General features: G+C 42.8%; 1 protein-coding gene and 2 long non-coding RNA genes across 5 annotated transcripts in view; 1 reads left to right on the top strand and 2 right to left on the bottom strand.

Moving 5' to 3' along the window:
* Window positions 1-18,486: 18,486 nt before the first annotated feature.
* On the bottom strand, window positions 18,487-36,109 carry TXNRD3 (thioredoxin reductase 3). The gene is made up of 16 exons (XM_065845729.2): window positions 35,897-36,109; window positions 29,291-29,351; window positions 27,865-27,974; window positions 27,569-27,682; window positions 26,658-26,730; window positions 26,125-26,244; window positions 25,609-25,751; window positions 24,439-24,554; window positions 24,116-24,341; window positions 23,775-23,867; window positions 23,241-23,317; window positions 22,210-22,366; window positions 21,985-22,092; window positions 21,064-21,159; window positions 20,036-20,170; window positions 18,487-19,760 (listed from the first exon to the last, which is right to left on the bottom strand). Exons 1-16 carry the CDS (start codon window positions 36,017-36,019, stop codon window positions 19,698-19,700), a joined length of 1,815 nt encoding a protein of 604 aa, XP_065701801.1. The 5' UTR covers window positions 36,020-36,109; the 3' UTR covers window positions 18,487-19,697.
* Window positions 36,110-36,412: 303 nt separating this feature from the next.
* Window positions 36,413-51,290, top strand: LOC139828754 (uncharacterized). 2 transcript variants are annotated; one of them, XR_011740668.1, is made up of 3 exons: window positions 36,413-37,362; window positions 42,400-42,576; window positions 44,515-51,290. It is a non-coding gene; the product is annotated as an uncharacterized lncRNA (long non-coding RNA). The 2 variants fall into 2 exon arrangements; XR_011740667.1 differs by having other exon boundaries at window positions 42,400-51,290.
* A 5,414-nt stretch (window positions 51,291-56,704) lies between these two features.
* LOC136105699 (uncharacterized) overlaps window positions 56,705-71,939 on the bottom strand; it is a 16,765-nt gene continuing 1,530 nt past the window's right edge. Inside the window, exons 2-6 of one of the 2 annotated variants that reach the window (XR_011740598.1) lie at window positions 67,876-67,940; window positions 66,820-66,971; window positions 59,622-59,889; window positions 58,211-58,740; window positions 56,705-56,871 (exon numbers count right to left, since the gene is read on the bottom strand). This is a non-coding gene — a long non-coding RNA (uncharacterized lncRNA). Of the gene's footprint in view, window positions 56,872-58,070; window positions 58,741-59,621; window positions 59,890-66,819; window positions 66,972-67,875; window positions 67,941-71,939 lie in introns of those variants that run through there. The other variant, XR_010652028.2, reaches the window with a different exon arrangement.

Raw genomic sequence — 71,939 nt, 5'->3', positions numbered from 1 at the left:
GGTGCCCATCCCCTGTGTTGTAATCGTAACTCACCTCGCCAGAACACAAGCAGCTCGGTAATGTCTGCATTCCCTGAGCTCAGGTACCAAAGGCAGATACGAGAGGAGACCAAACATGTTTTTAGAAGTTACAAAAGAGGACAATTATTTCTACCGAAGGGAACAGGAACTTTCGGAATGTGGTTTTTGGACATAGGAGTGTCTTTTGAGACCTACTGGAAATATATTCAAATGAAAAGCAGGAATTAAGTGTAACTATTATTGCTGGCAGCTTGCGTGAGAAAAATCAAGCATTTATCCTGTCATTGAGGCTCCTGATCTCAGCGCGGTCTCAGAGCCTCTGATTCGTCCTTTTGGCAAATCCACACTGCTGCTAATTCTCACTTCCTTTTGGTTTTTTTGTCCACATTTTTTTTTAAACTACCTAATATTCCTTCAAAATTTAGTGGCTAAAATATTCATCTGTCCTTTGGCTGTTTTCATTGGTTTTTCCCACAACTTTCTCAGCAAACCCCATCCCACGCTTGCAATTCCCTGCAAAGAGCGTAATTACCACCCTGTCCCAATCGCTCCCTGCCCAGCCACCAGCAATCAGACCCAAATTTCTCTCCTCTCCTCCCATCTTTGGCAGCAAATCCAGCCCATTATATCTCTGCCCTGCCTGCCTATGAGGTATCTGTTATATTTACCCACATGCTCTGCCTCAGAATTTGTTCACATCTTTATGGTCATCAGTCCGTCTCATATACCTCTGGTTTTGCCCTCATTAGGTGCATCCCCCACCTCCTTACCTGTAATCCCATCAGCCTACAAGGCAGATTCTTTCTTCTAGAAACCACAAATGACTACTCTGCAAGATCTGCCTCACTGGTTATATACTCAACATACATTTATCTGTTTCTACAGCAGGTTCCAGAGGGCAGGGGCTTTTCTTCTCCGCCTTGCACAGAGCTTGTCATTGAAAATGCTGCCACAATCATCGGCCACATGACAATGACATCGGCAACACAACTCTGCCGCAATTAGGAGGGACGCGTCCCAGCAGAGGATGGGCTTTAAACTCCTCCTGACAAAGAAAACAACATTGAAACGATCAGTTAAGTCTCTGTTTACAGAACCCAAAGGGGAATCTCAAAACGCCAATTCAAACACGGATTGTCTATGCAACGGCGTGTCGTGTAATGGATGGTTTAGTTTGGCAAAAAGCCCCAGATGAGAAAATGTGCTCGTATTAGCTGCAAAATTTCGCTCTGCGAGAAGCAAAGTGCGTGACCTGGATCTAAAGGCAGGTTGGGGGTTGTTTCTTGAGAGATGGCACTTTTTATTTCTTGAAAATATTTTCAAATATTACGTCTGAAACACAGAAACATATATTACTATCTTTTGCTTAGAAAAAGAAATACTAAGGATATTAAAAGCTGACAACACAAAATCTTTACCAACCGACTTTCCTGCAGTGTTTTTACTATGAGATCAGTCTGTCAGATAGCACAAAATCTAAGATAACACGTTTTTAATCTAGTAAATACATTTTCCAGGAGCACGTTCCCACAAAATCCCATCCTCTAATGGCATCCCTAACGCAGAACGGACCCAACTCTTACCCAGCCATGACCATGACCCAGCTCAGCCCAGCAGACACTCAGTGGGGAAGAACAGAGGAGAGAGACGATGGAGTTGTCCAAAACAAAGCAATTCCTGCGGTGTCCCTGGGCAGTGGAATAACTTCCCAGGTTGCAATATTCAAAATAAATAAAGAGTAGAACACAAAACCTGTGCCCAGAAAGGCCGAAAACATTGCTTTTCGGGGCGATAATTGCTCTTTGTTGGAAGGCAGGCCAGCTACCCTGCAGATGGAAACGAGGTAAGACTGCTCTGATTAGAGAAAAACAGATAAGTTTAACATTTTTAGGTTTGACTTTGTATTAGATGACAGACACTATTTTTCTGCATAGTTTCTGACAGAACTTCAGAGGCTTTAATCAGCATTTTTCCCTCAGGGTTTCTACAAACAGATTCAGTGCAGCATTTCTGGTGGAATAAGATGCACAAGGTGCTCTGGAAGCTTCCAGCAGGCTCGTGCCCCTCAGCGGGCATCAGCAAACGCATCTTAAATCCGTATTTGAGAAACTAGAGGGAAAAAGCCTGTTTTTCAGCTCACCAGCAGATTCTGCCGATAACAAAATTATTTACCCTGTGTGTTGCTTTAGGTTTAGAAAGTGTAATACAGCGTATTATGGAAGCTCTGGTTACCATCTCTCCTTTGTATCAGCCTGCTTACATTCATCGCACTGCTTGTTTCCGTATATATCCTATTAATATAAGCAGAAGAACAGGTAGATATAGGAGAACGCAGCATGTGTAAGATGTATAAGAAAATTTAAGGCTCTTACCTGCCCTCCTTGCCAGTGTTTTGAGAGAAGGCAGCTTATTAAGAGACCAAACCCTAGATTTTTAAGATGGGGTATTCTGACCTGAATTAAGACAGCCAAACTTTGATATTTCAATCAAGAAGTTCACCTCCCATAGGAAGTTTCCGAGAGGGTTTCTGCACGGGGTTTGCATAAGTTTCTCTGCAACAGACAACGTATCAAATCAATACATTTTATATCGGCATATATCTGATGAACCAACTTGGAATGCGTTTGGTTTCCCTTCAGGAACACCATTTGCATAGGTTAACTTTCAGCTAATGTATTAATTACCTCCTCGATACAAGCTGAAGCTGTCTTTCTTACACGTAGATTGGTTATATGCTTAACAAAAAAATCCCCTACTAATACTTCAAATGTGATTTTGGTGTTTTAAAGGAAGCCTCACCATCTCATTGACTGCTTTCAGATCGCATTTTATGAGCGAGCACTAAGGATATTTGCAATTATCTCCACGTGGGTTGAAACTCATCAACACTGCAGAACACTTTGTAAAATCAATGTCAATGATAATATTAGAGATTATCCAAATCATACATCGATCAGCACTGGACTTAATTCGGCAAAAAAGATGAAATATCTGAACAATTCTTAATAACAGGAAACCATGGTCCAAGGAGACTCCTTTGTAACTTATTTCATATAAGTTGTATCTAGACGGATAGAAAAAAATGCATTAATGCACAAGGAATTACCACTGGCAATATTGGTGAGGAAATAATGAAAATATGATTGGCATAAATCATTCTGAAATCTTATAACACAGTTCTGATGCATATATTAGATTGAGTGGCATTCCAGAGCTGGGAAGTGCTAAGGTCAGACTGACTCTGGAGCACCGTATTTCTTTTCACGTTGTATTGTAAACAGAAAGCGGAATTCTCGTCCCACGGGAAATTCCAACTTTTTGACATTTATTTTCAGTGCAAATAAAAAACATGCGGAGTTGGAAGCACTGGAACTCTTATGTGCAATAGTATAGGCATATCAAAATAGTGTAAATATCATAGAAGTTGAAATGAAAGTAATAAAATGCCAATATAAAATATTTCAACATAGCCAGAAAGAAATAAGGGAAAATTATTCATTTTTATATTTTCCCATCAAATTTAATCTAAATCAATGTATTCACTTAAGATGATTCATTTTTGATGAAATTGCATTGTCTGAATAGAAAATGGTATTTTTTTTCAGCTGGCTCTCATTATTAAAGATTGATCCGATTGTAAAAGTGTTGGGAAAAAAAACCATTAAGAATTCAGCTTTTGCAAACTTATTATATTGAGAGTAATTTTGATTAAAGTTTCACAGTCTACAAGAAGGAAAAAGCAAATAGAGTCATTGTCGATCACATTCAAAGGACTTTGAGGTGGCTCTAAGGTGACTTCATCAAAGAGAACCAAGTGAACCACTAACCTGGATGTGACCATTGGGACCCACGTTGTGTCTTTACCCTCTCAGGGGCAGCCTGTGCTCTGGTCGCTTCTCCTTTGCAATCCTGCACACGATGATATAACACTTCCCTTTTGCACCAATGTCCAATTTACTGTCTTGTCCAGGAGCAGATACGCTTGTGTCCAACTTTCCATTTTCTACCATTTCGAATTTAGCACCTCGTTTCTCTGGCCTTACATACCATTGTGCTTTTCCCCTTCTGTTCTATATTCCTCTCACTCCTCTTTTTCATCCTCTCTTGCCTCCTTCTCCACCTTCTTTCCTTCATTATAAAATACAGAATTTGTGTTGTCACAGACAAAAACATTCTTCCCTCTCCCCAGGAATAATCTCTTAACTCATTGACCTGTCTCTCATTCTATGTTAAGCTTAAACACTTCAAGACTCTTCAGGGGAAAAAAAAACCCCACATTTATATAAATGGTATGACTTCAGTAGGATCCGGAAAACAAAGAATAAATGAGCAGAAACTTCTTTCCACAGAGAATGCAATTTAATTCTCTGCCAAGCTAATTAAGGGAAGTCATGAAGATAAGGGATGCCTTCTGTTCAGATGCTGCTATGTTTTTTCTACAGCCCTAGTGCTTCTGTACATACACTGTGTATCCACTCACCAGGTGCAAATGGAGATCAAACCACAAGTGTTTCCGTGTCCTGAGCTGATTTATTATAATGGTTCTATCGCTAATCCAGCAAAATGGTAAAATGAGTTTGAAACAGATTGTCCTGAAATTGCTAATAAAGCAATAAGGAGGATAAATAAAAGAAATTAGTGTAATGTACTTGCTTGATAACGAACTTCTGATGCTGTTGTGCATGGAGAAATCTGGCTTGGAAATGCAGCTGGGCCTATTCCTAAATAGTGAACCTTTCCCCACCTCGTGCATCACTAAACTTCTTGCAGATGTTTAAGTGACTCACACAAAGTATTACAAAGAGCAAAACCATCACTGAGAAGTGGCCTGCATCTCCAACTAGAAACACTACATTTGGCCCTTGCATGCAGTGGCTCTAGGAATGATTTGGTATCCTTTCCATGCTAGAATTAGGAAATTTAACCTGTTGCCAGCTAATACAGAAGTTTTTCTTCCCATATAGTCACTATTTCTCTGGTCAAACGTGTTTGTTTCAAGAGTCCTCTCTCAAGGAAGTTTTCTCCTCTCCTTAAGTTCATCTATTTACTCCTAGGAGGCCCTGCCTTGTTCCACCCTAAGTAATTCCTGATGGTAATTATAGACTATAATTATTGTTATATATTTATATACTATAATTCACTGGCAGTTCTCTAGGCAGTCTTGTGACTTGAGTACCAGAATGTCACCGGTGTTTAGCATTTGCTTTGCTTTGTATATTTTCAAAGCACTCAACAACTATTTATTACCTGCATTTGACAGCTGCCCAAAAAGCTTCCGCTTTTCAAGCACTTATGAGGACGAGATCATTATTAAAGTAGTATTTTCAGGATCCCAGATGTGCATTTATTCCTGCTGCAATTAAAGTATTTCTGAATATTAGCTGACAGCTAGGAGGCCGAGAAGGGTGGTGGTGTAATTCCTCCTCCTTCATACCAGGTATTGCAGTGTTGTGTGTCACCAGCCCTTTTGCACACAAGTTGAAGGAGCCCAATAGCCATGGACAGGGTGGTATCGAATCCAAATGAAGTAGGGTAAGGTGGTGCAGGTATCAGCTTTGGCTCTGGGCTGCCTTCATATGACTACGTGGTTCCAATTATAGTGGCCTTGAATCTGCCTAAAAAAGACTAAGCGAGAACATCCATCGATTACTTGATCCAAACACACAGCCATGAACCTCAACACCCTTGCAGCACGCTGCCGATCATCTGATAAACTGGAAATGTTCAGCAAAACCTTCACAAGAATCCTTTAATAATGGTACTAAGCCCGTTTTAGAGGAGAAGGTTATTTAACAACTTAAGACTTGCCATTTGGCAGAAACCACGTAATCCAAGTGTAACTTTTGTTGTTGTTTTTGACTGAAATAGCTGAATGCCTTCTCAGGGAAAAGCTCTTCTTGTATTCCAGTTGTTAGAGAACGCCACAGTCTCCGTGCATTTCCAGAGATACTAGATAAACCGCAAACGGAGGGAGTTCAGTGATCTTTCATTATGTCAGGTATTTTTCCCCATAAAAATCACTGCCCGGTCTACTGGGTACAGCATTGGGGTAGGAACGGACTCAGCAGACAAACTGCAAGTCCTGGGACACTCAAACAAGGAGGAAAACAACACAACACACAAGAAAGAACAATAGAGGGCTGGGTAAATGCCTGAAACCCTTTTTGGCTCCATGGTTTGGTTTCACACTGATGTCTTCCCATGCCTCGAGTGAAGCGTTGTCATGTATCATTATCATTAATAACAATATATAACATTGCCACGGTCAGCACACCAGAGAGAGGAAAGAAAAATTGAACAGACGTTCTTCTCAGAGGAGCAAATAAGTCTAATAAATTGTCTATGAGTAAATTTAGCCTTAATTACAGGTGATTTTTAGCCATCAAAGCATGGATTTTTTTTCTCCTAGTATAAGCAGCATGGGCAATGCAACTCTTGCATTTATGTGTTTAAAGGAGTGTGAGTTGTTAAAGTGAAGAAGGGAGGATTTTTACCTTATTAACCTAATGATTCCAAAGATACTTGTGTGTCCCTTCAAAAAGCAAAGGTGATGAGGCTAGTGCCTGAAAACAGCGAAAGGTCAAAATCCTCCACCATTCGGGATGAGGAAACACGATTCGAGCACCCAGTCTGAAAGAGGAAAAGCAAAAATGTAAACTCATACCTCACACGTCCTGGATGAAATCCATCTTGGATTTTAGGACTTTTCCTGACAAATTTCCATACAGCTGGTATGCCCCTAGGAAACAGTTAAGTTTTGGTAAGTCCACATCTCTTACTGACTGCTAATTTAGTTGAAAAATGTGCATCTTGCTTTAGTTAAAGTCTCCTTAGTTCCACCTCAGTGTTTTAATTTTATGCTCTGTTACAAACTTCAGTACAACTTTTGGGCAGACACTTCATTTCCTGCATGCTCATACTCTTCCTGTGACACTGATTTTCTCTCTCTCTCTCCATAAACCTCTCCAGGAAATTGAGTGTCAGTAATTGTGACTATAACTCATCTTCAGGTCTCAGATTCCTACTACAGCACAGCTCAGGAGTACTCAGCACCAGAAAGCAAACGCTTCCCGATGCCTGAAGAGCTCAGCCCTGTCCACACTGACTTCTTGGTTTGAATATTATAAAGAGTTTTTCACACGCAACGATCCCACAGATTGCACAAGGTGACTCCCATTACCTTTCGGATGCCAACAGGGTCACACCCATTCATCCAGAGCCATGTGTAAGTCAGCAGAGTCATAGTAATTCCAACCTTCATCTCATCATGAGGATGTAGTAAACTTAGGTGAACTGGAGCTGTGCACACAGCCAAGCGTGTGAGAACACCACGCAGCGCGGGAACGTCTGCTCACCTACCGGGTCATAACGAACTGGTGGCTCTCGACAGCTACGCAGTGCTGCAAAATCGCTGCATTATTCATTCGAAGCTGTGGTGCAACTTCCTTTATCGATTGTGGATTTAACACCATCTCCGGCAGAGGGAAGGGTCAGATAACAATTACTTGGGGCCCCACGGAGACCCCACAAATCCACATTAGATAACACACTGAGTCATTCCATGCACTTGCCCCTTAATCTCTGCCTGGGGCCAGCACTAGTCTCCCAGTTGCTCTGACAACTGAATAAGGATTATTACACCTCCGAATGTATGAGTACAAATGCGTACGAGTACATGTGTATAAGAAGGAAGAATTATCCTGGATTTATTTTTTATTGCTACATAGGTAGTTCTCTCATTTTCTGGGAGAATATATTTATATCAATGGTGTGTCTGAAGAGGAAATTCACAGGTGGAGCCTTGTACAGTACATTTTAAAACAAGCCACTACTAAAAAGAAATGACAATCCACGAAATAGATCTGCCCTGTACTTGCAATCCACTTCTACACACTCATTTTAGCGAAAACAGATGATTTAATAAGCTCTTCTTATAAACACCATTACGGCTCTGACAGAATCCAGTTTGTATTCTGTAATTTCTCACTTCCCATCAACACAATTCTTAAGCAGTTTTCAGATGCAGAGCTAAACCCCATTGCCCTCTAATGCACCTTTACATACCCTCTGAGACTTGTGGTGCTGCACGGTTATTATTGAGGGCAGAGTATGAATTGCAGGGAGAATGGCCGTGATAAGATTACAGCATGAAATTGGTCCAGCAGGATTTTCTCTTGGTGCCCAATGCACTGCAAGCTACACTGGTCAGATTTAACAATCCACGACTGAATCTGCATGCCTGAGTTTTTATTAATACATCTAGCAGATATAGTAGTTACTGAGAACTAAGCACAGATCTCACTAATTGTGCATTGTAACAGAGCCACACTTTAATAATATTTGTTTTTAATTTACTGAAGAAGTTAGAACAACAAAACTGCCTCTAAAATGCTACTCCGAACAGCTTTTACTACTTCCTGCCACTTTATTCCTAAGGCAAAGCTACAAGTATTCACCTTTGGTTTCTTCTATTTGAGTGGCTGCATTATTTCTTTCCTGCCTAACTTTCGCTAGATTCACATTAGATTTTAGGTTTTTGACCACAGAAGAACAGTAGTTTACTAAAATTCACTAAGGACACACTGGCCATCAAAACCCTAGATGACTTACCCTCTCCTGCCTATCTTTCATTAAAATGTTAGTCAAGAACTCCATATTCAGCAAGGGTTTGGGACAGACACCTAAGCAGGCTTCAATATGGTATTCGACCTGAGTCAAAACACTTGTATTTAAAAATCTGAAAAAAAAGGCAAGTGGAAAGACTAACATTACAAATATAGCCACGAATGGAGTCAGGCTTCCTGATTCCTAATGTCTACATTAAAAACCATCTTATTCTCTCGGTCTGGCATGGTAACGATAGAAGCATTCTACAACAAAGTTGAAAATAGAAATAATTCTACCTAGAAAGACTTAGAGAAGTCTACAGCTTGTATTACTGAAAAATGTAGTGGTGAGGGGTTTTTTCTGCAAGCTCCTGGTTCCAGTCTGTGCTCTGAATCAGTGGAAAAGGGATTTGATTCCGATTCTGCCTCCCACAGGACCTCAGAACCTCAGGAACAGAACTATGAGAACCAGAGAGAGCAGAACAACCTGCCCCGGTTTGCCCTGGCAACTTATCCTCTGGGAAGGAGATGGAGGTTTCTTTACCTCTGATGGTTCGTTAAAAAGAAGTTTGTACACCGGTGGAATGCCTTTGGTTCCTTGGGAATGAAAGACGCAGTGGATATGTCAGATATTCCATAACACATCAGCTACTCCTCCACCTGCTTGGTGGCACTCCTGAAGGTACCTTGCCAAAGGACAGGAACAACTGCTTTTTGAAGGGAAAACTGGACTTTGGCTAGTGCTCAGCGCTGCAGCTATTGATCTATAGGTTTGATACTACGAAGGAAAAAAAAAGGGGCAGGGGGAAAGCACCATGTATAGAGGCAAAAGCAACAGAGCGGGTCACCTCACCATCCCCAGTGTCTGCATGCCAGCTGGCCAAGGCACCCCAGCACCAAACATCCCTGGAGCGCTAATCCAAGGTAATCCTTGGCATTATGGATAAATGACACCTGCTCACTGCTGTGCTGATGCTTTAACTGCAAACTGTGCAACTCATTGAGCACACAAGTAGAAGTACTGCTTCCCTGGCCAGAATTAGAGCAGCAATGCAGTCCTTCCTCCTGTTCTGCCGCATGCTCCTTCGATGTCTTCAAACCTCTTACTTCCTTCTACTTAGAAACTTTTTCTAATCTCTTTCCTACAATACATGCTTAAATAAAATCCATAACAGAAGCAGGAGTTTTTCAAGGCCAACCATAGGTTAAGCAAGATCATTTTCAGGATACTTGTGCCTAGCTTAGATGAAGATGATGCACCAAATCAACTTCAGGAGTCTCTTTCTGTTTTCTTTTCTGTGGCTTCTCTAGTTCGTTTTTTGTTCTATGGAAGGAAGAGGACCAATACTGACACTGCAACCAGAAGTCACCTAAATCTGTAAGGTACCAATATAGAAACATCTTATTATCTACATATCCACACACCCACATCATCATCTAATCTGGTTTCAGCTAGAAATCAATATTTCTAGTTTTTCCTCTATCAACAACACAAGAAAAAGGGACAGCTGAACAGGACACATCAGTAACTAAGGGCAGAATTTGGAACAAGCAAGGGCAGAAGTAAAACCAGTGCCTTGCTGTGTAGGGTCTGAAGTCCCACAGTACCTGAAATGAATTGTTCCATGGGGGTTATTGTACAGCAGGCTGATGGTGGGCTGGAGCATCTTGTCTGGGTTCAGAGGGAATGCCTTGATCTCAGATGTGAAAAAAGGAAAATAATATTATAATTTAATGTAATTATAATGTAAAGCTGAAGTTTCATGGAAGGAAAAGGATCACCAAAACCTATGCCAGAAAACTTCCATTCAGCTCGTCTTCTGCTGAAGAATGGGCCTTGTTATTTTTAAGTGAAGTTACACAGCTCCACTTCATGCTAAAATCTTGCCCTAACTGACACTTAAACGGGTAGCAGCCTACACTTTATACATTTTCAAGTCCTGGAAATTATTGGAAACTTTCAAACACAGATAGAAGCGTCACAGATGACAAAAGACCAAATCTCATTGAAGATGACCAGAGTTGGAACTTCTTCTCATGGGTGCTAAGAACTTACTTTGGTGGGATCTCTCTCATGCATTTTATTTCTTTGACGTATCTACTACCCATGCAAAATTTCAGAGCTCTACCCAACCGCACCTGTGTTGGGTCTCTTTCTGGAACAGGATGTTTAAGTGTTTTGCAATTCCCATTAAATCCACAAACCTGTTGGCAGCTCCCAGCGCTGCCACTCTGCTGGATTTGCCACCTGTGTTGTGTGGACTGGATTAGTGACAAACCCTGAATGGGATAAAACCCTCCAAATGCTTGGATGCTGCAACAAGAACAGATTCTCCTCTGTCAGACATCAGTATTCTTCCACTGCCTGGGGCCAAAGCACAGACAGAGCAAAGAAAATGATGAAATCAACTGTCAGAGGTAGCTAACGTCAGTTACGATAGACTGCAGATTAAATTGCACATGACACTTTTTCAAAGCGAATCATCTTCTCCTATAAAGAAGTTCTTGTGTCATTTTTAAACTCTAATAATCTGCTGAGAACTGAAGATCAGGGAAAAAAACCCCAAAAATCAATTATTTGCTACAGCTGGGCACTGGAACCTGATGCAGCTGTGGGATGGATGGGGCAATTACAGTGACATGGCTTTTTCCTCTCCTGTTAGTACAGACCATACTGCATTAGATGATATTAAGAGGGTGGACAGAACTGGAACGCTCCTAAGACAGTGATGTATTGTAGAGCTGGATGAGCTAATTTTAGACCATTTAAGCTCAGAAACTGGCAGCAGTTTTTCTGAGAGCTCAGTTAAGGCTAATTTACCTTGAATCATGTACTGAACTCATCCTGCAGATCACAAAAATGTAAAACTATCATGCACTTAGAGGATAAAAAAATTACTGTGCTAGTTCCTGCAGGTTACATAAAAATGCTTTTAGAAGCGGTAATGCCAGGAGGACATGACTTGCATTTTTAGACTTATGAATGCTCTTCTACAGTAATTAAAAATGACACATCCTATTAAATCACTTAGTACATACCTTAAAGCACATGATGCAGAGGTTTCTTGAAAAAGCCAATTACACAGTATGGGTCTGTACTTAGCCAATGCTTCAAAGCAATTTTCAGATTTTAATGGTTACATATGCTTCAGAAAAGGAGTTTTTTGGTTTTTACTGCCAAAAATACACACTGCAAATAAGATACAAGCTCCTCTACTTCATTTTGTTGTTGTTATTGTGGAAAGCCCATTGCATATCTTAGCTTCAGCACAAATAGTCACAAATCAATGGGGAGAGGCCCCTTTTAGGGGGAGAGTCCCCTCTTTATACTGAACTTCTGTGTCAGTAAAGCAGCAGTAATGATTAAATGATGGAGAGGATGCAGCTTTGGTATTGCTTGCTTGTTTCCAAAGAACATTACTCCTAGAATGCATGGGTAGGAGAAGCCTCCAGTCTTTGCCATGCAGCCGGATAATGTGTTAATCTTACAAGACTGCAGATTCTAACTGCCTATATCACATGAAACATTGAGGTTTCTTTCTATTCTCTCTGTTCAGCCAAACATTGTTCTGCTCTGCCAACACTTGATGAAAATGAGCCCTTGAATAAGTCTTTCCTCCACAAAAGGAATACTTTTCTTTCCCAAATTTGGAACAGTAGCAGCTTTAAAAGAGCAGCACACTGAAAACTCCTGGTTTATCTGAATGAAGTATGGTTTTTCTCTTCGGTTTCAAAAATAAAAGATGCTGTGAGAGCAGAGGACACTGCCCACACAAGCCCAGAAGTGAACCTTCATGGGATTAGGAGAAATGAACAAGTACAGCAAGGTTCTTCATGAAGGGCAGGAGACCTTGCTGGCACTTTGACACCAAACACTTAGTGGGGTCAGAGTCTAATAAAAACCCATTTGCAAATTAAAAGCAGAAATAGTGCCAAGAGGAGTTTCATGTTGTGAGCTGAGAATGATCCAGCAGAGGTGTCGCTCAGCCTCAGCACCAAATCTGAGCATAGGAGTCAAAGCACCTCAAAAAGAATCCCCTTTAATGCTGAAATTCACTAGTTCATTATATAAGTGTTTTTCCTTTAATAAATCACCTCCTGACACTTGAAATTCAACCAAATGTTTCACCTCCTCACCAGCACCTGTAGAACTTCTGCATTATGTCTGTTGATATCATCTCACCGCCCCATCCAAGGATTCAAAGACAAGCATATAAAGTAATATTTGGGTGGAAAAGGAGGTGTATGTATGTCCACGACATATACAAACAGCCCTTTTTATTCCTTCTTAATTATAATATCAAATTACAGGAGCTAATTGTCAAGGAATATAAAGAATGCTTCCATCTAGTTGTTTTCCTGAGAATATCAGATGACGAATCATCAGATAAAGGAAACAATTTTTGTAATTACAAACAAAAAAATAATTAGAAGCTGATGTTGGCTTTTTAAACCTCTGAAGAAGCCTTAAAAAGTCCAACACTCCTTTTTCTGATAAAGAGCACAACAAAATCATGAAGTGTTTAGCATTCATTTAGGCAGTAACAGCCAGATGTTCCTGCTTATCAGCAAATGCGAAGTCTGGGCCAGCCTGAGTTTATCAGGAACCCTTTCCCTCAGATATCTGAGAGGCATCAGTTTATGGGAGAGACTCACGGGAGATGACAGGCAATTAAATACATTGACACCTTATTATAAGTAGTTGAGAAGATAATTGAAAAATACAAACATATCTGAGTTAGGGCACACTAAGTTCAATTTTTTGAGCAGCCAAATGCCTTTGCTGCCTCAGCTCTGTACCTCACGATTGTCCCAGAACATGAACCCTGGATGTCCTTTGGTAACATTTGACCTTGTAAAAGTGCTCTTAACATACAAAGGAGAAGAATCTGACCCGTTCAGCAGCTGGAGCTGAAGGACTGGTTCTAGCAACATCCATATTCATAAGAAGTCAGCATCATACATCAATTTTGGCTTCATGTACTCATAGACTCACAGGAGCTTTACATCTGAAAATTAGAGGGAAGACAAATGGACTGAGAATTGTTGATGCCAACACTGGTCCCTCTGCCCAGATACTCTTGAGAAGCTGAATACAGTGATGATCTGGCCCATGGCAGCAGGCACCGCTCCAGTTATTCTACATTTAGAACTAAAGCAGATCAATCTTAAAGAATGGGAGCTCAGTAAAATGGTGTCATTGCCTCAACAATGGGAGGGAGATGGAAAAGTGCGACCCACGGACACTAGCACATACCCTTTCAGGGCTCTTGGAAGAAAACCAGAGTATGATGAATAGGCACAGAAAGAATAGGCGGAAACGAGCTGAAATAGTGTATTACCTGTGCTTTCATAGCAGATGTGGCATTCAATAAAAACCACTAAGTTTCAATAGGCTGCCAGCAAGCCATGCTCGTACAACAGATGTTCAGGTGTGCAAATTGTATTTTATTTAAAAATAACACGGGTAAGATCAGATCTGTGCAAACTACAGTGGAATACGTAAAAGCATGGTTTAGAAGGCCTAACTGATACCCTTCTGTAATGGCAATAGAACTTTTTTATGCCTCCATTAATAATTTATCCCATCTTCCTGAATTCCGAAGAGCTCTGTACACTGTGATATTCTGAAATCACCACACAAAAAATAGCTGTAGTGCACAAAATTGCCTAAGGATTTTTACTTGATCTTTGAAACCAAATACTCTAATCCAAGCCACAGCTCTCCGAAAGCTGTATCACTATTTTAAACACTCATTCTGTCCTTCAGACAGTAACATCCCATGGATTTCCTAGGCAAGTCCTCATATTCCCTGATTATTTGGAAACATTCTCTTTCCAAAGACATAAAACTAACTGGGATCTGATTTTAGTGTTACACAAATCAACAATAAAGAGTATTAGATTATCACTTAGTTTCCTTCCCAGTAGGTAAGAACTTCTCAAATTAAAGGTGAAATATTTCATGTTGTAATAATTAATGAATACATTTAAAGTATCATCACTCTAATAAAAGATGACTTAGGAAACCACAAGAATAAAAAAACAATTTAGCATAAGACTTACCTTGACATTTTTATATTTCAGTTCAAAAATCATTAAGCTTTTACCTGTACATTAACTATCTTTAGGGTTAATTGGAAAATCTATTCTGATCCTGAGGGCATTAATCATTTACTTATGGCACAGAAGCAATGAAAAAGCAGCAGGGTGAGCCCTCCATAACTCAGACCATGAAGCCGCCTCCCCCAGAGGAGGCAGCAATGGGCAATTCCACTAATTCCTCCACTAAGACTGTGAAAAAGGCCCCAATGCTGACCAGAGCTAAACCGACCCATCTCTGCTGCATATTGCATTGCTGGCTTCCTGACACTAATCAAAAGGCTTTGTATGACAGCTGCATTTAAATCAATTCTTTGCCTTATTGTTTGCCCTCTTTGCTTCCATTTCCTTCAGTTACTACATCTCAAAAAAGTTGAAAAGTTGAGCTGAGGAAGAAGGTGGTTTTCGTTTTGTTTTTATTTCTCACCATCTTATTCTGCTATCAATGGGCAAAGAGTTTAATTGTTTTTCTTCAAGTTGAACCAGTGACGGTAACTGGTGAGTGGTCTCCCCGTCCTTATCTTGACCCAGGAGCTATTTTTGTTGTAGTTCCTTCCCTGTCCTGCTGAGGAGCAGCTTGGTGGGCACCTGGCCAGCCAAGGTTAAGCTACCTCACCATTTCTATAAGAATTGGAACAGGGAAGTCTAGGAATTCAGTTTCTCACAGGGCCCCCAACAAGACCAAACACAACTGCTGGTGATCAGCCAGAAACAGATCCGCAAACACATCATGTCAGTGACATTACACATCTCATTTTATAACTCTAAAATGCTGTGCAAACAGCTACTAATCCTCTCATGCAATATGTGCTTATCCTCAGAGAGGTTAAGTAACCACCGAAGTCACACCGCAGGTGCAAGACAAAGCAAAGTTCTAACATTTACTGTCACTGCTCAGATAAGCAAAGCCCAAGACAAGACACAAACACATTTTCGAAGTGTGCGTTTCCTGCTGATTGAGGTCAGGGTCAGTGGGGTGAACTTAAGCACCTGGAGAACGTGAACTAAATTAAATGTGAACTAAATTAGACGTGAACACCTGAACAGCAGAATCTTAGGCTTCCTAATTTAGAAACTCAACTCCTTTACTGAAGGGGAGAGACAAACCTGAGCCTGAAGGGAAGGGGCTGTTCGTGTTGCTTCATCCAACGTGGGAGGCAGTTGGCCCGTTTCCCAAGGGTTTTTTTTCCTCCACCTCCCTGGCCCAGCAGAGACCTTGAATGTTAGGGAGATGCCAATCAAGGAGCACTTTTAATCACCTTCAAGAGGAATAATCCTTCTAAAGCATGTTCGTCTGCTGGCAGGAGGGAGGGGATTGTCAAAGGTCAATAAAATTAACATTCAAGAGCACTAGAAATGCAATGGGGAGAAGACAGCTGCAATTAAAAGCATGGAAAGTGCCAGAGGAAGGGGAAGAGAATTAGGGGAGTTTTGTAGAGGTGTTTGCTCCATGGAAAGTACGGGGTCTCCCATTTTGGGGAGACAGAGTAGGCAGATATGATATCCTGCAGGGTAGGCAGTAATCTTTGTCAAGGGGGTTAAATAGGTAGAGGAATGGAGTGAATCAGGCCAAGGGAAGTTCTGCAGGCAAATAGAGGGAACAGTGCAGAGTCCACTCGCTGCTATCACTGCCTACACCCGGAAATGATGGGATGGAAGGAGCACACATTACCTGGCAAGAAACCTGGGTGATATAACCCCAGCACATGGTTTTAACCACAGGGCAGTAGAGGCTCTACCATGATTTTAATTCCTGCCTGAGGTGAAGGAGAAAGAATCGCAGGTGAAAAATCCCCAATGAAACCAATCCTTCCAACCTCCAACAATTCCTCCTTCTTCCACGCAACCTCTGCCAGCATGGGCTCCCTCCCCTGCCGACGCACAGTGCCAACCCGTGACTTCTATTCAACCACCATCTGCAACAGTTCAGACCCCATGAGTGCTCTGAATTGCCCTCCGCCCACACACACCGTGCAAGCCCCAAGTCAGAGCATGTCAAAGGGAAGATTACAGCAGCCAGTCAGTGCCAGGTTTCCCAGAGTCACACTTTTACGAGGCAAGAAGTTGGTGAACCACGCCAGCATCTACCCACAACCATCGGCCTCTGTGAAAAGCAAACTGGAAGTGCTACTTAAGGGGAGTTTCTTGCCCAGACACTCTTAGGCTCACAAAACCTCGGTTCTCAGCCCACTTTGTTACAAATTACATGTGGCTACATTTAGTTTATTATGGATGAAATCTTTCAAGAATTTTTTCTTCTAAGACAACTTTTCCTATTTAGAAATCAAAGGTAAACTTTTTAGATTTTCACCATCAGGTTTGACTGTAAGCATCATAAAAATGGCAAGTTATTTAAAGAAAATTTAGTAGAAAGTAATATAGCTTAAAAAAAAAAACCCCTCCAAACTCTGCTATCCCTAACTTGAATCTCTATATAAGACAGTCCTCCTTTTCTTCCCTACCCAGATACATCTGCTGCAGACACACATACAGCTGGTTTTGGTAATCTCGTAGTATCTCCCTTTGCAGAGGAAGCACCACAATACAGGCACAAACATGACTTAAGTCGTATTTGCTGGTCCAAAAGGAAGTAGAAGCTGCCAGGGGACCAGTGATAAAGGCTCTGCAAAACAAACAAAGGGTATTTTCTGTCCTGCCTTTCAGTTAACAAGCAATCAGGGCTGTCTCCCAAACACCTTGTCACTGTAACACTTTGGAGCACAGGACTGCTCCTATTTTTGTCGTGCAATGAAATTACCTTGAAGGATGGTTGCTATTTTTAGAGGCGGCACTGGAAACTGCACAACTCAGCTCTAAACTGAGAGTTCATATACTTTAATGGAGCTGAAGATGTTCAATCACACACTCGCGCAACACACACTCACTGTGTACTGTCAATTATAAAGCTCATTTAAGGAGTTCTTGTATCTTCATTTACTTGAATTAAAACCTTGAGAATAGATTAGATAGTGCTGCAAATCCACAAATAAAGTGGTTTGCTTCATTAGATACACTGTTTATTTTTAGTTAAAACACTTGACCTTTCCTTCCTCTGCTGTTCCCACCTCTTCTGAGGCACATCCAGGAATTTTTCCCTTGCCAACATTTGGAGGAGGCTCGACACGCACAGGATTTAAACATGGAAGAATTCCAGTTTAGAGCAAAAAAACCATAAAAGCCAAACAACTTTGAGTTTTCGTCCAGTATTTGAGATGTGTTGAAGAAAGGTAAACACTTCAAGTCTTTGTCAAAAGCCACTCAGGGAGAACAGTGAGAATCTGAAGCATTAAATAGTATGGTTATACAGGAAAAAATATTTAATGTCTTATTCTGGCATTTCAAGGCTTATTATGGGATATCCAACTGCCCCTTTTGTTTCAGACTTGCCCCCACAGTTCTTGCACAGGCCGCCTGGCTGCTAGTGTTACTCAAGACAGATTATAGTGCTCAAAATACAATTAAAATTCATGCTAAGTGGAAAGCCATCTACTAATTCGATGATAAAGTGTTTTCTAAGTCTACAATAAGTATAATCATAACTGCTGCTAGACCTAGAAAGTATAAATTTCACCAATAAGCTGAAAAACCACACAGTTTTGCTGTTTATCCGCTGTTTCAAGTGCTACAGTCTAGATACATCAAGCCATAACTATCAGTGATCTAGAAAAAAACAGAGCTTCAGCTGAAAGCAGATTCAGTAAGCAACTGCGAGTTTTCAATTGCAGCCTACAAAGCCACGAGGTCAGACACCACAAAGTGTTGTACACATTGTTTTATTGAACTTCAAATTCCACGGTACATCACAGATTAAATAGTTAAAAACTGTTCGTTTACTATCATACAATGTTCAGAAGAGTCTTTCAAAACACCTCTTTGGACAAAACTAAGCCAAGTTTAAGCACAGCTCCCCCAGAGAATGCTGGGGTGGAAGAAAGCTTCAGAGCACTGACTGTACACAATGTTACACAAAGCACGACAGCACACCGAGTCATCCTTCTCTGCTGCAACACACGCTGCAAAGAGAAATTCTATACAACGCTTATTACCATCACGGGCAGGCACCTGCAGTATTAGTGGGACAGATTCCTCTCAGACCCTGCTCCTCTAAGACCTCAATACTCCACAGGAGAGTACAGACACTTCTGAGTCCTGTGTTGTTTGACATTACAGAGCTGAGACCGGATTTGAGATCATTATTAACACTAAATATAAATAGTAAGAGCAAACTGACAAGGTCTTGCACTTATGCTCTTCAACCCTGACCCCTAAGATGCCCACAGCTGAATTTTTCATCTTAAAGACATGATATCACCTGACATCACACAACTATGCATGTGAACAGTGATGTCTTAGATTTCTTCGATGCTTTAGACTAGTTGAGGTGACAGACAAGTGCTTGAACCACACTGCTCAACACTGTATCCTATTTGTGCCATCTTGCTTCAAATGAATATACAATTAAGTAAAACAAAATGCATCAAAAAAGATAAATCAGTCAACTCTAAACTGTAGACAAGAATCATTCAATTACACATTTGTCCTCTATCTCAGGCATTTGTACAAGACAATGGAGCTGAGAAGCATTAGCTTTAATTTGTGCAACGTAAGAATTTCCTTCAGGAGGAGTTCAGTCATTGACCGGATGAAGAGATCTCCCAACCCTGCATGGCAGCCATCAGTCGTAGCTCACCTCAAAATAAGGTTCTGAGCCAGAACGTCAAAAAAGCACAGTAGTGCTGAGTCCAAGCAAAGTCAGGATTTACAGTTCAAGATTTCCCTGCTGTATTACTGTTTCCATTTGTAATGCTACTTACTGAGGAAGCCTCACCAAGGCCCCACTCCCAGCTGCACTACATGCAGTGGCACTGATGCGGAGGTTTATTTTCCTGCAAAGCAGCTGGATGTATTAGGGCTCCCACAGAACCAAGCGTGCACAACATGAAAACACGTAAATCAGCAGGTTTAACCTCAGCAGCCCCTTTGACTGATGTCTTGTCCCGAAGCTTTTGTAACATCCATTGTAGTGAACACCTGTAAAGACACCAAAACAACAGCTCATTTACTCTTGCTCTGTATTTTCATCCACGTAGCTATTGCTTTCTTCTTGTAAAGTAACAACACTGGATTTCTCTGAACTGTTACAATGGAAAATAAGTTGCAGCACACAATTAACACATTTTCTATTACATATCTTCTAGTTAGAAATTAAACAAATACTAAATATATCCCATGCAATACAATGTAGCATTCTTTCCCTGCATCTAAGTAAAAAAAGCAGGTTTTAAATCAAGTTGTCCCCTCCTTACCTCTCCGCAAGTTGGATGGATACCAATTGTTTCATCAAGTAATTCTTTGGTGAGACCACATTTTATTGCAGCAGCAAAACCCTGGGTAACTTCACCAGCATTAGGTCCAAGAACATGAAATCCTATCACGCGATTCTTTAAGACAGGTGAGAAAAAGCAGAAATTGGTACTAGGTAAAGTTTACCAAAAGCTCTAGTATGTAACTCCCACTACACTAAAATTTTATGTTACACAAACAAGTCAATAGCAGAGTCTTTTAAAAAAAAAATAACTACTCCTAAGACAGCAGTGTGATTTGTTTCAATTTGTTTCATTAATTGCTTTACCAAGAGGAGTAAAAGAACATTTTAAAACATTTTCCAAGGATGTTCCCATACTTTCAGATGTCCTAGCCCAGGTCTGGCCATCATTTGCAAGATAGCATACAAATTCCTCATAATACCAGTGATTTAAATCCCTATTTACCTTACATTCTTCCCCAGCATCCTAGGAAAAATCACTTTCACCTAGAAATTTAAATAAAGTCCCTCCTTCCATAGTGTTAGTTGCTTTTTTTCCTCCCCAGTAAGGCTCCAATAAAAGCAGAAATTTGAGCCTTTCTGTAGTCTTCAAGAAAAGGTTAGGTGGGCTGAAAAGAGTTTCTACTAAACATGGAAAACTCTGCACACTGCAAAGGGTAAAAACCTCAAGGTCCAAAAACCTAAAGCAAGACACCAGGTAGTACAGCTACTCAAAACCCACCTGGAAGAAAAACCTCAGCAAATTCCTTCACAAATCTGTCCTTAAATTTGAACTCAGGATGATGTTTCATAATGTATAAAGGTACCACTTGCTCAGACAGCTGTTATATCAAAACAAAACAGTCAGCTCTCTCCAAATTGATTAGACCTCTTAAAACATCTACTTCTGTTCACAGAACGGGTAAAGCTGGCCGCAGGCAGGCCAAATAAAAGGTACTACTCTTCTGGCTGGTCTAAAAAGAAATTCCAAGAATAAACGCAGCATATCCATTCCAGCTTGCTACTTACATTGTCACGTTTATTGCAGATGATCTTTGCATAACAAGTATTGTTATCTCTGCCTGGTACTGTCCATTCAAGTGGCCAGAACAAACTGTGATAAACCTGGGAGGATGACAAGAAAAAAAGCATCAGAATTTGATTGAATCAGACACAATTAAAATCTTAATGTCTTTACAAATAGGTGGTTTGACCTTTAAGTCACTACATTTTTGTAACATACACTCAACAAGACTGTGACTTTTGCTCTCCCCAGCCCAAGCAGTCCATCCTCCAAAAGTCAGTAGAGCAAGACTTGACTCAAACCACACATCCCTGATTTAAATCCTTGATTAAAACAGCAACAACTATAAGAAACAGCCTTTAAGATCATATTTTCAGAAAGAGACATGCTTCAGTAGTACAAAACTGATCGCTACTTTTCATTTAAACCTACTCTGCAAAACATTTAAATGCAGAAGCTAAATGCCCAGTGTGTGTGAAAGATGCAGGGAGTTAAACACAACGCATGCAAACAGCTTTAATGAAACCCTTTAGAGAAGTGCAGAAGCCAGAAATTACCATAAAACAGGGAAGTGATGCCTGACACTCCTACAGCCGCAAGAAAAGGTCAGGAGGAAATTCATTTCGAATTCAAGTACAATGAATAAGCAGAAAATAGACAGTTCACCGCAGGAGTTTGATATACTTCAGTAATAAGTCTTTTAATTCATGACAACAAACACCTACAGTTCTGCAACCTGAGTTTGGCCTCCTGAAGATTTGTGGGAGTCCAATACCCTGTTAAGCAGATGACAGCACTTCCACAATCAAAGACCTGCCCAGTTAACCTTGTAATCTCGTTTTAACACTATGCTTTGAGAGCAAAGTGGCAAAGCCAAGAAAAAACATTTTCAAGATACAAGTTGAACAAGTCCTGAGTGCTCTCACCTCCAGGTTTTGCTTTCCATACTCTTCTATGGCTTTTTCTTCAGGTAATCCACAGCAGCCATATTCTAAAGGAGTAAACACTGTCGTTGGTACATTGATATAGTCACACTAAAAATAAAAAACAAAATTTATATTTAGACTATATAATTTATATACAGTATTGCTATTGCAATTTTGAGGCAAAAAACATAGAAATAAGCTGAAATTGTGTTCTTATAGCTTTACCTTTGTGGAACTACCACCATAAAGCCTGCGGGCTAGCAGCTTCCCTGCTTGAATAGCAACTGGAGTAAGTTCAAGCTTTCCTTCCAATATATCCCCGATAGCATAAACGTAAGGCACATTGGTTTGCTCTTCATCATTTACAGGTACTTTCCCATTCCTTTAAAACAAACAGAAAATAGAGAAGAGAGTTCAGTACCATAACCTTCCTCAGAGCTCAGCAAAAAAGAGAGGGGAGAAGTTCTGCTACAAAGATGTAATTCTAACCACGAGCACGTTTTATTAAATATGCTTATGCCTTTTCTACTTCACCTGCAAGCTCTTCAGAGCATCAAACTCTGATTTGTGGCTGAAGTCGTTATTCAGTGGGCCAGATTTGACCTGAGCAACAGTACGTGTTTGATCACAATGAAGTTACTCAGACATCTTTAGACTTATGAGCTTTTATTTTATTATTATACAGCTTGCAATGTGCATTTTCCCTTATGGGGAAAAAGAGTTGCGATATCACTCACACGTTTAAGTAAGTTGGCTTGCTAAGTTGTTAGAAAAATGAAAATCAGGTTGCAGCAGCTTTCTTTTGAACAACATAATCCTGCCTTTTCCTTTGCACCAGTTCTGCACTGACACCAGGGAAAAACAAGAACAAGTTAAATGTGTAAGAAGTGAGTAGTTTGCTGCCTCTTTAAATTCCTAGATTAACTTGCCACGGGAGCTGAATAAAACATTTAATTTAACAATATTAAACTGCAGTTTCTAAGCAAATTAGGTGAATATATTAAATCTATTCCTTAAGCACAGTGGCCAACATGAAGGTATAATTCAGAACAGTTCTTTTAAGAAGTACATATTAAAGTTAATGGACAACTTTAAAACCTATTCTGTGCTGGATTTGAGTAGAGCTTCACATAATTGCCAGGTATGAAAGTTATGATTTAAAAAAAAAAAAAAAGAATAGTATAATTAGGTATTGTTAAAGAGGTTAAAAAAAACTCATCACATTCCATGGTCGAAGGGAGTTGAGCAATACTCACTTCTCATTGATTTTGACACCGATTGTATCTAAGCCAATATTTCTGGTACATGCATCACGACCAACAGCTATCAAAACCTAAAAAAATCCAAAATTAAATGCAGTAATTTTATGTGAGGAAAGCACAAGCAGCATAACACTTCCGTTGGGTTTTTTTTTCTGAAAAAATGGTGAAGCATGCAATTGAAGTGACTTTTTTTGAAAGAGCCACCAACAGTTCAGGCTCCTTCATGTGCAACTTATTTCAGAGATCCAAACAAACAGCAAAATATTAATATCAGAACAAAAAATCGAAGCAAAAAACACTGTTCACATGAACTAAATTCCAGGCATGTAAAGTTTCACCCATTCTGCTGACAGGGCTCAACTGAAGATGAATATTGAATTTTCATGTATTTTTTTCTGCCAGTAATTTCTGTCAACAAATTTTTCAAGCGAGACTTCCCTTTACCTTTCTCCTGAATAACTTTTAAAGTATTTTAATACATTTCCATGTGCTGCTATATTCAATTATTTCAAATCAAGAAATGCTTACAGTGTTATATTCTTCTTCATGGATTTCTGGTCCCTCGGTAGACTTTGCTGTCACTTTGAGTCTTCCTGGCATGCCTTCCTCCAGTTGTTCAACCTGCATACATATTTAAATGCTTAGAGAAACCTTAAGAAGCAGAGCTCGCTTACACAGTCACTTCAAACCTGGATCTACTCATCTATCATTCAGCAGCAAAAAAAAAAACCAAACCAAAAAACGAAGCTTAATCTCATTAAACATTTGCTCTTGTACAGACCCCAAAGCCCTCCCAGAGAGCACGTACATTCTGCATGTGCTGTTTAAAGTAATTTTGCAAGGAGAGAAGAAACAAAGAAAGGACTTGCCTGAACAGGTACAAACTTCTTGATGAACTTTACACCATGTGTTTCCATGTGAGCACCTACTTTTTCTGCCATTTCTTGGTCAAAGCCCCGAAGGAGGATGGAACGCACCATCACTGTGACATCTAGACCCAGACCAGCGAGAAATCCGGCACACTCTAGAGCCACGTAGGAAGCACCGACAACCAGAGTTTTGCCAGGGCAGTAAGGGAGGGAGAAAAGGTCATCACTAAAAAGAAAAGAAGTGTAAGTTACAAGGTTCTTTCAACACAGGTTTGTTACACTACAGCAGATAAAAGTCGGCCTATTGCACCTTTTCATCTCACCTTGTAATGCAGTATTCTTTATCTCCAGGGATACCCAGATATCTAGGCCTTTCTCCTGTTGCCAGGACAAAAGTCTCTGCTGTGTGATAGGTTACTTGTCCTTTCCTGTTAGTTGCCTGTTTATATAAACACAGTTTAAAAAGTCTTTATCATAAGAACAGGTTTTAAGGCAAACTTTTAAAAGTTACGTAGCACTCCCCTTAAATGAATTCAAACTAATTTGACATCTAGAGCACCTTGGTCTTGGGAAATTTCATTTTGCCCATGTGTCTCTCTCAAAATCCAGCCTTTATTCTTGCTCTTTAGTTATTTCCCAACACAGAAGAAGGGAAACTTCCTTTGGATCGAGTCATCAAGTAATTCTGGTTGGAAGGGCTCTCAAGAGGTCATCTCATCCAATCTCCTGCTCAAAGTTTCAGTTATACTTCATTTATAGACTAAGGACACTTAAGTAGCTGACCTGCATACCTGGATGCCAGAACAGCTGGTAGATGAGGCAAATTGAGTATACTACTATTGTTTCAGTGCGAGTTTCTTGAAACACATGTAGTTCAGCCTCCATAAACTCATATTGAAAACAGACAATTACACCCACTGAACCAAACAGTTGTCTTGAATACGCAGTTCTTCTAAGTTATCCCTGCTGCAATATGATAATTTAAAGCAAGACTGGCAGCACATGTTTTGTCTTGCAAAACGGACAGTTTAATTCTTATGCTGATACAGCATAAGGTTCTAGCAGTGCTGTTATGCAAGTGCTTAATCTGAATTTAATTTCAATGCTTTTTATGCTTTAGTATGAAGATTTTCCAAGCAGCAAAATCATACAGTTGAAGCTTTTCTTTTTGCCTCCCCCTCCTGACTCAGACTGCTGACCTCAGTCATGAAGTTACTGACTGAGATCACCTTACTCTATCTAAGCAAGACTTAAGTTCGCAGAATATCCACATTAGTCTTACATAACAATTACTAAGGCTGCAAACACCGTGGCATGTACTAAAGTACAATTATAACTTGAATTACTAACTTATTTTACAAATCAGTTCTTAATTTCAGTTGACTGAAGCTGGCAATGTCAAGATGAAGCCCCTTCCTTGTGGGATTTTAAGAGGTCATTTTAGAACATGTGTTTTCCTCCCCGCAACAAAATGTTTTAAACACAGCACATACCTTAATTTTGTGTGGTTCAATGAATTCTCCATAAGAATTGAGGTATGTCACAGACTTCTCTCTTAAGGACACTCGATATCCCCAGTTTAAAGAACCAATGTAGTTTTGAATTGCCTCTACCATGACCTCCCAGTTGTGTTTAACTGAAACAAGACATTATTTCAATAATTAAGGAAATCAAAATGCAATGAACCCTTAAAGAAAAACTAAAGCCTTATTCATTGTACATCATGCTAAGAAAACATCATTATCGTCAGTAGCGAGGATACATATTAGTCTTTACCTAACTTGATACTATATGAAGATCTTCCATTTAATTCAGATGATATAGGGAACAAAACACAATTAGCTTTCAATCCTAAGGGTTTCTGTGACTCAAAGAGGAGGACGCCTTTTGATTCACCCAAGAAAATGACTGACCTCTCCCTGTAGTTTACTAGGTCCAAAGCATCAGAACGACCTTAAGCTCAGTCTCATCTTACAATGTTTTGGTCTGTGCTCTGTGGTCGCACTAACCTTGTTCTTCATACTGCCACCCGTATTTCCTCGAGTCTTGGAGCGCCTGACCCAGAAGTGCTGCTTGATGCATTAGCTTCTTAGGAATGCAACCTACATTTACACATGTGCCACCAAGTCCTAAGATGGAAAGAACCATGTTATTACCTGTGTGAGGCATGCACAGCCACATAGCCACACTGTCCTAGAGGTAGCCTAGATCATTTGTCCATGAAAGAGAAATAGAAGAACTGAAAGTCCCCCCAGAAAAACCCCAAAACATGAGAATGTGAACAGACACACACACATATATTACCCGGACACGATTTGAGAGTGAACAGAACTAGAACAACATTTGACAAAGAACTGAGAGTTAGCAATGCACAGAAATAACTGTCCAGAAAAGCCAAGGAAAACAACTCCTTTGTTATCCCATGTCCTAGAATCACAGGAATTCAGCCACAATTTCTAAGAACACAAATCCATAGTATCTAACAACTCAATATGTACCTCAACAACTCAAACATCATAAAATACAAGTTAACAGAACTTACCCCATGAGGTTCCGAGAGGTGTTGGAACAACATAATCTAACACCATTACTTTCTTTCCCAAGGTAGCAGCTTCCTATAAAATACAGAGACAAGTCAGCATTACTGAGCATTTGCCTGCCCAAGAAAACCTGTCTGCTCATTTACACTCACAATACACAATATGCTCTATGAGAAGGGTGAGTACTATGTCATCTTCTCCTGCCTTTCTTGTATGTATCTAGTGAAAGTTGCATGCTTAACTATTGTCGTACAGCAATTGCCAAGGCTGTCAAGAATAACATCATCATGCCCAAACCATAAACTGATGGTTAGGATACCTGGCTGAGAGGTGTGAATTGTGGGTTCAAATCCCCCAGGTATGACAGAAAATTGAATCTGCATCTTAGGTCCTGAGGCACTCTGAAAAACAGCTATTTGTGTAACAGGTACACAAGCTCTACCATCATTTCTGAAAAAGACACTAGAAAGAGAACTAAAAAGTGAGCCCTTTCCTTGAGAGAACAGCTGAAAGCACTTCATTTTAGGTGACTTGTGATCCTGAATCTTCCACAGCCAGAAGTACTTCAAGAGTAGCTTTCAGGTTTGCCAGATTACTGTTTGGAAGTGTTAAAGTGCCTGCGTACTACACATGAGAAGAGATACTTAAACTTTTGGTTCCACCCTCAGCCAGGAACCTAAAACCTATTATTAGGATCAAGACCTGAATGAGCATTGGCTAGAAACTGATGCACACAAACCATGATCTCTTGAGTGAGCACATTACTAGACCACTACTGATTCATTAATTAACAAGTTGAACAGTAATAATCACCAAAATATAGACTGATTTATACTATTGTGATTAATACAGACACCAATTTTTAAGAAGTTTCACATACAACCTGTTCTTTAATGCAATTTTCACGTCATACCTTGGAACATGCAAGTCCACCTGAGCCACCACCAATAATAATGAGATCATAATCATAGGGTTCTACATCTTTGCTGTCCCCAAGAAGTTTCTGCAGTGATCCATCCTGATAAGCCTATTAAAAAAAGAAAATCAAATTATCACACACATTTCTGAGCAAACAAAAACTGAATTATGTTGCCTTTTCTGACCTAGATCACCCAGTCTACTATGTCACACAAAATTTAATTATGAGCAAACAGCAAATTTACTCAGTAGTCTTGTCTACTTTCAGCTGATTTTTTAAAGAAAAGTTACCTTGTAAGTTGCATCACAGCCACCTATATGTATTCCATTCACAAATACATTAGGCACCGTCCTCTGATTAGTTAGCTCTGCTAACACTTGCTGAATACTGGGTCCATCATCTAAGAACAAAATAAACAGATATGTTACAGAACAATTTTCAGGAAGGGAGATTTAAAACAACCTTAAGTATTTAAGGTTTGGACTGTAATATACTGTAGGCCTGCCAAGAAAATTGTAAGCATCTCATTTATAGACTTCCTGAACATAAGCCTTCAAAAACTACTTCTCAAAAGAGCACACTTAAATACAGAGGATAAATTGGTGCTTCACTATAATTCTACAGGACAGAATAAAGTTGAAGACAGTTTAGTCTCTGTGTTTCCTGAATTCTTATCAGTCTCTTCCTGAGTGTCACATGGTACCAGTACTGCTACTACAAAAAAAATCTTTGCAGGTATCACACGAGATCAGACTGACTTGTTTTGGAGTGTTCAAGTGCACTATCATCTGAATCACATTGGCTCAATTTGAATCTCACAGTTGTTGAGCAGTAAATGCGGGTATGAGAATTTACGGTGGTCATTTTGACTAAAATCTTTTTACTCCAATAACATAATTAGTATCAGTAATCAGTGCTATTGTAAGGGAAATACTTTCTTTATTAGGAATAATTCCAGAAAAAAATGACTGTGCATTGCACTTTGCATATCTTGGGCTATAAGAAGAGATGCTTTGGACCAATAAATAAGCACATTTTTCCAAGCACTGCTTAAGCACCAATACTTCAAAAAAGCATTTGAAACTAAGTTTTGTACAGAAAATAACTGATAATATAGAATCAGTAGTTTCTCAACAGTGCAATTAAGAGGTTACTAATAATTATGGTAGGAACTACTTGTTCTTAAAACTTCATTAAAAACTACATGCATCATGCACACACATGCATAAGGCCCTAGATGAGTATTAAAACTAAAGCAGGTTGGGCTTTAAAAAAAATAAAGCCTTAAACTAGCAATAGTCAAGGTACTGGAATTTACCCTTCCAGTGACTCAGCAACTTTCCCTAAGAAGGTCACCCATATATCAAGTCAAACATTAACAATTCATTTAAAGGCACAAAATAACCTGAGGTGGTAGAAAAAACACCATGTTTTTTCCCCAAAAGACAGAGCTCCTCAGAAAGAAATCAGATCTCACATCCTCTACCAGTTGATGATTTGTACAGAAAGAGTCAAAGCCTTAAGTTATATTAAAAACACATCCTGTATTAAAATCCACAGTGAAGCCTAATTTCTCTATCTCTGGATATATTAAAATTGATTTTAATTGTGTTTATATCCTCCAGTTAGCTCAAGACAGCTTGAAGAGTCATGCATGGTTGCCCATTTTTAGTTACATTAAGCAGCATGTGATAGATTTTCTCTTTTTCTACTTACCAGTCACATCAAGTTCCAAAGCATAGTACTCCACACGCATGGAACAGAAGAGTTCTTTCACCTACAACAGAAACAGACACAATGCCAGTGCAAAGCTTTCACAAGATCTGACATACAGCTCAGGGGAAAACTTTTTTGTTGGACAGAGGTAACTTTTAAGTCTCAGTTACTACACTTCGAGGGTCTAGCTCTACATGCCTTTGGTAAAGTTTGGCACTACTTGTATGTTTTGTATGTTCCTCACTTAAAGCCAGGCTATTTAACTGCATTCAGATTAAGCATTCCACATCATAGCTGCCTTCCAGTACAAGTTTCATCTTCTTAAGAAGAAGTTTCTATAGAAAATTTGCTTAGCTGCAGATTTCTCCATCCCCAACAGATACCAAAAGCCATGAGAGTAACTGTCATATGGAAAAACATCGAGAACATAAAGTTACAGCCAGGTTCCTTGACAGTACTAAGAAAAGAAAGTAAAAATGAATAAAGAATAATATGCAAAACAAATGCAAAAAAAAAAAAAGCATTATAAAAAGCTGCAGAAAGGGTAATAATGTCCACGTGTCCTCAGCAGTGCAACAGCTCATGCCTACCAGCCCTGCCTTCACTTTTGGTTGCTGTGCTTCAGAGAAGTTTTAGAACAAGCAGACAATTATTATAAGGAGTCAATGAGTTGGGTTTAACATAAAGATGGGGAAAAAATAACTGTTTAAATAAATAATTGACTACCTCAAGGAAAAAGAGAAGTGGTGGATGGAATAAGAATTAACGCTCTTCAACTGCATCAAGAGATTGAGATTAGACTTCAGGAAAATCTTTTCCTAGTAACAGGACACTGGAACAGGCAGACAATCTTCATCAGTGAGCGGCTTCCAAGTACGTGTCAAAAGTATCTGAACTACAACTTCTCCCACCCTGAGCCAGTGGACAAGACTAGATGATCTCCTGCCCTTTTTTTTTCCAGCTCTAATTTTCAGTTTACTGTTTAACAACATCTGTCTCAGCCTCCAGGATCAGGCAGGAGTGGTTCTAACTTGTATGCCATTGTTTTATTAAATCAGTCATATCTTGCTTGTGAAATATTGAGAGAGTTAATGCCAGAATGTAAGTTACCTTTTATAACCTTTTTAAATTGCTATTCTTTCTCCATTAAACAAGGAGAAGCATTCTAAAGATGCCTGGTCATAAACTCAGGTACAGCATCACTAGAACATGTTCTAGAAACAGGTTTTATGCATTCAGAAGTAAACAATAAATTGAAAAGGGGAAAAACAAACAAAATAACATCCCCCCACCCCCAACAAAAAACCCTCTATATACAAGCGTAGTCTTAAAAAGAGAAGGAAAAAAAAAAAAAGCCAACAAAACATCCTAAAAGACAACACAGTGGAGATCTCCCCAGCCTGGACAGTGTTCTGGGTATTTTTCTAACAGTTGTTCTGAATGGACTGAATGTACAATTACCAGATTCAGACCCAGGTAGCATTTTAGAACTGAGACTTTTTTACATTGACACCTATTTGTAAAACTGGCAGCAAAAACAATGGTGAACTGTCTTTCCAGCTGGACAATGACACACCTCATGGCATGGGAGGTAGTACAACATCTGGCAGTATTTACTTCTTTGAAACAGAATTTGCAGACTTAACCATGCAAATAGATATTGCAAGATATCTGCTTTTAATCATAACTGTCTTGACGTGAAAACAGCTCTAGCAAGAAGCACTAAATGTCCGTGAGGAATCCACTGAACAATGAAGCACACTAAGTTGCTGCCCATTCAGAGGAAATCTTTTACAACCAGCTTTCTGGTAAACCTCAAATTTATTGACAGCACTAAGAGTAAGCTGAGTCACATCTAATAAGCCTGAAGATGTCAAACACGTGATGAATAAAATGTTTTGAATGTTGCTGTGATCCATGCTGTTACTCTGCCAAAGGCTGAGTATTCCAATGCTTTCTACTGGAGTTCCAGCTTTATGCAGACAAACAAAGCTTTTGTATTCTGTACCAACTACATGGCAAGTTTCTTACCACATCATGTGTCAACCCGTAATATACAAAAATAAGTTCTGCTTGTATAACTGATTACATTAGTCCTGCAATTATATAATAATTTAAGTTGTAAGGGACATTCGGAGGTCATCTGATCCAGCTCCCTACTCAAAGTAGAGCCAAGTACAAGGTTTGATCAATTTGCTCAAAACACTGTCCACTCCAGTTCTAAATTTCTACAAGGATGCAGATACCATCACCTCTCCGGGCTGTTCCAGTGTTTGACCATCCTCACAGTAAAGAATTTCCATTTTATCTCATTGGAGTATCTCTCATTGCAACTCGTATTTATTGGCCCTTGTCCTTCTACTCTGCAGCTCTGAGAAGTGTCTGGTTGTCTCTCCACTTGGTAGCTGAATCAGAGTCCAGAAAGCACAGATTTAAGACAACATCTTTAGGCAACCTTTATTCTCTACTGAAGATATGTAGCAGAGAAAAAAAAAAAAATCAGACAAATGTCAGCATCCAAATTAGAAGTAGCTATTGCACTTTATACTTATGAAGAGATCATGCTTGGGTATCGCTAATGAACAAGAAAGAAAGAAAGAAAGAAAAGTAACAAGTGTATGGTCGGTTACGAAATCTCTGATATAGGTAAGAGATAACAGATCATCTCAGTTTGGAAAAGAAAATTATTAGGAGGAGTAGAAAGGTAACACACACTAATTATGAGTAATATCTAGATAAAGTGAACAGGAAATGAATTCTGAGAAATACTCACTGGAACAAACAGCAACAACTGCATTTACCAGACAACAATTTCGAAACGAAAAGGAAGTAAATCTCCATACAATACATAAACCAGAAAAGTCAAAATTAAAAGGAGATCAAAACTGCTACTACACCAACTAAAGAAAGATCCAAGAAATACTTTTAACTCAGTAAAACTAATACAAACGCAGCTAAAAAAATTTCTGAGCCACACAGTGCTGGAAACTCCAGCAGCATACTGGGAAATTTCCTTCCTTATACCCCAATCCTAAAAACGTGATTTCTCCAACAAGTGTCTGGGACAGGATATAAGGTTCCATAGTCACAGACACAGCCATTTACTTCAATGGCCTCATTTACCTACTAAACCCTTCCAGTTTTCACAAAAAGAGATAACAGAAAAATCTATAACTAAGCAGTCGACCATTTATCTGAAACTGAGAAATTGGTCTAACACTTTAGAAAACTCTTCCTGGAGATGCTTTCTTGTCATTCGGGTAGCTAAGCAGGTTTGAAGTAAGCTTCATACAGCACAGTTAAGTAAAAATGGTGTGTCCCATGCCTGTAATAAACATTCTGTAATAGTTACAGCTGAATTGACCAGAAGCCCCCATGAATACAGAAAGTAATTTTTAATATTAATAGCATAGCACATAACTAGAGTAACTGACAACTTCTATAGAGTCCAGTTGTTGCTTCTAAAATAATTTCAACATATCACAGTGTTCAGACTTGCCAATTTTTCATGCTAAAAACCTGTGAGTTTCTAATGCATTTCTATCTTTACTTAATATTAATCTTTTCAGGGTGGTAAGATATTAAAGAACAGTCAAGTTCAAATGACTTCCTTGTCTTGACTGAATGCCACCCCCTCTCCACTACTGCCTTGCTAAAGCAATTGAACAATAAATTGCATTTGCAGAAAAAGAACTGCACAATTGCCTAGTCATGCTACTAGCTAAACTGAACAGAATCAGCTACTTAATTCATTTAGAGAATTTATTTGCAGTGCTTTTCTGAAGGAAAGCACAATTTTTATTTTCTTCCAGCATGGCTACATCCATTTGAAATAAATTCTTCCCACCTCTCAAATTAGGTCCCTTCAGAACACAAGTGTTCTCTGCACTGGTGCTAAACATCATCAGTTTTTCAATTAATCGTACCAAAATCACATCGCTAATAGCCATTCACAGTAAAAGACAGGCACAGTGCACACTATTCATATCTGTCTGCCTTTAAGAGCTCAAAACTATGTGACTACAGGCTAAGTACCCAAGCTGTAACTACACATTCAAATTATATCCACTTCATTAATTCTACAGACTAGACCAACTAGCAAGAATGCCGCATTACCCATTGTTCTCCCGTTCCTTTCACTATTTTCTAAGCCTTTGGTAGGAGGGGGGTCTTAAGACACTGTTGCAGATATTTTGCTGTTTTATCACTCTGTCTTAAGTGTAGTTTCCTTCTCTCATCAGCTTTCTTCTCCAATTGTCCCTCTAAAATACCTTCTACATATTTATTTCATTATATTACCTTTCTTTCCTGTTTCAAATAATAAAATAAACCAGGTAAATCTGTCACCTTCAGCAATCAGCTCTTCCCACTCCCTGCCCCCCCAAGCTTACCACCTGTTCCTTCACAAAGATTCATATAGGGTACTTCAACTCTCCCTCCTAGAAAGGGCCACGAGAGAAGGCCTTCCTACTCCAAATATCTATTCTTCCCCTTCCCAAGACAATAAACAGAATAAAATGGAGAAGCTCTGAACAAATGCAGGAAAGAACATTAACGTGGAATTTAATTACTGGACTACTCTTGAGTTTATTTTTCTCTAGCTCCTTGTGTTAGTCTAGCCCCACTGCAATACCAGAAACAGATGAAGGAAGAGGCTGCAAAGTTTAAAAAGTTACTGTGCCATTGTATGATCTCAAACACATTGGCCTGCATGCCATGCATATCAACACCTGAGCAATCATGATCACTAAAAGCACAAACAGCAACACAGACAGGCACAACTAAGTCTTATTTCTCGATGAGCAGCACCAAGTCCTAAACAAAAGGACTTCTCCTCAACCAAAACATTTTTTTCAACTGGACTAGACCTGAGCCAGACTCCAACCCTAGCATTACTTTCATTTGCTAAAACTTCCATTGAGTAAGTTGATAAGTAAGCAACTTTTAGAAGGATTTGAGCTTCCTATTATGACATACTATCTTGCTGCCAAAACATTCCTGAAGAGAAGGCACTGCCACTTTTGCCTGTCGTCTCATACATAGAAGCTTCCTTCCCCAAAACTTCAATTAAGTTGTGAGATGCGATATATTCATTTAAGTTTTCTATAGCAGGCTCATATCTCTTCCCTCACAAGAGCTACTGGAACCAAACCAAATCTACACAAGGGAGTGCAGCTTTTGAGTGTTCTCCTGGTCATCAATTCCATTAACAAACACCAGGACTTGACCTTACATTTCCAATTATGTTCTTCTACCAAGGCCACATCAAATACGAGTTTTAACCGACATTTCATAACATGCTTTTTGTAGACATCTGAGAATCACAATGCCTATAACGCCCAGATTCTGTATGAGCTATGACTACAGTATGTTGGTATCGTAAAATTCTAACAAAGATGCTATTTTTCTTTGATGCCTCTGGCTCACTCAGTGATATTGACACCAAACCAGGGCTAGATATTTTTCTCTAAACATCACAATTAGTGTTGTTTCTTTTAAACACACATTATGGTCAGCATTTAGAACTTACATTCTTGCTACAGTCAACCTTTTCCCTCAAATTTCAAAAACAGCTGAAAAATTAACTTGTATTCCTCTCTGGGGATACAACTTTGTCCAACTTGGACACCAATATGGTGGTCAAAATTTCAGTAAGAAATCAACACAGTCAGCACCCTGACCTGCAAATAGCAGAGGCAAAAGCAGTTTAGCTGAGGAACAAGCACACTGTGCAGAATTTCACACACATTCATCTACCCCTTCACTCAGATGGCAAAGAACTTCTAAGGACACCTGTTAGGAGCTTTGCTTCACTTCAAGCCTGATAAGAGGTCTCTAAGGAACGGCACTTGGTGCTCAACTTAATTGGCATGGATCACAGAATCATACAATGTCCTGAGTTGGAAGGGACCCACAAGGATCATGGAGTCCAACTCCAGTCCCTGCACAGGACAACCTCAGAATTCACACCATGTGTCTGAGGGCATTGTCCAGTCTCTTCTTGAACACTGTCAGCCTTGGGGCTGTCACACTTCCCTGGGGAGCCTGTTCAGTGTCCAACACCTCTGGGTGAAGAACCTTTTCCTCATGCCCAATCCCACCCTCCCCTGGCACATCCTCCTGCTATTCCCTCGGGTTTTATAGTTGGGTCACCACAAAGAAGAGCTGAGCGCCTGCCCCTCCTTCTCCCCTATGAGGAAGCTGTAGCTGCCATGAGGTCTCCCCTCAGCCTCCTCTTTTCCAAGCTGAACAGACCCAGTGACTTTGACCGCCCCTCATACGGCTTTCCCCTCAATACTGAGGTAAAACTATACTGTCTAAAGCCCAAGGGTGCCGTCCCAAGAAGCAGCATCCCCTCATCGTTCGCTTTCCAACCCTCCTCCACTCCCGCACTTCCCTGCCCGGACCGCCCTGAGGGCAGATGTCTGTGGCCTCACACGGGGGCCGCGCCGGGCCTTTCTCCCCCCGCGCCGAGCTGAGCCGAGCCACCTCCCGCCCAGCCCTTGCCAGGGAGGCGTGAGGAGGGAAGCGGCTCCCAAAGCCCCTGTTCCTGAGGAGAGAACCCGCGGGGGGAGCGTGCCCAGGTGGCTCCCGCCGCCGCCTCACCTTATTGCAGTAAGGGCAGTAGCTCTTGCTGAAGATCATGACGCGGTGGGAGGCGATGAGGGTCCGTACGCGGAGCTTCAGGCCGTCCCAGTCCGGGAGCGGGGTCTGGCCGGGCGGCGGCATGGCGGGACCAGCGGCTGAGGGAGCGACGCGCCACGACCGCCCCGCGCGTGCCCAACGGCAGCGGCGCGCGCCCAACTCCCGCACTGACCCTCAGCATCACCACACCCCTTCCGGAGCGGGGAAGGTGACAAGCCGGACCGAACTATCCGCGGGGAGAGGGGAAGGTGGCAAAACGCCAAAAAGCATTTCCAGCCCTTTCTTTCAGCCAGACGCACTGTGATTCATTGTAAAGTATTAATAGTCGGTTTATATCACGAGTAGAAGCTCCACTGTTTACCTAAAGGTGATGTCTAGAGGGATGAACATGCAATTTTTTTTAAAGCCCTCCCTCCTCTCTGAGAGTTGTAGAATAACCCAAGAAGCGGCAGACGAGAACGCGCATGCGCAGGGGGCGCCGCGTTGCCCCGGCGGCGGGAGCGCTGCGGCGGCCATGGCCGGTGCCGGGCGGCTTCTGCTGCGGCCGCTCATCCCGCGGAGCCTCCACAGCCCAGGGAGGGCACATAGTTCCGGTGGGGTGCGGCTGGAAGGGGCAGCCTGGAGCTCGGGCTCACTCAGAGGTTGTTGGTCTTTCCCCGCCTCACGGACTGTCTGGTCCTGAGGTGGCGGTGATCGCTCCGTGTCCCGGCGGGGAAGAAGGGGCCGCAACGGGAGCGCCGGTTTTGTCCCCATTCGGTGGCCTATACATTAGGGCAAAGTGTAGGGAGAAAGCTTTCCCTTGTCTGCCTTCACCTACTGCTTGGGTCTTATGCCTGAGGAAGAAAACAGGGGTTCGGGTGGAGCTTTTACAATAAAATGGATAATGGCTTGAGAACACATGAGCCAAGACAGCAGGAAGAAACTCGGTTTTCTGTCACATTACAAGGTTAAAGGAGATGCTGAAGCATCATTACGTGGTGCTTACATAAGCATGAAGCTTATCACTACTCACATCTCTGATCAGATCATTCTCTTCCCAAGAAACATCGTCAGGACTGAAAGGTGGAGAGGGACGTTGTCCCGGCTTGAAGAGCAGAAAGAGCCTGGATCCGGACACACAGCAGGAGGAATCCTGCCCCATTATTCCCTGTTTTGGTGGGTTTTTGACTGGGCAAAGGACAAGCTGCCTGCCAAGGTCCCCAGAACCTGGTTATCTCCTGCAGAGCAAGCCAAGTGTTTACCAACTGCAGCAGCAGCTTTCTGTAAACAATCGTAAGGGATTGCCCTGGTTTAACTTCTGACTTCACTAGGGTTGATCAATCAAACCCTGCAAGCTTCTGAGTGTCACAGGGCTTATTTTCCATAGCTGAGGAAAGCACAGAGGCAGTGATTTAGTAAGGTTCAATAGGAAGTTTGTAACAAAGCAGGTAGGTCCAGTGCTCCCTCCCACGCCTGCCATAGATTAGCTCTACTGCTATTTACTAATGCTAAAAATAATCACATATAAAAGCTGTAATGTCACCAGTGATGAAAATGAGCCCGGTGGGAGACAACTGAATTAACTTGCTTAATTCCTTTTTGATCATATGTATCTGTGGTGTTTGCTGCCCAGTGAGCTTGAAAAAAAAGTTTATTACGTTTATTTGAATGTTGGTGGTGAATGAGTTCTGGACTGAGAGTTCCTACACTCCCCACAGAGTAAAACAAATGGGAGTTTTGCAGCGTCTTATTTCAGTGTCAGCATGCAGGAAAGCGGATACAGCACCTGCGCCTCCCAAGGCCTGACATAACACGCAGAGGCCAGAACTATCCACTGTTCTTTGTTCATAGTCCAGCCAAAACTGCTTGTTTGGTTACTAGCTTTGGCTAATTGTTCTCCCTCCTTCTGAGATTCCTTTGACCTGATGAGAAACATAATTACCTTTAGTAATCTTACAGGAATTAATATCATAAGCTCAAGAGTTTGTGTCCCTTTCTGAAGGCTCGTGGGCTTTCATATTGAAGCTGGCATCCATCTGCTCCAGAAAGGCCAGAGAATGTAATAAATATTCAAAGTATCTTTTTTCCGTTGACACTAGAGCTCTTTGGTCAACCATTCCAATCACCAGGAGACTGTGTCGAAGCATTTGAAACAGCAGAAGTGTTGTAAATATTTTGGAACTAAGTGGTTTGCAAGAAGAGATTTCAAGGAAGGGGCAAGTGGGTTGTGGAAAGAACCAGGAAACTGTTTTAAACACAGGAGTGTGAAAGACTTGTTTAATAAAGGTTTAGGCATGCTTAACTGTGGCTCCCTGCAGGCAAGTCAGCAGCTATACGAGGAGCTTATAGGATGATGATATTCTTCCCCACCTTCCACATGAAAGGCCTTGGTCTGCTTTCTCTAATATAAACAGACAGAATAAAAGCAACTGGTCTCATTAAGACAGTCCTCTCCTGTGCCTTACTCACCTTAGTCAAAGGATTAGTAAAAACCAAACCACATAAAATAGTTCTTAATAATGTAGCATAACATGCTATGGGAAGGCACTGACGAAGAAACTGAATAGAATGGGATGGAATGGAATGGAATAGAACAGAACAGAATAGAATAGAAATAGAATAATAGAATATGCATAATTTCCACAGCTCTTGCACAGGACTAGAGGGCTCTTAGCATCATAAAAAGTCTGATCCCATTTTTAGAAGCATAAAACTACACACCATTCTGAAAACATGGAGTAAGACGGTCTCTGCCATAAAAAAAAAGCTTCAAAGGACAAATTGATGCAGGCAGCAGATGTTGGAAGCATTTCTAAATGAAGTTGTTTGCAAGATGTTTGGCGGAAGGAGCAAATGGCTGGCAGCAGAGAACCAGGGAACTGTTTTAAACATAATGATGTGAAGGTCTTTAGTCATCCTTTTGTGTAAAATCAAATTCTTATGTCACCTGGGCTTCCCACCACTCCTCAGGTACACTCAAACAGATCCTTTTGTTCCCTGACTCAGTCCTCATGTCACAGGTCAGGAAAGGAAAGAGCATGACCCATCTCCAGCTTTATATTCCACTGCAGATCTGTCTATGACATGGTATTCCCTAAGCTTGCTGCCTCTTTTATATATCCAGGATGCCGTAACGAAGCTAAGAAAAAGTAGAGAAAGATCAAGACGGTGACAAAAGCCCTGAACTGTGGCCTAGTTCTTTCTTATATTATTCCAGCGCCTTCCCTGACCTGGGAATTTACCGTGTCTGCACCAGGAGAATAAAGGTGCAGCATTTTCAAACTGTGTTTCCTCTTTTGGAGGAGGAGCTCCAGATCTCCCCAAAGCCACATTTCATGGGTAGAAGGAAGAAAAGAGAGGCTGGTTATTTCTTGAGAAAAAAATAACAACTGGCTGTCCTTGAATTACCGCCAAAATCAGTCATAAGACAGGAGACAGCCGAAGTCCTTAGCCATGAGTGTGGTTACACCCTTTGTCAACACCAACATTGGAGACAGCTGTGCTGGAGGCTGTTGAAAACCTGATTTGCTACCAGTCATTTGGGTGACATGCAGCTGGCCTGCAGCTCAGAGCTTATGGATCAGTGTTCATGGCAAATAATGTCAAAAGTCTGGCACATTCACTGATTTTGGCACCATTAAGTATATTACTCTCAGCTCTTAGAGTGCTGAAGGTGCACATAAGACAGAGTGGGTAAAACTCTTGTGCTCCAAGTCTGAGACTGGGAGAGTCTTTCAGATTGTAAGAGACTTTGGCCAGGAAGGGAGGGGGAAGAGCTTAGGGAGGAATGATTATTCTTCCTTCCCTGAAGAAAGAGGAAAATAAGCTCTTCAGCTGAATAGCAGCACTCCCCAGGAAGGGCTGGGCATAGCAATAACTTCTGTTAGCAGCGGTAGTGCTAAAATACAGCGAACATACACACAGCAGAGAGCAATCACATCCACATTGTTGTAAAGATTCAACATCCCACCCAGAAAAGCTTGTCTGGACAGTGGCAGAGCATTGAAATGAGGCCTCAATGTTAGCTGCTATTCAGAAGTCAATGGGGGGAGCTCAAGACCCACCAGGAATAATTTTTCTTCAGGATCTTGAATAAATAGTGAGAAGCCGTCATGCTCCTTTTTAAAGGGCGTCAGAAACAAGGCAGTTAAAAAAGAAATAATCAAAGTGGAAGAGTTAGGACCTGCATCTGTTAATGATGCACATGTATTTTTTTTCTGTGCAAAACTCATGCTTGTGAAGTCATAAAAGACAGAGTGAGTGCTTTAAGTTCACTTTACTGGTTTTGCAAACCATCTGCTAGTTTGTGCCTGCAAATGAGAGATGGTTGTGGATCTGCTTTTCTGCAGATGTCATGCTGGTGGTCCTCTGTTTCAAAATTTGTCCCTGGGAGTCTGCTGAACGTGTCTCATCTAATCTCACCCAACACACTCCCAGTCTGAAGTATATGGTTAGTGTGCCTCCAACAATGTTTAATTTTGATTAATATAATTACTATAAAGTGCTAAGGTGAGCATGTTTATGAATGCATCATAATTAGATTGCCAGCACTCAGGCGCAGGGAACGTCTACTCCCGTTGGTGTAGGGCACAAGGTTTGTTGATGATGTTTTATGTGGTTTACAATCAATAGTAGTATAGAGTGACAAGTCTTCCTCAGGTGGCTGCAGTGAGAGCAAAAGCAATGAAGCCGTCAGGCTCCATGGATTCGTGCAGCCCAGGGTCTCCCTTTGCCCAGGTGAAGCTTTAATGAAGTCAGAAAGACTCCGGCTGGTTCGAAACCTGCAGAACAAGGGCCTCCACAGTTCAGTTGTGCTACGTGCTGCAAGCCAGAAGCTTTTCTAGAGCTGACAGAAAGTGCTGGTGCTCAGCAACTTTCCGGGATAAGCCCTTTATTTGGCTGCTTTAACAAACGGCACGGTGTCCGCCTCCTGTGCACTGAAGTCACCTTTCCATGCTAAGTTTCTTATGAGGGCTTTTTAAAAGAAATGTAGATATAAAGGATAAAAATGTCTTTAATCTTTTAGAAATATGGGGACTTGGCTGTATTTCTAAGCAAAACCAGTTTCTTTAAGTAATCATATGCTGCAAATTTCCCAGGAGAGTATTTTAATGAGTTTTTCTTTTTTTTTTTTCCTTTTTAATTCTAGTCAGCTTTATCAAGACAAATCTTCTGCACTTGCGATGCTGGGATCTTGGCCTGGGGTCTATTCCCCTTTACATTCCTCACTTCCAGTGAAATTCCTGGGGTCTTGATCTGTCCACTGCGACTGTGCCTTTCTCCACTTGAGAGAGAGACAGTCAGGAGCATCACAGGTTAATAAATCAGAACAGGGAATATTCAAATGTTTCCTACAGTTTCTTTAGCTAGACCAATTTATTTTATCCTGCAGCTGCACAGGAATGCTCAGCAGGGAGGTCAGATAATAAATTCAAAAGCACAGATCTCTACATTGCCTTTTGTCATAGATTTATTATCAAGTGTGTCTCTTAAACTCTATTTACATGGTTTTTCCTTTAGGTAATTAAATACTGTGCTGAACAGAGGAGGGATTCTCCCAGTTTTTCACCCTCGGGGTGGCTGCATCAGAGAGGGATCTTCATTCCCACCTACTTTGTAGTCGCCCTCTCAGTTTTCTCTTCCATTTTGTGGACAAGCAGGCTGGACATTTCTGAATCCTTGGAGTTGAGAGCTCTGCCCTTTGTGCCTTATGGTTCACGTGTACTGTGCTCTCTGCTGATCAGAATAGCGTTGCTAACTGCGTACGTCAACAGAAGCCATCCTGGTAGGATTTTCACTGCTTCAGTCGAGTGAGCTGGTTCTTAAGAATGGCTGATGCTGACATGGATAAGCTGTTGGCTGAATTGCTGGACCCATCCAAGGTTTCGCATTGGCTAAGTAGGGTGGTTCCTTCAATAAAAACAGGCCCGCCCAAGAGGCTTATATAATATTTCCTGCTCCTGGGTGGTGATCTCAAGGAACAATCTGTCTTGTGGTTATTTGGCGCTTCCAGGCCTGGCTGGGACCCAGGAAGATGCAGAAAGCACAAGAGAAGGTATTGTGGAAAAGACACAACAGACCTGTGTTTTCTAAAGGTTTAGAGGTGGATGAAGCTCAGATTTCATGGAAGGATAAAATGAACCCATATTTGTGCTACAGTAGATTCATGGCCTTGCTATAACAGCATAACCCAAACTATTGTCAAATCTTGGCGTCTCAAGACATGTCTCTCAATTTTTGTTTTTGCTTAAGACAGTAACAGGGAGAGAAACTCTACTTTCTTTTTCAGCTTCTGTTACAAACAAGGGCTTGGAAACATGGGTCTGACAATCTCAAGTATCAGGCCAGCTAAGCAAAGCACTAAACCATTCTTAATGACACAATTTTAGAACCAATCTAACGATTTTGTACACTTTGGTGGCAAGACTCAACAGTTGGCTCTTTATAGAGACTGTTGTCTGATTGACTCTTGATTCGGTTTGCAGGTGGTCCCTATTCTTCGAGCAGGTTAACCCAGAAGCCAGAATGAAACGATCCCAAACATTGGTGTTCGACCAGACCTGAACATCATTTGGACTGAGATGTTTTTGCGCTTCAGCCACAGCACCAGCTGCTTCAAAATCCTCAAGCCTGGGCTCTCGCTGGAGTCCATGTGTTCAGAGGTACCTTACATTGCCAAGACAATATTCACACTATGTCTAGCTAATTTTAAATTATTGACATTATCACTGGTGAATCTGTGAAGGAAAGCCTTAGTACTTTTCAGTGAAGGCCAAAAATCCAAATTAAAGCAAATGCGTTTATTGATTTTAATTAACTGAGCCCAAAGTGATATTAACTCAAAGCAAGAATTGCTCAAGTGTTGTCACTGGCCTTGAAGTTTCCCAAGGCTGCCTTGTGTTTGTCCTTCTGCAATAATCCAAAGGTCCCTGTCCCCTGGAATGTCAACACCAACACCAGAGTCAAAATGAAGAGTAGAATGACACAAATTGCTTCTTCCCAGCTCGTCATTCTCTCCTGAGGAGCTGCTGCTTGCAGGTTACACAGTGTCTGCGGAGATGTGCAGCTCAGCAGAGTGTGGTCTTTGGTCTTGCCAACCTTGCACATCCTTGGCTTTGTTCACATGGTTCTTGTAAGCGTTTTGTCACCTGAGGATGTGGTGGATGGAGGTGAGGGGGGTGGGAGCGATGAAGCAACACAGACTATAACAACTAGCTATTTAACTTAAATAATTATGTTTGGAGCTCTGCTTGGAGAGGAGGGACAGCCAGGCTATGGTGTGGAGCTGCTCGCAATTCTGTGCTCGCTACTTGATTTTTCAATTGCTTTTGCTCTCCCTCGTACGGAATCCATTTTGTTATTTTGACTTCTCTCCGGCTAAAGTGTTTTATGTAGTACCTCGGATGTTACTGACTCATTGATAAGTACTAACAAACCATCTGCTTATCTCAATTTGAGCCAGAGGATAGGCTGCAAAGCACGGCAGGATGGGTTTTTTTTATTATTATTCTTTTTTTCTCCTTTTAATATGTCAGAGAAAAATGCAGCAGAGGGCACTGTGCTGTTAGGTTTCAGGGGAACATTTACTGAATTGCAGTGGGTGGCTGGGAGTAGCCTCCTTCTGAGCGCCTGTACAACTAAATAACAGAATATTAACAGCACTTCCTCTGAACATGAGGGTTCTAGGGTTTAGGAAGCAGTCTTTTTTATGCTGTTTTAATTTTTAGAGTACCTGGGAAGTGCAAGCATCAGGATCTTTTTGTTATGTACGGGATCTGAACGACAGCCTCATTAAAGGAGCAGCGCAGCACACAGATGACATTGAGTAGGCAAGCTACCTATAATAATGCCATGTTTTGTCATTTATAATAGATAGTTCTTCCAAGCCTTTGGGATTCCAACAGCACTTGGCAAATTAAATATTTGAACGTTGTTAAAGAGAAGCTTGTTCAAGATTGCACAGCTGTGACCCGGGACGTGGATGCCGTTGTGGGAAGAGGTGGAGCGCTGAAATGTCATTTGAGAACAGTCCCCATTCACACAAAGCACGTCGTGGGACATTTTTAAGTGTCTCTTCAATAAATATGGCCTTGTTTAAGACACGATTGGAGAGAGCGGGACACAGGAAATAACACGCAGTGTTTTGGCAGCACCGAGCGCTGTGCGCGGCTCATCGCACCCCACGCTGCACGCAGCCCCCGTTACCTTCAACCGATGGCTGAAGCGGGATCTGTCGCATCTGGAAATGGAGCCCATGGTTTTAAGAGGCTGTGTTTGCTCAGACTGGAGGCTGGCAGTGCAAACCCTCTTCCCACGCCAGCTTTTGCTGCTAAGATAATGTTAGGATGATTAATTCTAGATGCTTCAGGTCGGTGGTGAAGGTTTCTCTGGAGATCAGGGACTCTGCTGAGATAAATACTGACCTTCCCTGAGCTTCCTCTGGAGCTGGGTTTGGTCTCATCAACTACACCCACACAGAGTGAAGCATAAACCCACAAAAGAGGCTCACGAGGTTGATTAGGTTGTTTTTGTGCTTGAAGTTAAGTAGGTGTTTAGATACGTGATAATAGGTTATGTTCTATTTTATTTCATTCACAAAGCAGGATTACTGGAAGAGGGAAATACACCAAGGAGGATGATGGACATTGTCCTGTCGAGGGGCTGCCAACACAGCAGGACGTGTTCAGGCCGAAAGGCAGGTAGAGCCCTGGAGAATGCAGCTTGATCTCAGGGGAGCAAGGAGGCCAGTCTGCCCTATTCTGGGTCAAAATCACGATGTCCCATTTCAATATAAGTTCCTGACCTTTCCTCTGGGTTATCAAGGGAAATGGGAAGCGGAGAAGCAGCTATAAAAATGAACAGCATTAAAATCTCCACAAATTAGAAGAGGAATAAAAGGAACGAGTGGAAAGCCTTCTCCTCTCCACATCACATAAATGATGTTCTTATCCTAGTAATGGTGACAGGAGGTGGTCAGATGGCATTATTTAGCTGAATGGCCTGCGTCTCCATGTGTGCTCAGATAAAGTTCAAAATGACCTTTAAAAAAATCCATTTTTAAAGATTCTTTTTACTTCAGAAAGGTCCGACTTCAGTAGCTTAAATTTAATTTTGTTCTTGAGGGAACTGGCTGTGAGGAGGGAAGGCAGTGCTAGGGATGCTCACAGTAAACTAATAGCAGGTAAAATGTCATTTAAAAAAAAAAGTGAGTGGAAAGCATGTGTCATTGCAAAGCGGAAATTAATGAATTCTTTCCCCTTAATTCCTGTTCTCAGGTTTGATTTCTGATGTGTTTTCTTCCAACGGCCAGTGCCTCTGCTGATGTTAACACAAACGCATTAGCTGGCTCACTGGTCAGAGTGAACGCAGGGTCACAGAACAGGGACGCCGGAGCAGTCGGCTGCACACAACATGGGAACACAAACGTCTCCAGCTCTAGAAACACAGCTCACAGAGCAATCCCCACTGCTCCTCAGTGAGCACAGGCTGTGGGTTTTTCCCTATAAATCTCCAGCAATAGACGGATAAATTGACTGCAAGCATTTCACAGCCGTACCCCATAGGAACAACAGTGACATATAAGCACCAGCAGATGCTGTACAAGGCCAGGGACTTCCTCACTTCCTAAAAAGCAGCAGTTGCTCTCCTTAGTTCCCAGACTAAGGAAATTGGTCTTCAGGTTTAGTAGTGACTCAAGGCCAAGGAGAGATTGCAGGGAAAACCTTGTTTGGATGAGACATTCTGGCACAGGAGTGGAGCCACCTGTCTGACCGTGAGCTGGTCTTTGCTTTCCTGGAAATGTGATTTTGACCTCCTTTCAGTGGTTGCTGCTCTTATGTAGAACACAGATAATAGTCATACCAGTTTGCCCCAGTAAGAATTATAAAATGCATCACTGTGGCAACTGGTAAGCAACCAAAGGAGAGAGCAAATGTGTTGCAATTAATAGAAGAAAAAGGCCATCTAAATTATTGGGGTGAGCAACTGCTCTGATTGGCAAAAAACCCCTTCATTTGTCATTACTGACCATAGAAAAACATCATCTCTTCATCTCATGCTGCTTCTTGCTGCAGAGGGGTCCTGGCTGGATGCTGGGGACAGCTCAGCACCTTCATTTTCTGAATCTGAGATTTCTCATAAAACATATCCACTGCATGGTATCACACCAAGCCTCCTTTCCCCACCACACATGGACCCCCTGCTCTGAGCACTCCTAATGTCAACCAAAGACCAGTTGCCGAGCCTCATAGGAGACTTTTATTTTCTGTCACTTGAAGTATCCAGCTGAGGCTGGAATCAGCTATGCTGGCAATGTTAGTCTGGCTTGTCCTTTGGTTAAGCTGCTAACAAGCTAATTCATACTGCTTCGTTTTCCCTGGAGATCCTCTCCTGGGCTTGTTGGGAAGCATAAAAGAGACTGGGCTGGGGACAGACAGCCAAGACTACCCATGTGTGAGGACAGAAGGGACAGGCCAATTTGGGGGGTCCTGCAGGTTTGGCTGGGTCTGCTGCTGCCCGGGGATGGAGGGATAAGCAGCTCACCAGGGACTGATGGCTACATGGTGCTTTGGATGAGGTTTTGCATATAACCCCTTCTCTGCCTGGATCTCACTGCAGGGTGATGTCTGATGGCTTGGCGGTGTTGGCAAGGTAGCGGCCTGGCCACCTTCTCTCAGCCCTGGTGTGTCTCAAAGATAATGTCAACAGGAGATCCAATTAGCAGCTTGACTGGTTAACCAGAAACGGCAACTGGGGGCTGAAGCTGGTGTGCCTGCCGTGGATAAAACAGAAAACTCTACCTGCAAATCCATCCAAAGACTGCTATTGGAAATTACTCTGTCTTGCTGCTTTATTGCTAAGGAATAGCCTGTCTGCTTCTGGGACCCTGATGCAATGACTCACTCACAGGAGTCCTGAAACTCTTTGTTTTTTCTCTTCCTGCCACCGGAGTAGATCTCCCTGTAACAGCAGTTTGTGCTGGAGTTAATTCTCTGCTGAGCCATTATTATGGCAAACAAGGAATTCAAAAATAATTCCATCGGCCTCCCTCTGCAGGAAGAACTTGGAGCTCGACATCCTGCCTTCCTGGGAACATCTGCAAGCTCAACTTTTTTGTATTATGTAGCTGAGAGTCTGGGCTGTCTGAATGACCCCAGGCAGATAGTCAGAGATGACTTTAAAGGCTGGATAATGTATTTCACAACTGTATAATCCTGCAGTAGCCTGGGGGTTTAGAGTTGTTTTGTACTGGTTTTGATGTAGGGCTTATTTTAGGTTTTATGAAGAGATGCTGCTTTCTTAACTAACACCGCAGTAGCTTATGAGCTGTTCTACAGAGGACTCGTTTGCTGTAGGCGCTCTGCATACAAACCAGTACTTTTGGGGGGATTATGTTCGGACATGCATACGGGCAGAGACAGACCGGCCTATGGATGTAAATGCACCCCCATACACCCGTGCAGTTCCCATACTGAAACCGCCACATGAAGAAAGATCTTTATCTTCTAATGTGAGATATATGTATTTTTGCAAACACACACACATACAGAGAGCTGCCTGTCCTCAGACACATACACAGGGGCACATGTGTCTATAGAGAGATGTGCAGGAACAGTCATAAATGCACTTGAATTAAGAGGCATCATTTTATAATATTCACGTGCACGTATTATTGCCTGCATCTAGTCACACCGCTCTCAAGTGACAGATTCGCTTTAGCCTCAGAATACATGAAGTAGTGATGAAATCTAGAGAAAAAATTGCAGCCATAACATAAGAGAACATTTTAAGAGTCCATTTTGAGCTATTTCCCTCTCCCTTTCCCTCAAACCCTTCTAGTCATAAAGGTGCTTCTCCTGTTTCTTCCCTCCAACATCTCTCCTTATAAACTTTAATAAGTAATCAGGTGTGATCAATGCCAGCTACTACTCTCCTGCTCCTCTGCTCGCTGTTCTAATGCAGAGCGATTCTGCGAAAAGAACCTCACGGGGATCCCGCATTGATTTATTCTCAGCTGATCTGAAACTTCTGCCGTTTTCCTTCTCGCGTTGTCCCTGGCAGAGCCTACTCTGGAAAGCAAAGAATGCTGCGAAGGCAACTGCTGGTGTGGGGTCTGGATCTGGAGCCGGAGACACGGGTGCAAGTTCAGGCAGGGGACAGAGAGGGGGACTTAAATGTTCTGGTTTTGCACTTATTTGCAAGACATAAAAAGGTACCATTTTTCCTGCAATCATAGCTTGCAAGGGAAGTGGTAGGAAAGAAGGAGTTGGGAAGGTACAGCTCTCTTCACCCGTCCTCAATAAGCACAGGAGCTTCACCAGTGGAATATGAGAGTACAAGGGTGGCTAAACGAGGTGTCAAACAACTCCCTAACCCAGGTCTCTGGTGTTGGTGACTGGAAAGAAAGAATAAGGAAGAAATCTGATGGAAAAATGAAATCCAGAGCCTGCAGACCTATGCTCATCGTGCCAGCATTGACACTCTTCTTTCTAGCTGAGATGGATGAAAGAAAAGAGGGTTTGGATGCCACAAAAAAGCACCAGAACTCCGGCAACTCTGCCCCTGCCAAATCAAAGGGGCTTGGGTTAAAGGGCTTTATAATATACACAGGATCAGAAGATATGTAAGGTTAACAGAAGGGGAGATTCAGATTGGATATTGGATATTAGGAGAAAGACTTCTTGGAAAGGGCTGCACGTGGGCATTGGAACAGGCTGCCCAGGGCAGTGGTGGAGTCACCATCCCAGGAGGGCTTTAAAGACACTGAGATAAGGTTCTTGGGGACGTGGTTTAGTGCTAGAGTTAGGTTATGGTTTGACTCGATGATTTTGAAGGTCCCTTCCACCCAAAATGATTCTGTGGTTCTAAGGTTAAAGCCCTAAGTATCAGAATGCCTGTGTTTTTGGTGTGAATTAAGTGCTATGGCCCCTTCGATACAGGAGCCACGTTCCAGCCTGTAGCTGCATCCAACAGATGCAGCTTCTCTCTGCTCCTCTTCCCGTTCGTACACAGCCCATGGCATCGCAGGAGGGGGATGACGACAGGGAAACCCTCTGACCCCAGCATGCAGCCTCCCTGCATCCGGGAGAATAAAATCTACTTCTCTCCTCAAGCAATTATAAGCGATAGCTATTTTGCTATTCAAGAATCGTGATTTCAACACTCGAGGGGTTAATGCACCAGGGAGGCAGCTGATGCTTTCATGCTGGTATGCTGTATCAAACAGCACAGTTTTCAGGAAGATGAATATCTGTAACCAAGTAGCACAGCAGAGCCCAAAGCCTGTTCAAAAGAATTCTTTTTGATGATCTGGTTTTATTACTTTCAATGAACTGGAGTCTCCAAGGTACCAGTGAATAAGGGATGCTGTAAAGCAGCATCTTGTATACATGTTTCAAGCTGCGTCTGCTGGTGCTAAAAAGGATGAAAGAGAAACTGCTTAGCAATGACCCCAGGGCCTAAACCCAGCTCAAGTATTCCATGGGGCATTCGCTGAGACAAAAAGAAGATCTTAACCATTTGCACTGGGACATGACAACCAGGATGCAGCCTACATCATTCACTTTGCCCACCAGGAAAACTAATCCATGTCCAGAGCATGTGGCATGTGCTATATGTTTCACAAAAGCTCTTTAGCAACTGGAAAAAGAAGTCAAATCAGGAAGAGGTAGATATGAATTATGGGGCTTTGCGTTATCTGGAGAATCTAGGTGATTTAGTAATATGCTATGTGAGATGCTCTACTGGTCAGAAACCCTCTACAGAAACATAGTGCTTAAATTCACTGCTCCTGTTTTGTCTCCATATAATATGTAGATTTCAGAGTAAAATACAGCTTGGCCCACAAGTACATGGACCCACCTGAGAATGTGATTCAACCTCACTCCCACTAAATACATGAAGGGAGGCCAAGAAGAGTGAAACCTCATCAAAATCAGAAGGAGCACCAAGTCATGGTTTCTTCTTTAGGCACCATTTTGCCATTTCTGTAACAGCACTAAGGAAAAATTTCCTATCTGTAGACTGGAGTTCAACTTCTAAATGGACAGGGGCTGAACTGTGAAGAAACCCAGACTGTTTGAAAGACCTCTTATCATTAAAGGACGCCAGCTCCTGCCCTTTCTTCCTAAGCTCTCCAACACCATTATAACAATATTAGCCCGTGCATTGCCTCTCAGTGCTTTCACTTTGGAATTCAAATCATGTGTATGTTTTATAAAAGGCTCTCTAGTGTGAGCCTCAGAAATACATATGCACTCTCCAACTGTGTGGGTTTTCTCTTTCCTGCCTAGTGCACAAATTGCTCATTGTAACATGATAAATGAATGGGGCTGTGTAACCCTCTTTATAGTTTACAGTTTTTATAGTGCTTTGCCACCATATGTTATAAATTCATGAAGCAGTTGTAGCGTGTAACAGGTTTTTTTTCTGTTTGTTTATTTAGTTATTTGCTAATTCTTACAGCTGTATATACATCTATGGATGTGTGTGTAAATATATATAGATATTTGTCTGGTGGACTGAAAACGAGGAGAAAAGATGAACTGCAACTGGAGAGCACTTGAGGGGCAGAAAACAAGGATAAAAATATTGCCTTGATATCTGGTGAGAAGAGGTTGAACAGAAAGTCACTTCACAAGGAAAATTCACATTTCATGGTCTGCAACATTTTGCGGCAATTTCTGCTAAAATCAACTATATTGTTCAGTCAAGGAAATACAGAATATAAAATTGCATTGTGAAAAGCCTGGGGAATCTTCACGTGATCCTGTAGCCCACAGGCAGAGAACAGAAGTTGTGAGCCGAGGAATGAGGGAAAAAAAAAATCACAGCTTTTCACAAACTTGTGGGATTCCTGGTACGTATTGTCACGGGATCCTATAGGCTGCTCCTCCTGAGGAGGGGACATCATAGGGAAGCAGTTAAAAGGAGCAGATGAAGGGGAGAGCACCTGGATTCCAGGTAAGGATGTGGAGACACCTCCTGCTTCAACATCTGCAATAGGCCACCCTAAAACACCCGTAATAGCTCAATAAACTTCTCTGTGGTGCAAATACAGGAGGAGAAAACCCAGCTGGCTCTTGGTGGGTATGTTGGGAGCGGATTATTTGTGAATTGGCTTTCTTCTTGCCTATTCTGTTCCTCTCCCTTCTCTCTCGTGACTTCTCTGCAAGTACTGTTTGGTTAGGCCTATCTGTTTGATTCATCAATTGTGAATAGGGAATTATATTCACCGAGTACGCAGACAGGTTGATTTAATTTTCCCTCATTTCCTGGTGGGAAATCAAGCTGGTGTTTTAGTGCAAATCCCCAGACATTAACCCTACTTGCAGTCAAGGCCTGATGAATGGAATACATATAACTGCCTGTATATCTATATCTGTGTAAGCCTGTATTTTTTCATACATACAAACACAGCTACATCCATAGGCGTATCTATGTGCAACCATGTGTATTTATGCCCGTGCCTGGCCAGTTTCAGTATCTTCCTTAGCAATTCCACTGGCATTCTTGTGTGTCTCACTGTTTAACAGAGTTGGACAGGACGTGTTTACACTTTATGTAAGAAACACTGTGAAAACAAGAGGATCTTAATCATGACTAACCACACATATTGAATATCTGAGCTCTTGGAAGCTTGTTCATCACAAATATCCTATGTGTCTCTAAGTGGAGGGTGGTGGGACTTAAGGAATCATTGCTAGTTCTACCCAAGGGAGGTTATTACGAGGACATACATAGCGTAAGTAAACCGCAATAACATCTACAATGATGGATCTGGTGCTTCTAATAAGAATAATTCCTATTTTTGTACATCTTATTTCACCTGTGTCATGTATATTTCAATTTAGAAAACCATTTTAAGGTGAGACCCACTCTTTAAAATCATAAGGCAAACTGAGGAAGGCGGGAGGGAAACAAGGAGAATATACATGAAGGGGTCAAAGAGGATGGAGGCTGTCAAAACATCATTTGCAGTATCCTTTCTCTGGCCACACCAGATCAACCACAAGACCCTTTTGTCTGCTGGCAATTACAACATAGCTGATGATTCAGAGAAAGAAGACTAGCTTAATTAGTAGTTTCATTAAGCCAATTTTCTAATAGCTCAGACTGAAGGAAAATTCTTTCTTTGCTGTCCTAGAAGGGTAAATTATGATGAGTATTTTCCCATCAGGCTGTTTTATTTACCTACTAATGTTATGTTTGTGTGTACATTCTGGAAGAAAGCAAAACCTAAACTCTGGATCCAACACTACTGAATTTTGGCAGATGGAAGATTTAAACCTCAACTTGGAGCGCAAACTTGGCTTTGCCGTTGCGCTGACAGGCTGAAGAGACCTCTCCATAGGTCTAATAAGATCCACACTTCATGTGAAGAGTATGATTTCCAGCCCTTGATTGTACATCAGATGTGCCAGTTACTCAGCCCCTCCTGGCAGTCAGACCCACTTCATTAGGCTCCTAAGCGAGGCTTTAGAGGGCTCGCTTCAGCCTTCTGCTCTGGGAAATGAAGAAATGCAGGTTTTCTTTGCCTGCATAAGGATTTAATTTAAAAAACATAATAATAATAATAAAAAAACACAGTAAGCTGCAGCCACACAAGCTGTGGATATTAGATTCATCAAGACAATGCAGGTCAGTGACACCTTGTTCACTGCAGATGCTCCTGTAAGTGCGTATAAATTATGCTCAAAACACAGCTGAATCGCATCTCTGGAGAGGCTGAGGTTTGATGCTGCAGCCTGGGGGTTGTGTTTTGCAAGCTTTTTTTGTTTGGTTGTGGGTTGGTTTTTTTTGGTAGGTGGTTGGGAGCAACTCTAGCTCATAAACTTAACACAGCAGCTCGCTGGCTTGCACTTCACCCAAAATAGAAGCAAATGACTCATTTGCTCTATAAAGGGTCACTGTCAACCAGGTATGTTCTCCACCAGCAGCTATAGAGCACCCAGTCTGTACCAGGGGAAGGTGGCACTGAGGTCCTGGGTGAACCTGTGAGTACTGGAAGGAGGAAGAGGAGGAACTCACTCTTAAAGAAGCTTAGACAAAAAGGAGATTAAAAAGTAAATTAACAGTCTCATTCATTTCTTCTGGAAGCAATTGAGAAAGATTAAACAATTTATTGAATCATTACCAATCCAACGAAGCATTTACCAGCACAGCCCAAAGAGAACCTTAGAGTGACAATGGAGATTCCCCAGCTCTGACCAGACAGGGTCAGAGTGGTCTTGAAGGCAAGATCTGAGCTGTGCTTTATCCTGAGGAGCAGCGATGGGCGCACCTGTCTTTCCTCACTCGTGTCTGCAGTGCTGCAGGATTTCGTAATTGCAAGATCCAGGGGGACGTGGTTGCTCTGTGATCAGGGAGATAAGGATTTGGTTACGTGATGGGGTGTTGGGGAGGCTGAGCTGGAACCAGGTGGTTGTACTGGGGCCCTGAGCAGTGTGAGGAATTCAGCTGGGCAGGGTCTCTGCACAGGTACCTCTAATCTTATTTACACCCAGGCTTCATGAGGGCATCTCATTACCCCGCCTGGTTCTGTCTCTGTTTATTCACTGAATGAAAGCAGGACTTAGCCCTCACTTGTTTGCTCCAAAAACATCCACATCCTCTGTCTCTAGACAGCCCCTCTTCTAAACACCTGGCAGTGCTCCTCCTCTTATCTTTGCTCCCCATTTTACTTCAGCCAGATCAAGATTTCAAGGAGAAGTCTTGGAAACACAAACAAAATAGAAATGGATATGACTAGTGATATTTGCAGATCTTGGGTCTAGATGCACCGGTTGTAATTAATCTAGCCTAAGGTCCTGTTTGAGCTAGAGAATTTCACTCAGTAATACCTGAAGAATTCCTTTGATGTTATTTGACTTCCCCTTTGGCAAGTCGCGGTCTCCTGTAAGAGTCGATCTCACAATTACCTTAACTCCCACTGTTAAGTACAGCATAGTCCTAACTCCCATGGAGTCTGTTGAAATCGGCTCCGGGCAAGAGATCAAGCCACGAGTCTATTCTCCCTCCTCCTCCCCTGCACATCCAGTTTTGTTGCTTGTTGTGTTGTGAAGTCCTGGCTCTAAGAGTCACCAGGTTCTGCATTTGTACTGCTGTCTACCCCTCAACATCTCCGAGGTGAGCCTGTGTTCAAATGGCAGAGCCTGGATCATAAAACGTCCCATGCCAAGAACACTGAATGCCGTCATCAGGTGAAGCGAAGGTGATGTTGGTAGCACATGCAAATTCAACCAGAGATCCACATCCCAATCTGCCATGTAAATCCACACTCTGACATCTGTAGGCACATGCCCTTGGTTCAGGATCTTAAATACACCAGGCCTTGACTTCTGGATCTGATTTGCAAGGAAAATTTGCACCACAGTGGCATAACCTTTTCATTGCCTTGACTCTGGGCAGAGAAACGTATTGTTTTAGAAAACTCAAGACATGTTTCTGGGATTGCCAGCGGTAAACTGAGACACAACTGGCCATCAGCAGAACTGCGGTTTCTGCCTGCGCCCCTGCTCTTAAACCCTCCCAACAGCAAGATAAAATGGTGTATGTGTAGTCAACAGAATCAGGTTGGGCTAGAAGAACAATGTGGGACTTCAGTCTTGGCTTCTCATCAAGGCTGCTCAGGTGAGCCTGTGTATGGCTACGGGCACCTGCAGCTTGATAATCAAACTGTGACAAAACACATGGACTTTGAGTCTGGTAGGGACATGATCAGGGTCTGGCCACGTCCATCCCTGTGTCCACATGAAGGTTTCTCAAGCTTCTTTGCCTCTTTCTCTGTGCCAGGGTACAGGAGCTCCTATCATAAAGGTAAGGAAGGCAAACAGCCTCAGGCTGCACTCAGCAGCATCAGTGGCAGGTGGGCTCAGACCTTTTTCCTGCCCCTGGGGAGATCTGTGCTATTTATCTCATTCTGAATCTGTTTTAATATCTGCAGCTTCTTGTTTCAAATGATTAGTGATTGGATGAGTGGCATTACCAGTGATTAGCAGGAACTCTGCAGAGGAAGCGGCTCTGACTGTACACACTGTCTGAACTGGGCCAGTCAGTACATAGACTCCAGAGATTTATTCTGCATCATTCCCAGCCCTAGAAGAATGATGCTGAACTCCGTCCCTGCTTTATGAAGCCTCTTATGGCATCCCACTGCTAGATTCAACAAACCATTTTGCATATATTTACTGTCTTCCTAGCTCATAAAAGCTGGCTTTCCTTTATTAACTACAGTTTACTGCCACTCTCAGCAGAAGCAAATAATAATGGAAATGAAACTGTACTCATTTTGAAGACCCCAGTACACTTCCAGATGCTGTTCACATTGGCTGTGTCTTGTCAAACTGTAATTGCATGTATTGCCATTACAAAATGGTTAACAAATAAGCATTCTCCACATCTTATCACTTCCTCCACCCTGTATTACCACTGCAATGCAGGAATTCTTCAGAGCACCTATTGCTCCTGTATCCCCAACTCCTGTAAAGCCTCAGTACTGGGAAGTGCTGAGCACCCAACACTGGTCCTCCCCTCCCTGTAGGAGCTAAGAATACCCGGAGGAGGAGATGGGAACAGTTCCTAAGAGTCTGGCTATAGTAGAGGAGAAGGAGCAATCATCAGAGCAGGCGTGTCACGCCAATGCCATGACTGTCACTGTAGCTATTCACTTTACACCGTTCACCTTGGACTGAAGCAGGACAGGTCATAATGCACCTTCCTTATGTTCACGTGCTCACACTAAAGTATTTTCCTGGCTTTCCCACTCCACAGAGTGGTAGATCAGGGCTACACACACTTGTGACTGCACCTTGCCAGAGCAGCCAAAATTATTTTGGAGGGCTGATCATCTAGATGCAATGTGAAGACTTGCAAGTAGCACATCTCCTTCAGCCTGCGGGAGGAGACCTCACACAAGAGGGTCCTCACAAAAGGTCCTGGCTGGGAGGTAGAAGAGAGCCAGCCTACCAAGAGTCCCTTTACAAGATAAAATGGCCTCAGTGAGCTCTTCCATTATAGACCAGAAGTAAGGACTAAGATCAGTCCCATGTGCCGAATAAAACAAGTGCCACTTCTTGTTGTGATGGGCCATGGGAGGTGGCCTTCAGTGGGCTCATCACCCCAAAGAACTACCAAGGAGGCTCCAGTATTCTCAAGAAGCCTTCTAAGCCTGATGAACTTTGCTAATTGCTCTTTTGCCAAACAGCCTTGAGGGCACAAATATGGGTCATGTCTGTCCCTTTCATTGGAAGGGGGTGTGCACGGCACAAAGTCATTGGCAGCACTTTGAGTAAATCCAACTGCACCGTTTAGTAGTTTAATTAAAATCTGTGTGCCTGCGGCATCTTCCATCCAAAAATCACAGAGCTCTTTTCAGGCACTAATTCATTCTCAAAGGTGACCTGGTGAGGTCGCTAAAAGCCATATCCATTTTCTAAAAGGGTATAGGGAGAGTGGGATGGAAAAGGAAGTGAAGGGGGGATAAAAGGTGTAAGTTTCATTTTTTACTCCAAATGTATAGATATCATTTTATAGCTAAGTTGCATCACAACCCAGGTGTAGGCTTGACAAGGATTCCCCACCACTCTAATTCTTTTGGCCTAGTTGAGAATCCAGTTGTGTGAGCATTTTCACAAAGGCAACCGCACAATCGGAAAAAGTCACAACCCAGACAGCCTGACACAGTTATCGGAAGCTGTTGGCAGAGCTGGGACCAGAATCTGTGGATCTCGCCTCTTCCCAGCCTGTCTTCACGCCTCTCCATCCAGGGTCCTGAAGATGGTCCTGCCATGGTGTTGTGGGACTTGTCTGGGTGCCAGTGGCTCTCATGTGTGTCTGAAAACAGTTTGGCACCTCAGAGAAGAAAAATCAAAGCAGATCTTCGCACTGCATCTACTGTATCATGTGTGTGGTCTCTTTGGTGATGAGTCCTGACAGCAAAATCTTATTAAAGTTCATTCCTGACAAACAATATAGATATGGGTATAGGGGGGAAAAAAATCACATACTGTTAGCAGTGACAGGGTAACCTTTATCAGGGCACAGTCCTATTAATTGCTTCAAAATTCCTCCTTCAGAGAGGTTCACTGGGCTCACAGTTGGCTCTGCCTCCATTTGCTTTTGTTCCACTTTAACTTTGACATTGTAATTAATTTGCTCTCTCTGCCTTCCCTTGGGGCCATTTTCTCTGTCAGTCCACAGAGCATCTCACAGCAATATTTCAGGAGCAGCTCATGGGCTGGACAAACCTGTCTAGCTCTGGATTCCAAAATTTGGGCCTGTTTCCTCTCCTTCTGTGCTCTTGGCCTCAAGAAACAAAATGGTTTTTATGATTTAGTGGCTGATTTCTGTGCTGAGGACAGAACGATGCAATCACTACCATTTGTTTTTGTGCTACTATCATTTGTACAAACGCATCCCTGATGATTCATAGGCAACTGCAGTTGGTAGGTACCAGGATGTATGCACTGAATGGGTTTTTAGTAATGTATTCACCAGAAATTAAGCTGAAACTTAGCAGCTCATTTTCCAGATGCCACCAATGCAACTGTCAGACAGGAACAACTTCCAGTGCCTGCTTCCCTGAGCCAGAATTGAATTGGAGATTTGCAAGTAAAAAGCTTTGGCTTACATCTTCGACCACCAGTAGCAATTTTTTGGCATTCGGCTTGACCAAAAGTACCGAGAATCTACTCTCTCAAAATCAGGTCACCTTAATTTTTCTCAGGTTGGACATCTACATGATGTGGAGACACTGAAAACCACCAGCAGGTTGGGAAAATATTAGCATTTGTTTCCAGCTACACAACACCGAGGCTTCCATACTTCCTACTCTTATGAACGCAGTGAAGCTCACTGGTCTTAATGAGAATCCCATCAACCTGAGCACATACAGCCATACGACGAGAAAAAATAATCCATACTTTGCATAGCACTCAACTCAGAGCAAACTGACACAGCCCCAGGGTTAGAGATGAAACATAAAGACTTCTAAACCAGCCATCTGCATTTAGGAGCCCAGCTCCCACTGCCCAAAGTGGAGGTGTCACAGAGGCCCCCCAAAAGCCAATTTAGGCAGGCAACAAGCTCCAAACAGGCTTTGTTCTAATCAGAGCTGTTTAAGAGAAACCAGCTACAAACAGGGTTTACACAAAATTATTATACAATACAGGTTCAGTTACTGGTTAGGAGTTCAACTACTACACAACCAACTCAAACTCAAGGAGATCAGATCCCAAAATGCACATCCTCCCACTCTGCATCAAAGAGAGGACTCTCAAAGGTCCCCAGATCACTTACCAGGTCAGTGAGATGTCTCAGTCCCCAGGGAATGTTCCTTAGCTGGCCAGTCTGAGGAGGAGATTCTTCAACTACAAACCTGCTACTCCAAAGATCAACTCCAAGAGGGTTTCCAGCAGGCTCCACTTATACCCTAATTGAATCTCAGCTGTGGTCACTTATGGTAGTTGTCCAGAAGCTTCTCTCAACCAAGGCATGTCACTGGTCAAAGGCCCTGTGTTACCAAGGGGCCTGTCCATGACCGTAATGGTCCATCAGCCCAGAGGTTTCTGCTGCTCTTGGTGGGGAGAGAGTGTATCTGCCACAGAGGAGTGTGTCCCATTGAAATTCTACAGCATTCAGGCTGTTTTGAGAGCTTGACGAGTTTGCTCAAGGTCCCCCAAGGCATATGGAGCAGAGGCAGAAGCTGCGTCCAGCGCCCAGAAATCCTTGGCCAAGACCTAAACCACATCCTGCTCCACGGCTCTCCCATCCACACGAGCTCATAATGAAGAGGACTTGGTGAATGTGCTCTGATATTTTTTTCTTGTCTGCGGAGGAGATAATATTAATTACTCTGTATTCTGGAAAGCAATAAATAAATAAATAGATGGAGATCCGGAGGGGAAAAAAAAAATCCGTAAATTAGAACCTGATGATTTACGAGACGCCACCTGAGGAAAATCCTCCATCTCTTTTATGCTTGGCTATTTCAGTGCTGCATTCTCAGGCTGAGAGAATGAATCCTAATATGCAGATGAGGCTGTGATAATGATTTTGTGCTGCCTGGATTACAGAAGCGTATTTTTGATACGGACGTATTTAAAACATCTTAGCAGGGCTCTGAGTTCCCTGCATAATTTGATGAGCAATAAGTAAGACACAGGTATGCCATGCAAGCAGTAAAATGTTAAAAGGTTACAGAACTGTATTACATCCAGCCATGGGAGAGAGCAAATTACCAGTGCTGTTCTTCCAAAGAGACGCAGGCTGCAGGGGGAAGATCATCAACCTGATCTCACTGGGAGAGTTAAAAATATAAGAATAAAAGACTTGCTTCTTTTACGGACTTATCAACCCTTCCTGGTGGGCTGCAGGGACTCTCTTGTTCTTTCAGCTGAGTTTACTTGCAATTTTCTTACATATTTCTTTAAATACGTGGAGAAAATCTATTTATTCATGCAGTGGCATTTCCTGTGCTTGTTTGAGACATCAGTAAAAGAGTCTTGGCACCCAAATCAGTCACTTTGGAATATTTTCCCATTAGTTTGCTCTGTCAGTAAAGTGGGAAGCATGACTCCCCAGCATTACAATTCCTACTGACATTCAATCAAAACATCTGACCTAACATTTTAATCCTGACACTCAAATTACAGGGCATCTTTTGAATAGCTAACCATGCCTTTTTTTCTTTTTCTCCCTTTCTCTTTACCTCTTCTCCTCTCTCCTCCGTGTCCCCTTTCTTCCTTTAATGCAATGTGTGATTGTCCCTTGTCAGGCTGGAGCACGTTCCCATCCCGCTAAGTGTCAGCGTGCTGCTATCGGCTCGCAGCAAATTGTGCTTTCCCTGAGCGGCGGCTGATGGATTGAATGGCAGCGCGGAGATAGTCCTGTCCTTCACAACGCCGAAAGGCCCAGAGTTCCCACAATTGCTTTTCCCTGCGAGCGCATTACGGTAGCAGGTCAAGGGAGCCAGATAGCTGGAGGGGACAGAGAAGAGAGTTAAAAATAACAGTTTAAAAAACTTCGCAACATCTTGATTATAACCAGATGGAAGCAAAACAATAAGGGCATTTAAAAAACAAAACAACCCCCCAAAAATACCCATACCACCAACCAAGTGAAAACCACCACCACCAAAGAAAACCTCACCCAAAAAACACTCTCTCCCCATAGTATTTGTGTCAGCTGAACCTAACGTGATTTTGCAAGACTGAGGTTCAAGACTTTAAGCTGTGGATGAAGCCACAGCTTTATCTTCTCCTCTCATCATGGGCAGAAAGGTGATGTTCGGGGCAACTCTTGCACCCTTGTGTTTGTTATTTAATTTCTCCCCACTCGTGTTGTACCCATGTTCTGTGCAGAGGGCTCCTCCTCTAAGGTTTGTCTTAGCTCCTGAGGGATAATGCAGTGAGCTCTGCCCCAGCTCTTTCTCCATAAGGAATCTGGGGATAAACCTTGTTAAATGTCTTGATTTTATTGCTGTTGTGATTTTCATGCCACGCTTCCCAGGTAATGTGTCCTGAACTGTCCTTCATCCTCATCTGCTGCTGAGATCCATGCCATGACAGCTGTGGACACCTGCATTTTGTGACTGTCACCCCATCGGCAGGTCACCAAGTTCCCCAGGACGAGGGCTCTGCCCAACTATTGCCCATCCAAAAGCATCAGCTCCCATCACATTTCTCTCATGGCAGTTGATGGTGCTGGGGGCTGATGCACAACCGAGCCCCCCTGGCTCTCTGAAGCAGGGTGCTATTGCACCACGTCCCGTTATACAATCAACAACTATAGGTAAAAAGAACTAAAGTAAAAATAGGTCCTAGCTGTGGATTTCTTGCAGCCCACATCCCTGTATTAAAGCATTTTAAAGGTGGGAAGTGATTGCATTACATGCTGCATTACACAAAGCTGTTGGTAAAATCTGAGCACAAACCCCAGTTTTCCTCCTGGCTGATGCACTGAGAGAGGGAGGGAAGTAACATTTTGGATGGGCCCCGCCAAATGTGAAACACCTGTGAGATTCTGCTTCAGACCTGCTGGAGCAACACCTGCTTCACCCTCGCTGTTCCCAAGCCAGGATGGGGCAGAGCTGCACATCATTGCCCCGTTATTAATATCTCAGCGTCTGTCTGTGTCCAGTGGCTGCTTCCAGCTATCTTTGGTGTTCCTGGTACCGTGGCCTGGTCTTGGGCTCTGTCCCCTGGCTCTTGCTGTTGTGCAGGGGTGGCAGGGGCACCGCTACAACACCAAAGAGCACAACCCCTGAGCATCGCTGGACATCACTCCAGCGAGTGCCTGGCCGCTATTAAACCTTGCCAAAGATGCTACAAGGCTTTCCTGAAGAGCTCGAAAGCAATAAGCGCTTTTTTTTTGCCCTCTTGCCACCTCGAACAGTAACAGCAGCTGTTACCAAGCCAACAGCAAAGCAAACGGAGCCCTCGCGCTGGGGCTGGGAGATGCTGTAATGATATTCACTCGCTGCGGTTCGGAAGAGCTGGCAGAGCCATCACGGAGCAGTTTGGCATCCTGGCCATGGAAATGCTGGATGTTTATGTGGGGGTGAGCGTCCCCTGTCTATTTACAAATTCTTTGCCTTTTTGAACCGGAGGCTTTATGAGGAGAGCATAGAGATAATAGTAAAATAAGAAACAAGAGATACTTTCCAGTGGCCCCATCTAGCTCCAGCCCCGTTGCCATGCGTGGGAGTTGCACGGGGCTCTGAGCAAACAGACGGCTTCTCCTTACTGCCTGGGTTGGCGGCATATGGCTTTCTAAACGTGTTTTGTTTGGAGGTTTGGGTTTGTATCCAGCTCCTCACTTCCAGCAGGTCCCCATCACCGCGCTTCACCCGCCTGCCGGTGTGATGGGCCAAACGCAATTCCCGTCTCCTTCGGCTACGTGTTCCCATTGCATGAGCAATATTGTGAAGTTGGGCCCAAGTTTTCCACGTCTCCCAAAACTTCCATGCTGGCATGGAAATATGGTGGGATTTCAGCAGGGATTGCTGCAGTGAACCAGTCCTTGTTTGGCTGTTCCTCCTGGGAGCCAAGTGTCGCCAAGGCACAGGCTGTAACTGGCCAGAAAAGGAGCTTTTTGTACACCTCCAGCCCTCTCACTGCAATAAAACAGAGCTAAGAGGATGCTCTTCCAGTGGCAATCACATCCCTGGCCTTACTCCTCCCTGTTTTTCTATGGGATCTTTGGAGAACAGATGTCTCTGTTTGTACCAGACCTACCACATTTGGATCCCTATAGAATAATATTAATTCTTTCCATTTCTTTCTTATATCAGGCAGTGATTTCCCACCCCCAAGCAGCCTTTGTAATGCTGCTACCCTAGCGAACGCTGTGGCAGAAAATTTCTCAGTCTACTAGAGGGCTCTTATGTCCAGGGTAAAAAGGCGTAGCGGGAACCATGGGCTAGGAGCTGAAACCAGATACATTCAAATGAGGAATAAGGAAATAAGGTTGGTATTTTAAACAGTGAGGTTGATCAAGCAGTAGTTCAAGGAAAGTGGTAGATTCCTTGTCTCCCCCTGGCCTTAAAACAAGCCTGGAGGCACTTTCTGGAAGATCTGTTTTAGCAGACACAGGTTGTTACGCTCAGCACAGGGTTATTGGGTGAAACGGAATAGCCTGAAAGAAAAGAGGTTGGTGGAGCTGTGCTAATGGCCTTTTCTGGCCCGAAGGTCCATGACTCCACGAACAACACGCACATAAAAATATACTCTCTAAAGCAAGCTACTTAAATACATGCCTGACTCTAAGCATGGAATTATTCCAGCTCTCTACTGCGGGATTTGCTGACTAAACCAGGACTCGTGTCCTGCAGGTGGATCTGATGCACACTGAAGTCTGTGGGGATCTCCTCCCTGGCCAGGCTGCAGCTCAGGCTCTGAACGACATGAACAGGGGAGCGCAGCTCCTGGAAATGCGTTTCGTGCCGAAACCACTTTGCACTTGTACCAGCACCATCCGACGAAGGATCTCAACGCACTTTGCGAACATTAATTCGCTACTTAATTAAACTTAAAACACAACGCAGATGAGCTTTGTGTCTTTCTTCAAGCACCGGTTATCAAAGGAACAGGTTGCGCTTGTCACGCTGATAACAGCGAGTAACTTCCCCGCTTGCATTGTGTTTCTAAATCCAGTTTAAGTTGTTTTCCTTCAATATGAATAATTTTTGGAACAGTTTTTGAAAGAAAAATGCAATCCAAGCACACTTACTTATTTTGTTGGTGGTGCTGGAAATTAGAGTACAAACGCTTTATCTGCATTACAAATACTATTACAAAGTGCTGGGGTGCTTTAATCTATCTTCTAGAATTTTTTTATTATTATTATTCATGCTTGAAGTGCTTCATCTTAATGCTCACAGTAGTTACCACGGGTGCACACAGCAGCACCAACCCCACTAGAGGGTTTTCTGCGTTCTGTTTTCTTTTTCCTGATGCTTTTATTACTCGGATGACATTAAAGTATAAACAAGCCAACAGATGTGCCCGCAACCTGGCAGCTCCCTCGGCTGAAGAAAACACTTGATTGCAGGCAGAGTGCGCGTGTTAATATTGGGATGGTGTCCTGTGTGTTACTAGATGGTGGTGTTATCAGCAAGTAGATTGGAAAATGCTGCCTAAAAATCACACGGGAGACAGTATATAGCTGCAGGGAAAGATGTGATGGTGCTGGATTTATCTTTGGGTTGGCTTGACTGATCTTCCAGTCCCAGTTCTGAAGCACAGATGCCTCCCTCTGACTCTTAAAAGCTAAAGGATGATGGATCTGAGGCTGCAGCATGAGGGGAATTGCTGGAGCTTCAGTTCCCTCAAAATAAACCATCTGCTTGGCATCTCCTGAGACAGGAGACCTCACATTTCCAAGGCTGAACCCCCTCATAAATACAACTGTCCGCACCGGGTTTCCCTCTGTCCTACAGAGGGAAACCCGGTGCGGACAGTTGTATTTATAAGGATGGTGGTTCCCTGTGAAGAATAAGATCACAGGTGGGTGTCCCATCTCCTCTGCTCATTATTTGCCAAATCTCAGCACAAGATCAACCTGAGACCTGGGGGACCCATGGACGGAGCTGCTGGAGGGGTGACCGCCCCAACCAGGCTGCACATGTGATAAAGCAGAGAGATTCTTCCCATCTCGCTGCATTTCAGGGCCAAAATGCCACCTGCTATAAAGCAGCGGTTTCATTCAAGTAGCTGCAACTACAGCACTTTACAGCAGGTAAAGGTCTGGCCCACAGCATCCAGTTTTATTCCTTGATTGCTCAGAAGGGGCTCAATCATTTTCTGGATCATTGAAAGCCGGGTGAGTCGGGACTCGCAAATATTCCTATCAAAACTCCCCAAGCCAGCTTCTTTTATCTGATTTCCCTCTCCTCCCTCTTTTTTTTTTTTAAGCAAAATCTCATCAATCAAGCTATTACGAGGAAATGTTAGTATTTTAAGAGCATTTGGTATGTATGGACAGAGTCAGCACACACATCCAGCACATAAAAATTTGATGGTGCACATTTTGAAAAGAGATATCAAAAGGCATAATTTAATATGCTCTCATTGAAAAAATCATGAACTGCACATTCCTTAGCACTGTATATTCAACAATCCTAATTACTGAAGCTATTGACATTAGGAAGATAATTTTCACAACCTGAAGGGTTAGAAGGAGGTGAGGCGGGTGGGCTGGTTTATTTTCTGTTGAGTTTTGATTTTCAGTGAGGGCTGAGTCTTCTGATTCCTGGGAAAACAAGAAGCTAATGCACCATCCTCCAGGACCACCACTGAACTTCAGACTGGACCATGAAAGTGCAGACTGTTGTAATAATCTCTCTGAAGATGGAGAATGATTGAATTAGGTTATTGCACTGGAAAATGCCTGGCAGAACCAAAGCCTCTGTGATTTCTTGGCTGGTTGGGATTAAACGTGGTTGCTGGAACTTACTATCCAGTGGTTCATTTGTTGATGTTTTCATGCTGTGGAAGGAGGAGGAGTTGGGGTGGTTTGGTGAACACCCCATCCTGTTCAGATGGGTCTGCAGACATCTGACCAGTGTGGGACTACCTGCAGCAGGCCCTTGCCTTTGGTACGTGTTTTGGGACAGATAAAAGATAAGGAATTATTTCATAACCCGTACTTTAGGCTGACCTGTTCCATTACCGAAATGTTGCGCTATGGAAAGGGACTGTTCAACCCATAAGCATTTGTGAATCTCCCATCTTGTCTCTGCGTGTTCATGGATGAATACAGGAGGGTGGCAGCGTTTTCACGTTAGAGTTTGGTGGACAATCGCTTCCTAAGGGGAGGACACGCGTGTCTGAGGGAATGTGCTGAGATGTATGCAAATGTGTGCAAATGTATGCAAATTTGCAATCTACTTTTTCCCCACCTTCTTTTGCAGAGGATATTAGCAGGTACGCAAAGATCTAAAATTATCCAATTGAGAGGAATGCCGTGAGTGTCGGGAGGGGCAGGTACCCCAAAGTTTGGGGATTCTGAATGGACATACACCGAAATCTCTACTCCCACCCATCCCTAATAAAGAGATTAATCACTTTCTCCCTCCTACTGCAGGAAGACCTGAAATCACAAACATCTAATTGGGCTGGGGGCAGTGAAATAATGTGAAAACTCTCAGCCTTCTGCTGAAATGGAAGGAGTTGGCAAATTTAATGGCAGGGCTCCTTTCAGTTGCTTTTTTTCCCTGTAATTTGGAAATTCAGTGACAGAAGGATGATTTTCAAGCTCGCTCCTCTCTGGATTGCTGATACAGACACCCAGAATTTGACATTTTGAACAAAACAATACTTGATCCAGACAAGTAACACAGCAACTATGTGATTGCGGTGTGGGGTTGTTCTTCCTCCTGTAAGAAATACCTTTCCTCCCTGCTCTCAACAGCGCAGCACAATGTTCTGCACCCTCAGAATTAAGGAGTGGTGCACTGGGTGATTCTGTGTGTTTGGAATAAGACAACTTCATTACTTCATGACATTATGAAAAAAATTAAATGAAGCCAACCAAACAAACCAAATATACAGTTATCCATGATAAGAAACCCTGATAGAGCTGGGGTTTGGGTCTGAGCTAAGACAGATCTCCATCCACACCTTGCGTGCATACAGGTGTGGCTGTTAGTGAGCCCAGGAGAACTCTGGATTAATGGCCTTGCACCTAAAGATGCTGGTTTCACTGTGTGTGCCTCAGCAGCTCTGGGAGTCTTGATCTAGACTAAAAGATAACTAGTTCTGTGCTGCACTTTGCACTGGCTTAGAGAAACACAAGGTGGTTCCCCAGTCTTTGCACAAACCATTCAACCCTCTGCAGCTACCTGAGCACAACTTGAAATCTCAAAGGCATCCTTGAATGTAGATACTTTCTTTCCTGCATTCCTCAGGCTATCAAAAGATCCTGAAATGACACCCAATTAGTGATGAGCTGTGTGGTGCCAGGTAAAAACATGGATAGGAGAGAAGCAGCTCAAAAGGCATTAGCCACATGCGGACAGAAAACCGCCGGTTCCAATTACAAAGCCTCAGCTCTGGTTGAAGCTTGGAGGAGGCTGAGAGAATCATTTAATAAAAAAAGTGGCTCCTCTTCCTCCTCCCCATCAGAAGAACCACTGCTGTGTACACCTGAGAGGAGAGAAACCCCCTCTGGGGGTGGTAGGGGTGTCCAAAATCATCCCCCTCACACCCCTTGCTCTTTGCGAGTGCTGAGGATGCGGGAGGAGCCTGGGGAGAGGTGGCCACAGGGTGTCACTCGCACCCCACAAGTGAACCACCCCACGGTGTCCCCGAGCTCCCGGGACCCCTGCAAACCCCGGGCAGGTGCGAGGGGGCAGCTGGGGTGGGAAGGGCTGGAACAGCTCCACCGAGGAACAAGAAAACACAAACCTTGATGCTACCGGTCAGGAATCGCCGCCCTTTTTCACAGCGCTTCTGATTTCCAGGATGCTGCCGGATTTTTCAACCTGCTCGTTCCTCCTCCACCTGCCAGAGTGTCCCAGGGCATGAATGATGGTGTCCAGCGCAGACACAAAGCAGTTCTAGAGGGAGGAGTGTATAAACGAGAGGGAGATCAAATAAATGGAAACCTGCAATAACCTGCACTACTAATATTTGCACATTTCAAGCTGTCTCCTAGGCATTGTTTCTAAATGTCTTTAATGGAAACAGCTTAGTACCAAGAGGAATAATTCTTTTTTTTCTTAGACCCACAGGATTTTTCTCTTTTACACCACGTTCTTGGAACATTTGGTTTTTAGACCAATTCTTATTAAGATCTATCTAGCAGCCTATCTGTCGCAGGCATTTTCTGCACAGACAAGCACACTGTCAAGTGTCTAAGGTTTTTCTAGCTGGAAAGCCTTGCATTTGGTGTTGGCAGCTTGTGGCACGGGAGCCAGGTGGCCTCAGGAAAGCTGATTCAGCACGTGGCTTCTGCCGCGGGACTTGGCCGGCTGCAGGATTTGCACCCTGCTGAGGCAAATACAAGTTCCAACGAGTTTTCCTGCTTGACCTGGGCAAAGGGATTGGGCAAGGAACAGAGCCACTGAGCTTTCCCTTCCTTGCTGCTTTTCCTGCATGAGTCACATCTTGCCTGCCTTAGGCATCGTCCCTCCTGCTGGGTTTATAATTCGCCCATTTGTGTCAATTTACAGGTTAAAAAGAAAGGTCCAAGTCCTGCTGCTGATGGGTCTCCAGACAGCTTGGGTGGAACTTTCCACCTGGATATTCATAGTGTTTGGGGATATGGGTAAAGGACGTGACTCCTTGGTTTGCAGTCCACCGGGGTTCACTCTAAGAGTGCTTAGTGCAGTTATCTCTTGCTCCTGGTTTTCTCCTTTGAGCTCTAAGTGTGAAGAGATGATAGCTTGTCTTTTCATCTAGAAAGACTCAGCATGATCCACTGAATAGAAAAAAAGGAGGAGAGGACTCCTACCCCCTTACCTCTAATATCTTAGCTGGCTCATCTGCAAATCTGTAGTGTATTTTTTCCTGGTGCATGCAAATCTCTGTTGGAAAAAAAAAAAAGCATTTGAAAAAAAGGAAAAGATCTATTTAAAAGTAATAACTGTCCAGCAAAATGCATTGATGTAATCTTTGAACTAATCTCCTAGATTCCTCTTCGCAGTCCTTCATGAATAGCTACGAGAAACTCAGTCTGTGCAAAACACTGAGAAAACGGCACAAATAATTCCTTGCTACACTGCCCACCCCGCTGCTGTAACACTATGGTCCATTGGCTACTTCAGCATGTAGAGAACCAAGAGAAGAAAGCCAACAGATGCATATTTTTATAAATCTGTGTTCTAACATGTCTCCTTAAGCTACTCCATATAATTCTTATGCCGTCACTAGGGACAGAGGTGACATTTAGTTTTATTTGCTTGGAGGGAGTTCCACATGGGCATCCAGCAAGAGAGGAAGCACTGGAACATCTTCAAACTCAGGAGCAAAGGGTCCTGTCCTGGGTCATTCCCTTTGTGCCCCTTTCTGCTGCTTCTCTAGGTCCTCCTGACCCCTGGGAGTGGGGGATCAGATCTGCTTGGAGCATATGGAGTCATTCCACATCACTAAGTTAGACTGGAAATGGGAGCTGGCAGTCACTGTTCTCTATTACCACTCGACAGAGGGTTGACCGCTTCTCAGATTCATCTGCAGAGTCTCCTTGCACAGGCATGTGTGCCCCCATTGCAAAATACACCGTCCCAAATGACATTGATTGTGCCTTCACCGCGGGAGCTGAATTAGCCCTAGAGATTCCCTCATCCGTCAAAAGCTGAAGTCAAGTCATGCTAGGAAAACAGCGGGACGAGGAAATTGTGCTTTCTGAGGCCCACTTCTTTTATGGATAGGTCAAGACCTCCAATCACCAGGGTCATCAATCCAATTAGAGAGCATACTTAACGAAACCCTGGGAACGCTTGTTATCAGAAAGAGCTCTGTGATGTGTGCGATCGGAGGAGCACAACAACGCAGACATGGAGATAACCTGATGATGTCGGGCTGTTCAGATGTCCTTTCCGTGGGCACGGTTCCTGCGGCTGCCCCTGCAGCCTCCCAGCCACTGTCACATCTCAGAGGCAACTGATATTTGTGGGTCTAATGGTCCCTGCAGGGAAGAGGGAAAGCGCGTGCAAGGCTACTTCTTTGTGTCTGTGAGATTCATGGAGGGGAAGGGCACTCAAAGTCCAAATATTCTTCTAAAATGCCTGGCTCTCTCACGTCCCCCGGCCACAGACCCAGTTTTAGCTCTCGCTGCAGCTGGGTTATCCTTCGGCACAGACATCTTTGCGGACACCCCGCTTGTCTCCTCCATCGCACGCTGAGGGACTCCAGCTTCCACCTGGCAGAGACCATGGGTCCTGCAGTTCTGGAAGTGTCTACCAGGTCTTTCATCCTGGCTTGTCCTGAGGCACCATAGAATCATTTTAGTGCAAGAAACCCTCAGGATCATCGAGTCCAACTATAATCTAACTCTAGCACTAAACCATGTCTATAAGAACCTCGTGTAAACGCCTTTTAAACCCTTCCAGGGATGGTGACTCCACCACTGCCCTGGGCAGCCCGTTCCAATGCCCCACAGCCCTTTCCATAAAGAATTTTTTCCTAATATCCAATCTAAACCTCCCTGGCACAACTTGAGGCCATTTCCTCTTGTCCTATCACCTGGTACTTGGGAGAAGAGACCAACACCCTCCATGCTCCAACCTCCTTTCAGGCAGCTGTAGACAATGATAACTTCTCCCCTCAGCCTCCTGAGATCCCTACAATGCTACAGCTTCTCAACTGGGCACCTACTTCTGAAAGACTCCATCTCCCCTCGATATTTCCAAAGATGATGCTCTCCCTTGCTAAGCAAACAGCAAGAAAGCAAAATGGAAACACGGGAAAATATGACACCTTCTGCTAATAAATGCAAAGCGATGGAAAACAATTTTGCCAACTAGGCAACTCAAATTAGACTTCTCTCTCAAAGGAATATGGTCGATTTGTAGCTCTTATTATGGTGTAATGCTATTTCCCTAAAAGTTTGTGTGTGCATTTTAATGAATTCATAAAACCCGGACTGTAAAAGCCCCATGGGGGAAACCTGGCAGCTCTTTAATTCAGCATTAAAGCTCAACTGATGTCAATTGAATTGATTTCTGTGCATAGAAATTGCATTCGTTGAATGAAAACTTTAGCCCTTGCCATTCCCCCTTTTAAAGCTCACTGTAATACAACTGGCTCCTTGAGTCAGGTTCAATTACATGTTGAAAGTTTATAATCTGTTGTGCTGAACGGAGGCTGTGAAATCAAGAGAGAAAACCTTGCTAACCTGATTAAAACTTATACCACAGCCATTCGGGGGCCAGTGAATCCTCGCGGCAGCACAGGGGACGCAATGTGTCCTGACCGCAGCCACAGGCTTTATTCTGGTGACAACCACAGCGACCTCAGTGTCTCTAATGGGAGCTCAGAGCTCCGACCTAATTCTAAATTTCTCCTCTTTTAGCCTAGGGAGAGATCTGAATCCAAACAGGAATTGTGAAGGGAAAGAGTCTGTGGCTTCGCCGGGTTTGGATTCCCTTCTAGGGTTGGACCTGTCTGTGTTAGGTTACGACCTTATGAAGAGCAATTTGTAGTTGCATTTCATGTGGGTTTATGTCCCTTGATGTCGTCTGCTATTAGTGGAGGGAAACACCAGTAATCCCCCAAATTCTGACCCAGAGTCAAAGCCAGGAAAGTTTTACTTGTTGGAAAGTTTTAGCTGTTTCCACAAACTCCACGTCAGCCTGCAGGAGTTTCTAACTTTCAGCAGATGCAATCTGCACCAGATCCCACATTTTGGATTTGATTTCCAGGACTGCTCCCATTTCTCCTGTGAACACAGTGGAAATCTGATGGAAGTAGCCTTCGTTTGCATTGTTCTGCTGAGGGTCAGATTAACGGTTGCTGTTCCTTTTGCTTTTGCAATGTTTTGAGTACTTTTAATGCTCTCACACTGCTCCCAGAACCAAAAGCACAGGAAGGAAAAAACTGTATGATCTTCCCACTATTAAAAACCAATCAAGTCGGATTTTCCTGTACTTCAGCCTTCGGTAGAGGATTGACTTATTCAAAGCATTCGCTGATCCCAAGCCAACATCACCATAACATGGAGCTACCCTCCCAAATCTCCTTCAGTTTGCTGTGGTCATATGCAAAGAATTATTCCCTAGTAACAACAGCGAGTGTTGGTTTGGTGTCTCCAGCCAACAGCCGCAAGGTTTATTACAGCCACAGATCCTCACACACCCATCTGAGACAAGTGTTAAAACCCTTTTTTCACAGATGGAGGGAGCGGGCAAGAGACATTCAGTGACTTGAGAGGTGTTGGGGGATTTTCTGACCACCAGCCCTGTGCTGTGGCCTCCAGCTCGGTTCCTCCACATGAGACAAACCTGAGCCCCAAAGCTTTGGATTAAACAGCTTTCCTTAATTTGACATCTCAGCCGTGGTCACAGTAATAAAGATAATAAAGATAACTGCAAGTCTCTGCTTTGATTTGGTCTGATGATCTATAGGAAAGACCTCATCCCCTTCAGAGCTGTTGAAGGTACGTCAAGGACAAGATGCTTCACTACAACTGGATTAAGAAAAGCTTCTTGAGCAGCATTTGCTCCCTGTGTTACACAAGTAAGGCCCTTGGGGTGCTGGGCTATGTGCCAAATGGGCAGGTAGTCACAGGGCAGGCTTGAAACCCCCAGAACAGTGGGAGACTCCATTGCACTGGGCATGGATGGGATGTGTTTTCTTTTCCCACCATCCACAAGCTGACTTCTAATCGCAGTCCAAAAAGTCTTTTCAGATCCCTCCTTGGAAAAAGCACCCAAACCCATCTTTGATAGTGGTAGAGTGAGAACTGAGCTAATTGTAGAGAAACCTGCACTTGTATTTGAGCACTTTAGTATACACTATGTCTTTCAGAGTGGGACAAAGACTGATGGACACATGGAGGGTATTTAAGAAATGGTCACAGGTGATAA

Source organism: Patagioenas fasciata, chromosome 10 (genome assembly GCF_037038585.1).
Source record: "Patagioenas fasciata isolate bPatFas1 chromosome 10, bPatFas1.hap1, whole genome shotgun sequence".
Taxonomy (NCBI): Eukaryota; Metazoa; Chordata; class Aves; order Columbiformes; family Columbidae; genus Patagioenas; species Patagioenas fasciata.
Note: the sequence above shows the minus strand (reverse complement) of the source record. Positions and strands in the feature narration are given on the sequence as shown.

Coding starts and splice junctions, on each gene's coding strand:
- TXNRD3 (XM_065845729.2), bottom strand. CDS start 36,019: ATGCCGCCGCCCGGCCAGACCCCGCTCCCGGACTGGGACGGCCTGAAG. Junction 27,975..29,290: donor TTTGGAACTTGATGTGACTG/GTAAGTAGAAAA, acceptor TTTTGTTCTTAG/ATGATGGACCCAGTATTCAG. Junction 19,761..20,035: donor TCCATCCAACTTGCGGAGAG/GTAAGGAGGGGA, acceptor GTGTCTTTACAG/GTGTTCACTACAATGGATGT.